This window comes from Glycine max, chromosome 5 (assembly GCF_000004515.6).
Source record: "Glycine max cultivar Williams 82 chromosome 5, Glycine_max_v4.0, whole genome shotgun sequence".
In the NCBI taxonomy this organism is placed as follows: Eukaryota; Viridiplantae; Streptophyta; class Magnoliopsida; order Fabales; family Fabaceae; genus Glycine; species Glycine max.
Window position 1 is genome coordinate 1,128,856 of NC_038241.2, and position 60,948 is coordinate 1,189,803.

Consider the following 60,948-nt stretch of genomic DNA (forward strand, 5'->3'; position numbering starts at 1 on the left):
AATAAAATTGTATGATAGTATATGTTAAAAAATATATTTATTGATATATCGACATACTTATGTAGTGTAGAAGACAAAAAAATTTCACATGGAAAATTTTTAAAATAAATAGATTTATTTATAAATAATTAGAATTATATATGGTGTCGTTAGTTTGTCATTAAATTTTGTTAAATGTTTTGTTAAGATGGATGAAGATCAATGGATATATGACAACATAATACATGAAGAAGTTAATATGAATGAAAAAAATGGAGAGAAACTTGGTGTGTTTAAAAATATTGATTGTTATGATGTCTTCAATACTTTTCAAGTATTTGATAAGATTTTCTTGTTTGTTAAAGTAAGTAAATGAATGTCCCTTGAAGACTAAACATGTATTATTTCTTTTGTAGGTGTTTGTTACACGTGATGATGTTTTGCATTGGACTCACTCTGTTACGTATGATATTGGTTTTGTGATGGTGATTATGAGGTCAGACACAGATACTGAAAAGAGAGAAATGACCTCATGTTTTAATTGGTTGTGAAAGGAGTAAAAAATATAGGACATACACGAAAATATAGAATGAACAGTTACTCACAATAGAAAATCTGAGTGTCCCTTTAAATTGCAATTGAAACCAGTGTTGGAAGTTGAAGTTAATATGTGAGACTCAATCATGCATTGACTAAGTCATTAGTTGAACATTCATATATTAGTCAACTAACTAAGGATGAGAAAATTATTAGTAGTGATATGACAAAGTCAATGGTCAAACTAAAATATATTCTTCTAACATTGAAAGAATCCAATACCAGCAATTCTACAACAATGGAGCAAGTATACAATGCAAGATATACATATGGTATTTCTAAAAGAGGTAGAGTGAAAGCAGGAAAAGAAACCACCAACAAGTGAAGATGAACGAGAAATAAAGGAGGAAAGATAGCACAAATTCGACAATTCACCTATATTGTTGGATGTGAAAGAAGTTTTGATGGTGCAGGACGATAATCCCGAGGTGATATTATATCATCTTAAGAGATATATATGGATTACTTGATAAATATATCAATAAATAATTAAATATACCTGTAAAAAAATAATTAAATATTTGTAAGAGAAAGAAAAGACAAAAAAGATAAATAAATTAAAAAACTACAAGTTAATATTAATTTATACACTTCAATTGTTATAGAAATTTTCCCATCTAATTCCTCTTAATATTGAAATGCATAAATTAATTTAGTTTGCTTTTGATCTTCTGCTACAAATATTTACTGATAAATTGTTCAACAGATCTAAAAATACTTAAAAATTTCTCATTGTAATAACTGAGTAATAGCGAAAAAATAGACCAAAATTAGCATGATTCAGTAACCAAAAAAGTCTAAAGAAATAGTTGATCTTTTTTAAAAGTTAAATAATCTATTTCTTATTAAAAAAAAAAGAAGGGAAAATTAACATTTAAAAAATACTGAATAAAAAAAGACATCTGTCTCTAGTCTCTACTATTTAAAGTCATTATGAAGCACAGTCAACCGGACTGAATTTGGCTCCATGTAAATCAAAACGTAACCGTTAGAATTTATACATATCCATGGTAAAGTATAAATTATTAATATCTCCTCCCAAATCTTATAATAAAGAATTGTAACCCCGTGTTTTTTTTCTCTAAATTACACGTCTCAATTCAAAATAAACAAATTAAGCAGGAACTTGGAAATGTTCAACATGCAGAGAATTTCAACCTTGTAAAAGTGTAGTTCTAAAAGGCACGAGTCGTGAGCCCAATTATAGGGTCCCAATACGTAGGACAGCACATGTACAGGCCCCCACACATTGGAGACTCTCACCCATCAACCTAAGATAATATGCATTATTATAACAGGCTTGAAGGAGAAGGGATGTTTTGCACAATAATTCCCATGTGGGAAGCTGGCATAAAATACAAGCTGGAGCATACAAAATCACAGTTGTATTGGAGGACAAGTCATTCTTGCATACAGGATATACAAAAATAAATAAGAATAAGAATTATGCTGTGTTCACAAGGAAAATTGCATCTTTAATTGGGCCAAGAGAAAAAGAATAATAATATACATGCCTAGCTATTTTGAACAAGCAATTAAATATTGAAGACAGCCTAGCAGTAGCGCAATCAGAGATGAAATGAAATATGGAGCAGCAGAAAGAGAGAATACAGCAGTAGCTAATTACAATGAGAATGAGATTTACTGCTGCTTTTCCCCCTTACCCACCAAAGTATCACAAATTAGAAGGTGTATATATATAAAGACATGTAGATTGATTGGATAGACACAAGCAAAACTCTCCCCAGGGACCAGAATAAGTCTAAACATAGCAAGGAGACTGATGCAACTCCAATCGTTAACCATTTCAAAATCTTAGGTGCTTTCTGCTGGAACCTGGTTCACAACACCAAAGTTGTTCACAGGTTTGGGCCTCCACTCAGTCCTGCCCCTCACAATCTCAGCACCATTTTCCAGTCGAAGCAAATGCTTGCACTCAACATGCCCGCTGTGAGCTAGATTGCCCATGTCGGCCCCAGATACAGCAGTCAGGGAATCCAGCACACTGTCCCTACCACACTCTCTCCTATACTCTAAAGTCATGGAAGAAAGCTCATGACTCTCCAAGATTGGCTGTGGAGCACTCTGCAACAATCAAAAGACAGTCCTTTGGTTAAAGAACTAACATGGATTGCAGTTGATTAGAATACAAGAACAGAAAAATACCTCCAGAATCCAGCCAATGTACTTCACATTGTTGACATGCTGATTGATATCTAGATCACTCCACCTAGGCTGCAAAATGAAGATGCATTATGTAAACTAATTAGAAAACAACATCTGAAATAATTTGAGAAAATAAATTAATGACAGCAATTAGAAAAAAAACTAGTTGACATACACTTAAACCGGTACGAATATAATCCGCTGTGTTGTCGTCAAGTTTAGTCAGTTTTCTGTTATCCTCTTCCAGAATTGGATCAGAATCCACAAAATAAGATCCTATCTCCTGTCTGACTTCTTCTGGAATTTTAGACAGCCTCCGTGTTAGCTTATTCATCATGACCCAAACACTGTAGATCACCAAAACCATAACAAACAGTTCAGAAAATACTAATATGTAATTCATTACAAGCTCCAAGGTGATGCATCAGTACACATGATAAAGTCTGATAAATAAACTAAGATACAATGTTCAGTTTGTTTAATTAGAGGTTTTTGCCTGCAAAATATAATAAATGTGTAGTTCATTATCTTTTTTAACACTGCAAAATGCAAATGATTACCTGAAACTTCAGTCATGACAAATTTGCATCTTAAGAAGGAAAAGAAAGGGTTCCATAACTTTTAAAATGTATGGAAGATTCAAAATTGTGCCCAATCACCATCAAGTACATTAAGATACACATCTTAAAATTTGCTTGAAGCAGAAGGAAAGGGGAAGGAAAATTCCAGAGAATGATTTCTACCTGGAAGCTCTTGTCAAGATTTCACCAGTTTTGCAGTCACGTAAAAGCCAATCACGGCGCATACCATTCTTCCCTGATCCAGAAACCCAAGTGTCCACTTGAACTATGTCACCCCTGAAGCAAATATAGACACACAATTTCAGATAATTAGATTTAGAATAACCATAATAATACTAATAGCTTATCTAACTTCAACCCAACACCAAGAAGTCAGAATAATTGCATTCTTTATACATCTAGTAGTACTCAAACAGAACAGAGGGTATATATAACTGGTAAGAAAACAAATGCAAAGAATACATAGTATCAGCTTCTATTTTTACAATAATTAAACAAGGATAAGTCACCTTATCTAATAACATGTAATTAATGCTATACTACATCTCTTGTACAGATCAATAGCTCTGTTGCACAAGGTTTCCCATAGTTCATCATGTATAAAGCTTGTGTATCTAATCAATTTTCATCCCAGACAAATTTCCAAAGCATTTTGGTTCTCATAATTAAGTCTCAATAATTACCATGAATATATTTAGGAGTGATCATTCCTCATAAAGATTACTAAAATAGACAGAGAAATAGCAGCTTAACATGGATACATTGCAAATCACATGTAATGGTTGAATCTAGATGACTAACCATGTAGGATAGCGTTCCACCACAACCTGCATCCGAGTAACCACCCATATCAAGTTCTTTTTGCACATTTCTGGCGTGGAACCAAAGCCATCACCAAGAAGCCCAGCACTTTTAACATGATTAAGTGCAGTTTCCTGTTGTTAAGCAAATAGTTGATATAAATATAGTATGAAAAGTAACAACAGAATGATATTATCTATATATGAAATTGAATTACAGTGACTAAATAAACAGCCCTATCTTAGTCAAAGCATACTCATCTCTGAAGATCATAAAGATTCACTTGTATGAGGACGGACTTACTTGCAAATGGTTCATTACTGTTTCTATAGATGCGGTACGATCAGCACCAATCTCATATGATCTAATAGAAAAGTTTTCACGGAACACAAGACCATCCTGAACAATTTTTCCTATCCCAAAGGGGTCAATAAGCATGTCAGGTCGCCGTGGCTTCCAATCAAGCATCATCCACTGCTTTTCAGCGGCCAAGAAAATTGTTGTGATAGCAGCAAGAAGCATGCTCCAATCAGGCAACTGGTTGATAAAAGTTCTGGGGGGAGGCGAAGGTAGATCATCATCATGCTTGAAGCTTTCTTTAGATGTAACAACTGTGGTTCCATTAATTTTCGAAGGGGCTTGCGCCTTTGCCTTCAAGCCACCAGAAGACGCAGATTTGGATTTTAGTCCTCCAAGGTTTGCAGGCCCACCACCAAGTTTGCTGCCTGCTCCACCAGAGTCCGGCGAGGGTGAAGTAACAGGGAAAAATGATGAAGTAGCAGCTGTTGCCACCATAATGAATTTCTAAGGTCGCTGCATGCAAAATATACGCAAGTTAGAAGAGAAAAAAAAAATACATTTTCCCTCCCACCTTCCACAGAAAGGGGATAAAGAAGAGAAATGCAAATAGGCAAACACTGTAAAAGATATGAGATAAAAAAAAAATGGAAAAAACATCAAACGCAAACGCGTGGTAGAGGTCAACCTTAGCCTTAAATGATATCGAGAAATCAATCGGACTAAAAATGCTCCAAGTTCACCCAAAAAATTATACTTCACCCCAAATAACAAATAATAACAGCACAGCACATCAGTTATATCACAAACAGAAGAGAGTGATCATAAAAACTTTTGGCAAAAGCAAAGGAAAAAAATGTAAAATAAAAGGCAAACTTGTTCTTAATACTACTAAAAAAAATAGCAACTCGAAACAGTAGCTCCAATTTCAGAACAGATCCATAGAATTCTTTCCGATAAAGAACAAATTCTACTTCAACTAAAATAGCAGGCTTATTTGATCACGTGTGAGATTCCAGAGGTAAAACAAGCCAATCAAGCGAAAAGTTGCGAATAAGAACAAATTCGTCGTATAAGCCGGCGCAGATCTGACTCGGAATCGGAATCCTGAAAACATCGCAAACCGAAAAAATGCAGAAAAAACATCCATCCCCAAAAATTAAAAGTAAGAAATAAAAACGAAAAATCAGACAAGGCAAAGAAACAAGGGAGAAGAGGAAAGCAGACAATGCAATCTGTAACTGTAACGAAAATGAGAACCCCATTGCCTCGAAATTCACAACGAACAGACGCATCCAGCTCTCATTATTATTATTTTAAAAATAAAGTTAAAAGAGAAAAGAATCGAGAACCTTCTCCGGTAGAACGTCTAGTCTAGAAATGCAGAAAAAGCGGGTTTGGTCTTGTGTTATCTGAGGAGTTGGATCTGAGAAGCGAGAAAGGAAGAGAAAATGAGAAGAGTGGAGCGTAGAGGTGCAGTTTGCGATCAGAGAGAAAGAGGAATGAATGAATGAATAGCAGATTTGTTTGCGTACCTGACTGAGTGAAGAAGAAGAAGAAGATGGAGAGAGAGAAGGAGAAAAGCTGGAAACAGGGAAGAAGGGCTATTGTGTCATTTTGCGTCCTTGTTGTTTCCCTAATTTTGGAAAAGAGAGAGACAGTGTAATTGTGTTATGAGTTAGGGATAAGGCATTAGCATTCCAGCCACTTCTTTTTATACTGTCCAGCTGGCCCTCCCGCCGCCCTTTCAAAGATCCCAGCTAGTCTCTTCCCTCTTTTACCGTATTGCCCCCCTTATTTCGGCCATACTCTCCTAGTAATGCCAGTACCCACGGGATTTTACAGAGTTTTTTTTTTTTTTTTCATTTTCCAAGTAAAAGATAAAGACATTGGGTTTTTTTTTTTATTCACAATAGAATATTTCTTTCACAATAAAAGATTAAGACATTTTGTAATCACCCCACCACCACGTATCATTATTTATCTCTATCAAGTTTACTCGATAAAAATAAGGTTTAATCTTTTTTTTCTACTTTAGAATTTTAATTTTATATATTAGCTACTATTCTTTTTTAATGCATTTTTATTAGATTAAAATATATTTTTAATTATCATAAATATAAAAATATTCAAAATTTGTTTTTTAAAATTTTCAAGAATATTTTTCATGTTTATAAAATTGAAACGTGTCAATTTTTAACCCCAGTAAGATTTAAATATTTGAACTTATTTGTATTATTTTTTATATTGGTTGTAACCACCAATATAAAAAAAATCACATTTTTCATAGATATAAAATCATCACCATAAGTTTAAATTTACTCAAGATTATATCTAGGTAAAAAATAATAAATTTTAATTTTATGTAAATAAAAAATATACTAAAAATTTCACATGAATGAATTTCGAATATTTTCATAGGAGAAAAAAATATAATTTAACCTTTTATTATATTTTTATTTAACTTTTTTAGCTTTTCGCGTAATTAATATACTGAATTTCGTATTTTATCTAAATATTTGTAATTTATTTACCTAATTAATTTAGCATTCCTCTATTTTTTTCCGACTTAAATATCTCTTATACAATAAATATAGTTTAATCTAATTTTTCACATATATTATTTCAAATTAAATTTAAACCATTTTAAATATTATTTGTATTTAAATTTTTAAGTTGAACATATAATTTAATTGTGTTTGAAATTTGCACCATTTTCTTCGTGTCTGTTATAGAATTAGTTGTTAATTAATACTGCATTAGTTTCTAAACGTGTTATATATTTATTATTATTATTATTAAACGTTCTAGCGAAAATAGCATCTCAAATCGATGTATCCTGGATTTGTTACACTCATTAGGTTTATGTGTTCGAATAGTTTTATGCATTTTCGGAGTATTTTATAATTGTCACTACTAATATTATGCTCTATATATCATCTTACGGACATTAGCATGTTAAATGGACATATTTTTAAACTACTTTCAACATCTTTTATGCATTACATTTTTTATTCACTTTTTGTTAAATAATTTTGAGAAAAAAAATATGTAAAAAAATTATGTATCTATTGTCGAGCAATTAAAGAAAATAATAATATCATAAATAAGGTAATTTTTTATGATTATATTTTTTTTTTCCATAATACATGCATGTTTCACACCGTCAACAAATTGATACATCTTATTAAATTTTTCCCTCACATGAGTAGCGACTTAGGTTTGGTTATCAGATTTTATCCGTTGGTTAACGCTATATATATTTAATAATTTTTTAGTTCACGTTGAGTAATTAATTATGACTTAAAATAATTTTAACTATTTTGTGTTTGATAAAAAAAATTACATTAATTAAGTGCTACTACTAATTTTTGTTTTTATAATAAAAAATCTAAACTTGAATTATATGACTTTAAAATGAATTTTAATCAAAATTAATTAAGAAATATTATAGTTACTCTTTCTTTGATTAAAATTTATTAAAATTTACAAAATTAAGTGGATATCAAATCTTATTTAATGACTCTCTCACCTAATTATGCAATTTTTAATATATTTTAACCAATAAAAAATATATTACTATCACTCCTCAAATGAATTTTACATCCAAACACACAGAAATTAATATGATCTATAAGCGATACAGTTGATTAGTTGGAATTTTCTTTTTCGCCTTATGTTAATGCATAACAGAGATTTATGTCCTATTCATATACAATGGTATTTATCATTATTATTATCATTATTATTTAATTTGCAACAACTAAACTAATATAAAACTATATTTACAAGTTAATCAACTTCATGCAACTCACACAAGTGATTATACATTTTAACTGCTGTTTTGTCTCGTGAATGTGTTGTCACTGTTGTGCTTCATATTTTTAACCTTAAATAAAAAAAGTATATTTGCTGCATATGTATCCTTAAAATGTAGTTAAATAGTAAATATATAGGTTGTTAATTAATACAACCAGAAAAGGCTAAGTAGTTAAAGTTTTGAAAGGTATAAAACACAGGCCGAAGAAATCATAAAAGAAGAAATAAATAACAAAGAAAAAATGATATTTGTTTCATGAATGCCTACGAGTCATGGTCAATATCCATTTTCTCTCACAGAAGAAAACAAGGAAACTAGCTAGAGGAAACAAAATCGGAACTTTCTTCCATTTATTTTACTTTGACGAGTCTCACATGACATCATAATTCATTAGCAGTTGGGTGAACGATATTTCCCGTGCCCTCGTTGGGTCGAGGATTTTTTGTTCCAATCCACGATTTCTTTTATTTTCTTTATCATCACAATTACTGAATAAATGTCATATAATTGATGAACTCATTATTTTTTATGATCGATCTTGCAGGGAGCTAGTAGTATTTTTTCTTGTTTTTTTATCAGCAAATAAAATTTTATAAACTCTGGTATAAGGAATACCGGAAGGAAATACAAAGCCAAGTTCCAAAGACAACATAGAAAAATAAATGAACACTGGTTCCATCATATTTCACACCTAAACTTTGTGCAAATATTAAATAACCACTTTAACAGACCAGCATACATACTACCCCCTGAACCATAAAAACAAAAAGAAACCCCAACATACTAGAATAAGCCCTCGTCCAACATCATCAATCTTGAGATGGGTCTCCAAAGCACGTACCAATTAATACCACTTTTTGCTTCATGTACTGTTGTAGATTCATTAAAACTAAATAGTATAAATATAGTCATATAAGAAAAAGGTTTATGACTTATACTATTAAAATTATTAATAATAAATATCCTTAAACATATTGTTAAATTTGAATTGAATTGAATCTGAGGTTTGAACTTTGAAAGGGATAGGTTGGTAACCCAACATATTTGTTTTGCGGTGGCGGGAGTCTAGATGTTTCCACCGAAATCAGAGGGAGATCGGACGAACGAAACAACTATAATCAGCTAATGCACATGCAAAGTGGGTATCTATTTTGCTTCTTTTTATTATTATTATCATGGATGAAGCGGCTATCTTACCAGTCTAATAAATAATTAGAATTTAATAAGGATGTCTCTCTAACGTGGACAACACTTGGGAAGCCGTCAACTAAGATTCGATCGCCATGATTGTGAATTTTTAAATTTTAGTTTTCAAAATGTAATTTTAAAAATAAAATTGAATTGGTTTTTAATTTAATTTTAAAATAGTTTTACATTTATTATCAAAACCAATAAAAAATATTTTGTGAATTTAGTTTTTAGTTTTAAAAAATACATCATAATCACCACCACCACTATCATCCTTGTTCTTTCACCGTCTATCGTTGTCGTCTCCACTCTCACCATTTTCCTATCACATCTTGTTGTTGTCGTCTTCACTCCCACTATTTTCCTATCACATCTTGTTGTAGTCACCTCGCCTCCACTACCATATCGTTGCCGCTACCACCACCACTATCGCCTCCACCATTCCACTACCACCACACCTTGTATTTGTCATCACCACCATTATTACCATGACCATAGCCTCCTTCATCATTGTCCCTACTGTTGTGACTATTATTCTCCCCCCCCCCCCCCCTCTGCCCGCACTCATAATTAAAAAAATCGAACTAGTGATTAACTCAATTAAGACATTAGGTTATTAAGTGAATGGTTAAACCAGTGGGTCACTAATTGTCTCGCATGACCCGATCTTTATCACAAAAAATTAAATTTTATACCTAACCTTAATTGACCTGCATGACCTAACGAGTTTTCTCCCTTGTGCATGACCTAGTCCAAGTCAATAAGTTATTAGTTTAACCGCAAACCCAACCAGATCGTATTGGGTTACATTAGATTCAATGCACGATCGATCCAATAGGCAACTCAACTAGCTCAAACTTGCAAGTCACAGTCATATCGGTTCAAACGATCGGGTTGGTCTAACTTTTAAAATATTATTATCACCATTCTATTGCTACTACCGTCAGCATCACCATTTAGCACCACTACCATCATTGTCGTCATCACTATTCCACCCCTACCTCCTTTGCTCTTATCTTGTTATCCCTATCACTTCCATTATTTTACAGTAGAGCAAGATAAAGATAAAAGGCTTGACTCATTTATTTAACTTCAATTTGTAACATCTTTTTTTAAAAAATAAAAACGAAGAATAAACCAAAACTCAACTAAAACTAATTTCATTTTTAATTACCAACTAAATATTCAATGACTAAAAAAAATTAAAAAAATAATATTTGTGGTGATTTTAAACCCCTAATTTCCAATAAAACAAAATCAAATACTATTTTCGCACATTCTAACCACAAGTTACCATAACTTGGTCTAAAAAAATGCAAGCAAAAACCCAACAACATGACGAGAAACAAGGGAGGAGGAGAAGAAAAAGGATGAGCATGAAAGATGAAGAGAAAGTGAACAAGCTAAGGGATAAAATAAGCAGGATAAAGAGAGATGGGCTAGAAGAATATGAGGTGAGACCATGTTATCGTAGCAGTGACATTGGTCACCTAGGCTGTGTGGTAAGAGTGGAAGAGCAAGAAAGAGAAAAAAAAAAAAAAAAAAACAAAGACACGAGAAAAGGAAAGGGTGGTTGATGAAGGGCATTGAGACAAACAAGAAAGATGAAAGGACCGGAAGTAACAGAGGAAGAAAATTTGAAGATTGAAAAATTGAATTGGCATTAGTAGAGAGAGTGAGTTGTTTTCTTTTTTATTTTACTTTACTCAATTTTAGGAATTTAAATCATCGCAAAACATTTTAAAACCTTATTCCATAATCTAAAATTTAGAAGTTTATAATTATCATAACTTATATTTCTGTTAGAAAATAGACTATTAGTCTCATCAACAGATTATTTTAATAGCATCAAATTTGAGTACTAAAATAAATTATTTTAAAATTAAAAGATTAAAAAATAACTTTTAAATTCATGGGCTAAAACAGTTTGTTTTTAAATTTAGGGAACCAAAATAATCTTGGCCCAAACTTGAGGAGCCGAAAGTAAAAAGAAAAATCATATATTTTTAATTAATTACATGTAACACAAACTGACATGAACAACGTCGTTAATCATATCAGCAACAACTCTAACAACGTTAATGGCAAGCAATTAAAATTAGTATTTTGCGAAATTCAAAAACTAAAAAAAACACAATTTTCAACATGGAGAAATAAAAATACCCCAAATTAAAAACGTCAAAAACATATTTAAAAATAAATATTTTATTTAAATTGTTGAGTCAGTGACTCAGCTGGAGGCATGCAGATGCCGGATCCCCATGGCTGATCAATTTATACTTTCTCTTGTTTTACCGTATATACATGGACACGTTAATACCTAGCTAGCAAAGCTAGTTCAATTTGTTTTTCTGCTCCACTATTAAACAGTGTACTATAGTAGTTCTTCTTTATTACCCCTATTATTATTATTATTATTAGTAGAGTCATTAGTGATGATGAGGACATGGCACGTCCGGATCCGTATAAAATTTGAATTTTAACTGTATTTTTAGTTTTCATATTTTTATTTATTTATCCATGTACACTTTTTTATTTATTCACTTTTTTTAGAGTTTCTTAACTATCAGAAATAAGTCTTTATTGTAAAATTCATCTAATAATTAACACGGAAGTAATCAATATTATGATATGATGACTATATAGCATATTTAAATAAAAAAATATAATGTAATATTTTTTTATTTTTCATTTTTACTTAAATAATTTTATGTCTTTTAATTGTTAATTTTTACAAACTAATATCACGTCATATTTCTCTTATATTTCATCTATTATAAGATGGAATTTAGAATGAGTTAGAGACTTAACTTTAATATAATTCAAAACTATAGTTTGTAAAAAATTAAAATTATAAAAATTAAATACGATCAACTTATTAGAGTTGAAAAAACTAAAATTACAGATAAATAAAAAACTAAAGATGCAATTAAATTAGAATAAAAATTCTCTTATATAGCTTGCAGGTCATGAAATTAAACGTTTGCGATGAGAGATGATCTCCAACTTTGATCATCAGACTTGAGACGCCACAGTGCATAAACAAGGTAAGTGCGTACATTATATACTTCGCCAAGATGGAAGTTTCTAAATTGGAGATCAAGGATTGTTTTCGTCTAATGTCTATGATTCATAGATATAACCATAAAAGTACTAACAGTATCTTATAGAGTTGATAATTAAATTTTAACTGTAAGAAGAGAAATGTCATGCAGTAATATTCACAGTACACTGACAATGAAATACGTACTACCATTAACTTCCCAACAACTATCCCTGGTAATCCATCATATATACAAGGGGCGATTTCCTCCATGTATGAAAATCTGCTATTAACAAACATCTCAGTAATAAGTAAAATTTCTATGAACACGTTGGTTATTTAAATTTTTATGCAAACGGACCTTGGTATTTTTATTATATATATGTAATTTAGCACCAACAACATTAGGCGTATGCATGATATAGCATCTCGTAAAATGACAAATTTCAATTTAAATATTCGTTAAGAAAGTCACATATGCTTAATATTAATTTGTAAGAACAAAATGTAGGTGTATACTATAATTTAATAACCGTATCGATATACAAAATAATATTACATTATAAGATTTAGAAGTAAGCATCATCATCAACACGTTCAAATATGCCCTTCCCTGCTGATAAATTATTACTTTCGCCATTTTGTCTACAATCTACATAGAGACAGATTGCTTTTGTAAGAAAAACATACTAAGCAATATTCCTTTTTATTATTTTGTTGCTTACCTTTGTTATGCCGTCAGAATTATAAATTAAATAAATTCACAATCTACAGCTATTAACATAGATAAATAGATAATGCTGTTAACTTAAAAAGATCGATTACCCAGTTCAGGCTCAGATGTGACGGATATATGTCAAAATCGTACACGGTTGCCTACACGTGCTTAGGAAAGAGATAGAATTGACTCAGTTGCCAATCCAGTTTGTAGAGAAATTCTAACGTGACTTTGAAAGAATATGGGCTGATCGACCATTTTGATCATTTTTACAAATAAAATACTAATATAGGTCTGTTATAAAATTATTTATCGCCATGTGTTTTTTTTTTTTATTGACGGATGAAAATTATTAGTTTTAACTAACAAGTTTAAGAAAAATATGAAATATGGTGTTCCTTTCAAACATGACACATGTCATGTTTTCATAAGATTATTGATCAAACCAACAATTTTAGTCCAATCAATAATTAAAAAAATCTATGTTGATGAGTAGTTTTGCAATAAACTCATGTTGATATTTTATTTATAAAAATATCAATCAACCAAAAAATATCTAACAACCCAAGTATTATATTGAAAATAAAGTGAAAAGTAGAGAAATTATCATATGAAAAAATATAATTTTAATTCAATAAAACTCTAAAAATTCTCTTATAAGTATATTTTATGTGAATGAGATTGATTTTCACATAATACATTCTTAAGAAGAGAATATAAAATTTTAAGTTTAATTAAAATTCATATTAATATTAGTTTCATAGTCTACTCAAAATATTAAAACTTAGAAAAATACCTATGAATCTTACAAAAATCAAAGAACTCAATTATAATTGTTACAAAATAATATTATATTGATGAAGCTAAATTGATATAATAATATTTAAACCTCACCAAATCATTCAAAATTAAATCTTTTAATTTTATAAGTTAAAATTGATAAGTAATATAGACCTAACAGATTTTTTAAAAACGTTTATAATACTAAGATTAAAAGTCTGAAAGTTTAGAGTTCAGTTTTTTTTTAATATTTATGTCTCTTGATTATTACTTCAAAGTTTTATTTTTATCAACTTGATAGTATTTCTAATTTCCTCTGAATAATCAATCCTTAAGAAGGGGTGAATTGGTACAACTTACAAGTCGTCCCTACAAGATTATCTCCGAAGGATCAAACTTTTGCATCCAAAACACTTCGTATTAAATATCAGCACATTCAAGTTTACAAATTTAAAAATTCTGTATTGTCGGTTATCTTTTTCTTCTTCTTTTCTATGATTTTTTTTTTTGTAATTCCATGAATTTTTTCATAAAATTAACAATTAATATATTTTTTTAAAAATCTAAACCAAATGGATACTATATTTTTTTCCACTAAATAATTATATCTCCTTTTCTACTTCATACGCTGGCTAATCACTTAAGTGGAGTGTAAAATAGATAACGTGATGCAATTAAAATAATCTAATTTTTTTTTCAATATTTAGTTTTGTTGGTTTGAGTGGTTATCTTAACATTATTTATATATCTAAATATAATTAGCTGTCAGCCTGTCGCACGCACACAATAAAAAAGAAGAAAAGTGAATAATAAATAGATAAATAAATTAATACTCCGTATGATCTTTGTTCATTAAATTAAGCTGTAACTTTGACAAATGAAGTTTACTTCCTCACCATTACTAAATGTCGACAAAACTTTGATGGGTCTCGAATCTAGGTGAGAAGCACGTAGAAGCCTAGCCCATCAATTTGTGGACAAAAATTAACATAATAATACCATTAATGAAAGACGGTTGAGAGAATCAGAAAAATCACGCGGCAAATAATCCACAAGAATTAATTTGGCTTCAATCCATCTCACCAAATCATCCACAAGAATTTAATTAAAACAACATCTTAATCCTATCACCCCAAGACATTTCTTTATATCTTTCTTTCTTATGGGGTTCCATAAAGGGTAGGTTTGTTTGTTGAACCGTACGTAGAGGAAATTATGGTGCCCTTTACGTATATCACATCCACGCTAACTTGATCCACGTACATGCAGCTGCTACTCTATCTTTTTCATTAAGCCACCTCACTTTAATTTACATATTCACATTGACTTTGCAAAAAAATAATATTTATATTGTCTTGTTTTATTCTGATTTGACTAAGCTTTTATGTTAGTAGAGCTAGCACCTCCACTCTTGTGGACCATTCAACTTTCATTCATGGGATGTTAATCGAAAGTATATGTGATGAATATTTCATTTTTTTGAATTTTACATACTCAACTATAAACAAATAAACCCGCACCTAACCGATTCTCTAAATCAAGAGGAAGATAAAGGTCAAAGGAAAAGTGCCAATCTTTGCTAACTGTTTGGAACCTTTTTTGCCGTACGTGCACGTTGAGCGTAAATGAACGTATACTTCGCATGTATACTTAATAAGAAATATAAGATTTTTTTAATTATTAAGTATAATAAATGTACAAATTAATTGGATTTACCCTAGTATATATTTTAAGAGGAAAAAAATGATATGCGCGGACAGTAACGTTAGCATTAATGCGACATATTATTTGTATTGTTTTTTTTTAAACTGATATTAATTGTATTGTTGATAAAAAATAAAATAAAATATTATCATTTCAATAATATTTTAAAAATTATATAAATGATGATTTATTATTGAATAACAATACACAACCATTTTATGTTATCATTAAACTCATATTTTAAACATCAATTGAATTATAATAAATTTTATACATTTTTTCTATCAATGTGGTCCTTACAATATAACTTAGATTCGTGGGAGCTGTTAGGAAGAGCATGCGAGTGTTAAAAGTGGTGAGGAAGTATAATCTTATAATAAAAAAGAAACCTTTTTTCCACCAATCAAGGGTTCTCACTACCAAAAAAACAATCAAGGTTCTAGGTTTTTGTTTTCTTTTTCTTCCTTTTTTTTTTTTGTAACAGGAGGTTCTATATGTTGTTTGCAATTGACGTTGCACGCACTATAATTCAGTACATTTAATAATTGAGCTTTAACTCGATACATATATATAAAAATACACATGTTAAACATTCTCACCAACCTAATTAATAATAAGTAATTAAAATTAAATATAAATAACTCCCATGGTCTCTTATCCTTATTATAGGTTGAAATTTTGATCCTATATTTATTTATAGTTAAAAAATGTTAATTTATTTATGTGATCCGCTAAATAATTTATTTAATATAGTCTTGAGTCCTGGATTGATTGATTCTGTCCCTTTTCCTTTTGGCACTAAAGTGTGGGTTTACATCCATCCCTGAATGTTGTCGGATACTGTTCACCTGTAATCCCCCTGAGTGGAAGAGAAATGTGGGACCTGAAGTGAGGACCATGTGGGGCAGGACAGCAGCTTTTCTTCCTCAAGCCACAAAGGGGACTTCCATTGTCATCTAGTCATTTTTCATATACAGATATTCTAAAAAATATTAGCTTATTCATTAATTATTTTTTATATAGAATAAATCCAAATGATCAATTCAAGTCCTACCCAAAATGTTCTGACAGTCTTCTATGTGGATAGTGTTAATTGTGTTATATTTTACTTTAAACATAATTTTGAAAGTAACTCTCAGATTGAACAATTTCATGTCATGCCACTAACGAGTCTAATAACATCACAAAATATGATCATCTGAGCTAACAAACTATTAGTTGAGAATAATAAAAGAAACTAAAGCATTTATTGTCTAACCCATTAATGACTACATAACTAATGACCTCATGATCATAATCACAACTAAGTGGACAAGCCTATATATACTAGTACATCAAAGCATAATAGTATGTAATTTTTCTCACAGTACTAGTATTATGTACTATGGATCTCAAGAAAATAAAACCATTTAAACCAATCTCCTAAAGACAAAATAAATATGGTTTAAATGAAGTAAGATTTTTTTTTTATAAAAAACTACTTTAATAACAACAAGAAAAAATATTACTTCATGTGTCCCATTATAATTATTGTGTAAAAAAATTATCCTTAAATATACCTACGTCTTCATCAAATTTTTAGGTTATTGTTACATTAGTGAGAGTATTTATCATTTTGTTGATGATTAATTTTTGTTGAAAAATCTAGTTGATCATTTTTAGGTCTTCCTTTTTAATCACTATATTTATATTTACAAGGCTTAAACCATGATACATTGCTTAAAGAAACTAAATTCACTTTCACTGAACTAGCAACATGTTGGTAATTAAGGAATTGTATTGAGAACTCTTTGTTTCTTATTTTTTCCAATATATAAAATAAAAAAAGTTAATAGTGTGACTAAACTATCATAATGCATATTAATAAGTTGTTAATTTGAGTGGTACTAGACTTGATTCTTTTAAACATGAGCTCAAGTTCAAACTTATGAATGAAAAATATAGCACTAATTGGGAGAATGAGAAGAGAAACTCTATTAAAATTATTCCGTCAGATTTCTTAATAAAGATTAATTATCAGTAAAATTAATGAATTTTCTACAGTAATATCATAATGACCTAAATTTTTTTTATCAAGATTTAGGTTATATTTGACAAAACTAACTAAAAAGATAACTTATTAAATTATAAGTATTTGATAAAACTAATTGTTGAAGCAGCTGAAGATATAAAATGATAGAAAAATAAGAAAATTATTATTTATTTTAAAAAGAGATAATAAGAAAATTTGATAAATATATTAAAGATAAAAAAGAAAAAAAATATAAAAAATTAGAAATCAATATTTTTAAAAATATTATTTGTAGTAACATTTCAAAAAATAATAAAAATCACTATAAATCTACTAAAAAAACTATTTATTAAACAATCAAATAAACTATTCACCTAGTAAAAAAAAAAAAAAACAAACTGAATTACTTGTCCAACATAAACTTAGTCAAATTCTCATTATGAGCTTGTGAATTCTGATTTTGCCCCAAGGCATGAGGATTTACTACGTAAAATGCGGCTTATGCTAATTATCTGAAATTTTTTAAAGTGGGATCAAAGTTTAACACGATAAGTCTTTTAATTCGTATCTTTAATTAGCAGCGTTTATGGTTACATTAATATCCCCACGAACCAACCTAGTTAGGAGGAGCTCGAGATAAATTGATGTTAACGGGATTTCTAGAGAGCCACTACTAGCTAAGTATTCATCCATTAGTGTAAACTGTGTTAGTGATTTTTTAGAAGTAACATACTCCATGCATTAAGAACACGAAGGTTATTTTTCGTGTAACATATCTGCTTGGCTTAAAAATCATTTTATAATTAGTTTAAAATAAGATTTTAAAAAGTAAAGCAAAAATTATTTGGCAATTTTATTTTTTTTTAACTTAAAAGAAATGAGTTGAGATTTGAGAAAATAAAAAGAGTGCAGGAGAGAACATGAAGAAAACAAGCCTAATTAACAAGTTGTTTGGCAGAGAGGTATTAGGGGGGAATGGATGGAAGAAAATAATGTAAGATGTTTGAAAAATATTTATTTTTTATTTTTCATCTATTTTATTTCTCCCATCTATATCAAATAGGACAAAGGAAAAATAAACTACTTTTTTTTTTATAAAAATAACTTATTCACCCAACTTTTTAAAGTCTACTTCTTTTTCTTTTTCTTTTTAAATAATAGAAAATTAAGCTGCTTAGTATTTTAAGATTAAAAAAATGTTTGACTCAATTCTTAAGAAAAAGAAAAGCTAAGAAAATTGAGTCAAAGATGATTATAGAGTAATATTCTCTCTAAACGAAAAAAGTTTATTTATATCATGAGTTAAATATAAATAAATATAACTTATTTCACTCATATTTAATGATATCATTTTAAAAATACTTTTCTTTTTATTTGTAACTTTTATTTTCAAGAATTCTATTTTATTTATAATATTAAATTCCAATTAAGGATCTTTTAGGAATAATCTTATATTTTATTTGAGATTAATAAAATTAAATGATTTTAACAAATTTTCGTAAACAGTATAAAAATAATTATTTTTACTTATATATCATTTTAAGGAGAGTAACGAACATTTTTTTATCCAAGATTTATAGAGTTTTTGGAATCATATCAGACATATAACTAATTTAACTTGAACCAATTAATAGTGCTATAATTAATAGTTGACAAAACTCTTCTTTATGTTTTTAAGCAATTAAATTCATGAGTACTCAAATTCAAACTCCTTATTTAAGTTAAAACAATTATCCATTGTTCGATTTATACACTTTGTTAAACTTAACTCGCCAACCAATCGAGTAAGGTGAGTCAATAGTTAAAACATGTGAGAAGAGGAGAGGAGGGGAGAACATCAAATTATTTTAAAAATAATTTTTTGCTGAGTAATTCCGTTCAATAATTTCTTGTATATATTAAATTTTAATAATTCAACTGTCGGATATTTTGAAATTATCTCGATAATCATGAATACCAAATTTTAGATAAATCATACATTTGTAATTAGATTATCTTATAACCGATATTTACTTATACGCTAAAACGTATATTATACATTAAATTGACTGTATTAAATAAATATTTTTTTAAAATTTTTTTTGTAGACTTAATATAATCAATAACAAGTTTTAATTTAATGTCAAATTATTAAAATTTAATATATACAAAGAGTTTTTTTTTTTAAATGCTAAGCTTTTTTTATTATATATATATATATATATATATATATATATATATTATCATTGCATTTTCATTGTAATTTCTAATAAAACTTTATTTATTAATTTCTTAACTATTCAAATTTCCCAACCTCACACTAATAAAAAGATTAAACTTGTTCACTCTAGTATTTTTCTTAACACACAATTGTTTATTATTAAATGTGAATATTTTAAAAAAATACAAAAAATAGCAAATGCAGCAAACGTGCATTTTCATGACAAATTGGGGGAGAAATGCTCTTATACGTGAAACTCCAAAGAAAACTTCTTTCTTATTTTTTTTCCGGTTAAACATAGTGATAAGAGACTTTAGTATTTTTCATCATATCTCCCATGCATTATATATAGTATCACATAATCAACAAGGTGATCATGAATTTGATCCCCTTAAACAAGTCTCAGATTCAAGTCTTGTGAATAAAAAAACATGATTGGAAAGAGAGATTCCATTATAAGTAATTGATCAAATTTTCTAATTAAAATTAATCATCAATAAAAATTAATAGATACTTCACACTAATATTATGATATGTAAAAAAAAAATATCATGCATAATCTTGATGGTTCTAAACCTACACTCTTGTCAAGTGTTCATCTCACAATGACTTATTGCTCCTGGTACATGAGACGAATGCAACCACTATATTAGACTAGACTAGAAATTGAACGTTGATGAAGCTCTAATGGTTACAAGTTTGTGACAATGATGGATGAGCTCCTAGAATGGCTTTGTGGAGCGCAATGGCAAGGGAATGGTCCAATCTAGCTGTTCTAGATGCGTTTGGAAGCAAGCTACTAGATTTTGTTCTTTCCTCCTCAACGAATTAAGTAGACTTTGATTTACCAATCTGTTAAACTTGCTACGTTACCTATTTTCGATTAAATTATTTGCATGTACGATTTGACAAGTTAACTAGCTAGACCAGTCATCTAACTGGTCATTGATCTAACCAAATTATTCAGTCTGTATTTTATAACATTGGATGAGTCTTAATTAGTCCCTAATTAGCATGCCGCTCTTAGACATGAATTTCAACTAAGGATAAATACTAATAGTGTGTTGAAAAGAACAGTCTAACCAACAACAAGTGTTTTAAAGCGTTCGTAGTTAAAAATGATTTTTTAATAATAGTTAAAAAGAATATTAGATACATCATATTAATTGTTTCTAATTATTTTATTTTTTATTTTACATTTGACATTGTGTAGGTTTGATTGCAAAAGTTGGTTGTACTCTTTACTTAACAGTGCTACTGCTCCTCTTCAATAGTTGCAATTCCAAAGACGATCCAATATTCATGTTAGCTAATATTATAGCAAAGTAATTTCATTGTTATTTTCAACTGCGCTTAAGAGATGTGGGTGTTTCTAGGCAAGAAGGTAGAATATTTGACAATTAACTCGGGTTGTTCTTCCTACACCATTCAAATTTCTTTTATATTCAATATATTTTTAAAAAATTCAACTTTTTTTTTTTACTTCTTATTCATTCTTTCAATTTTTCTTTTCTTCATATAACCTATACGGATTAGCGATCCGTAAGACCAATTTGAATGGACCAATATGGATTAGGCAATTTGTATGATTTATATGAATTGTTAGTCCGTATGACTCATATGTTATATATATAAAAAACACATTATTAGATTAAATTTAATTTATAAAATTTATTATGTAAACTTATATGTGTATATAATATATATTACAAATTTTAGTGTTATATATAATAACATTAATTATTATTTAATATAATTGACCTATTAACTTAGTTGGTTAGAACATCATGTTAATAATGTGAAAATCAGAAGTTCAAAACTTGCATGGATCATTAATTTTAAATTATTTTTAATATAATATGGGTTATACGAATTACCAATCCATAAATCACATACAAATTGCAAATCTCATAAGGGTATTGTTGGTTTTTCTCTCACACTACTAGGTGTATTGAAAAAATGTTAAGTACAGGAAGAAAATCCCAGGTGTAAAGAGGAAGGGACTCATCCTTGAGCCCAAGTTGAGCTGCCCTTTACTTTTGGGCTATTCTAGAATATGTATAAATAGACACACAACAAATTCTTCCTTTTCTTATATATATATATATATATATATATATATATATATATATATATATATATATATATATATATATATATATATATATATATATATATATATATTTATTGTGTGTGAACTAATATTTTTTTAATTGATATCTTTTAATTATTGCAAAAGTACATCCCTTATATTTTAGTTAGAATATGTTAGTAAGTTACTATAAATGGATTTTGAAATAATATCTATTTATAACTTGTTAAAATATTCTAACTAAAAAATAATTGAGTGTATGTTAACAAATTTTAAAAGTATCTATTAATGTACACACTTATTTTTTAGTTATAATATATTAACGGTCTTTTATCAAAATAGGTATTTTTTTTCTCAAATTTATTAAATGGAGTATTTTTTAAATTAATTTTCGTTTAGGGATAAGTCCCAATGACTTCAAAAACAAAAGTTGTAAAACTTTATCCAACTTATGATTTTATATTTTTTTAATTCATTCTCATTGAAGTAAAAAGAAATGGTATAACTTTTTTCCTATTGATTTATGACTTGTGCATTTTTTTAAAATTTAACAAACCCAAAGTCATAAAATTGTACAAGACTTGAAAGTCATGACATTCCACATGACTCAAAATCATGAAATCTCATATGAATTTAGGCAAAATATGATTTTTGTTGGTTCCAAAGTCATTATTGATCAAATGACTTAAAATTATAATTTCATGTACATCATATGTTTTATGAATTTTATGTTAAAACAATAAAAAAATATAAAACTCAATATAGTTGTCAAACAACTTATGGCTCCAATTTTTTTACAAATTGAACCAATGTTTACCATTTTAACCAAGATTCACAACAATAATAAAAACATAAAATCAAAAATTATAAGCTAGATAAATATTTACAACTTCTCGCCATGAAGTTGTAGATATTTTTACAACTTACTTCTAAATGAGAATTAATTAAAAAATTATCTTCATTTAATAAATTTGAAAAAAATTATCCCTATTGATCAAAAGACCTATATTAACAAATTATAATATATATGTATTTTAAGATAATCTTTAGTTATAATTTAATAATAAAAATAAGTGAGTGTAACCAAATCAGACGCATGCACTCATATGTATCTCAAAAGTAAATGAATTTTGAACATATACACTTGCAAGTATATATATATATTCTTATTTATGTATCAAAATAAATGATGGAAATGAAATTCTAATGAAAGATTCATTATACACATTTTTACTTTTGCAATTTCTCTCTCCCCCCGAACTATCAGCCACCTCCTTAGCAAGAATAACAGCTCATCCCTTGAATTGCTATCAAATTACGCGTGATTTTTGGTTAAAACATTCCGTAAATCAAAACAATTATATTGGGTGAAAACAAAATTTACAATTCCCTTCTAGCTTTTGTAACTTACATTTTCTTTCAAAATTAACAGGCTTACTATTGGAAACGAATAATCAAAACACATATAGTATAAAATAAAATAAAATATATATAATGATTAATGTTGATGATGCTGTTTTTTTTAATGAAATGTATTTTAAATAGTATAATAAAACTAGGAAGCTACAGAGAATCAGAAACTCTCTTTTCATGCGATCGCCTTTAACTAAAGAGAACAATCTTTTGCTCTTAATAAAACTTTTTAGTTCCTTTTCTACTAAATTATTATATCTCTTTTTCTGCTTTATATGCTGCTGAATAATCATGTGAGTGAATTAATATGGATATCGTGATATAATTAACATAATCTAACTCTGCTTCTTAATATTTAGTTTCGTTGGCTTGAGTGATTATCTTACCCTTATTCTTCAAATGTTAAGTTGGTCAATTAAACTCACCATATTCCAGACGCACTCACGCAACTTTACAAAAGCACTGTACTGATCTTTACCTATAACAACCATTGTTAACCTCCACGCTCAACACGACACGAAACAAAACATTGAATAAGAAAAATACGCACGCTCTATTTCAACATTCTATAAATAGTCCCCTAATTCAAAATTTTCAGAGAGAAATGAATGTGATGGAGTCTCCAAATTCCAAGCCTAAAGATACCAAGACTCTGAAGCCTCCCTCTGCAGAGACTCCGATGCTTCCATCTGCATTCGATTTTCTTTTACTAGTTCTTGCCAGATTATTTTCTTAAGATGACTGAGAAGTTAGAGAACATGGCTGAAAAGCCAGGGAACACGATGATGCGACAACAGAACAGCACGAAATGATTGAGGAGAATCCTAGGATCTCGTTTCCAAATTCAACTTATTTTCATTAGATCTCGTCAAAATATGTCATGAATTCTAGAGGCAGGAAGTACATCGTGCTCCGAGTGGACTTACAGGTGAATTTAATGCTATTAGTCACTTAGTTGATTGTTTTTTCTGAGAATTTTGTGAAAATGTATTGTGTCGCAATATCATTTCACGTATTGTGTCGTCATCATGTCATTGTATCGTTTTGTGTATCATGTTAATTACTTAGTTGTAAACACGTATTGATTTATACAAAATTTATGCACACAAAATCATGATTTAGTTGTTTTTCACATGTAATTTTTAAGTATTTGTCTTTCACAAACTTACACCAAACAGTTTTGCCAATGAAAATATGTCAATATGCATTAAATTGAAAAGAAACCTCACTCAAAAATACTATAAAATCCTGGTTTATCAGTTTATTGTGACTTCTTATTGAGACTCCGAAGAAGGAGAAATTCACTATTGCAGGGGTGGATTTAAATGTCTAACATGTATATATTCTTCTCAATTTCATTACATGATCTTTTGATTACTCGTTGTCAAATATGTTATGTTTTGATGATGGTTTAAATTGATGCGAATAATTTCCTTGGGGTTTGGGTGGTGCTCGGAGGCCTTACCAATTATTTACTGCGGGTTATAATTAATTGTAATATTTTATTTTGTCAAAAATGGATTAATATTATAATTCATTTGATGATACTTAAGTCCACTAAATAATGTGATTTATGGCAATGGGTTTTGAGCTCATAATTTTGATCGGTGCAAAAATAGTATAATTCGAACCACTAAGTCCATGGCTGGAGGTGTCTATGATTAATAAATAAAGAAGCTAAGTCCATTTTGTCGTCACGTCATTAGTTGTTATTTAGGATTTGTCTCATTGAGAACTCTAGAGTTTGAATGTGCATGATGAGGTAGAGGAAGACTTGTCTTTTGGATTTCAGGTGACCGTTGCGTATACACGAACAATTCTTTTAATCATGTCTTCAACAAGTAAATTTATCTGTTCTAAATTTCATATAAATTACTTGATATATTATTTATATTACAACATACACATCACATGACACAACTTATATGTGGGTAAGACTCCTTTGATTTTGATGTTTGATCAATTATCATATCAAAATGATGAAACTATTTTGAAAATTGCCTCAATTGGGTGTTCATTAGGAATTGCAATTTTAGAGGTTCATAAAGTATAACCACAATTTTCAAATATAATAATACATTTCATTCTTAATTTAAATTACATGGCCAATTTAATATCTTGATTTGGTATTCCTTTCTTCCTCATCTTGGTTTTACTGATGTGATAGTTTTATTCTCTTGTCACAAACTAGGAAAAGTGCTTACATTTTGTAATTTGATTAGAGGTTCTAGAGATGGGATATAGACATATTAGAATGCTTTTTGTATGTCATTTCCTATGACGATTGTCTTTTTTCTTTATAATTAAATTTAACAAATGTCTAAATTTTTACTTATGGAAAATATTTTCAAAAGACAAAAAATTAAATAGTATTTCAGAAAGTACTCTTCGAAACCTTTGTTTTGTACTGCAGAGAGTATTTTTCATAATGATGTTTAAATTTTTGTGTTTTGAAAAGTACTTTCCAGATAAAAAATTTAAACATCATTCCAAAAAATACTTTTCAGAATCTATTCTTTTGTACTCTAGAAAGCATTTTTTAAAGTGATATATAAATTTTGTATTTTGGGATATACCAGAAGATGAAATCTAAACATTCTGGAAATACTTTCCAGAATAATGATATAAAGGTATTTTCAATATAGAGAGACTTTATGAGGAAAAATTAAAAGACAAAACTAAAGGGGAATGTACTTAGTAAAATGGGAGTGGATATAGCAAAAGCCCAGCGTTTTTAGTTAAAACAAAAAGGTCAGCGGCTTCAGAAATAAGCAGAAGAGATAATGTCAACAAAACCACAAATAAAACTCAACTTTCACGAAATGCGCAAAATGACCTCACTATTTTCAGCAATAGTAAATACATCATCCAATTTACAAGGAAAAAAGGAAGGGAAGGTGAAGATCCCCCTCTTTACACAAACGAATAACTCTAGAGAAAATTGCACATGCTTCCCAGTTGCTACCCAGGAGCAAGTAGATAACAAAACTGTACAGTGTACTATACAGGTGAGTTACAAGTATAGGCTTGGGTATATCTCCATTATTATTATTTTTTTACTGTAAAGGTTGATCCTGCTTTCCATTGAAGTCCGGAGAGGATGGTGGAGGAGTTCTAGAAGCAGTAGATTGTGGTGGAGCAGTAAGAGCATAAGTGAGTCTCGACGATGATGAATTCTCAATGAGACCAGCAATGCCAGCAGCTGCAGATTGAGCATTTGAAGGGAGGAAGAGATCATGCCTCTGGTCTTTGTAAGCACTCCAAACCTGGAACGCAGTTGTAGAAGGAGAAAACTTAGATATGGATAGTATACTAGCAACAGGATGCAAACAAAAGCAGAAACCACATCTGAAGTGCCAAGAGGCTAAAGCCAACAACTCAAACAGCCATGTTAAATTACTGTTGAGACTTACATCAGAATTATTCAATAGCTCTCGCACTTTAGTGCAATGGGCTCCTTCAGTAGCAAAGGCATGCAAGACCTGATTAAGCAGATAAGTAACTTGTCAACAACAAATGATGAATCATCAATAGAAAATTGATACAAATTAATCTAGATAATTTTCTTTAGAAAACAATCACAACTACAAGTACTTTCTTTAATGTTTGTCAAATTGTGCAAATAAATTAATGAAAAAGAAATAAAATACTTGCAGAAAGAAATACAAAATCCGGACTCAAGTAAATGAAACAATTGCTATTTTGAAGTGCAAGATGCCAGAATTAAGAAATGGGAAATTTAATAGTAACAGTTGATTCTATAGAAACTCATACAAACAAAATGTGAACTCGTTAAAAATCACTAAAACACCAGGTGCATTTTTACTTGGTAAGTGGACTGGAGCATACAGAAATACAATTTTATTTTTATTTTTTTAAAGTTACAGAAAACACTTGTAAAGAAAAAAATATGCGAGAGAAACCCGAACTCAAGATGAAGAATAAAATTGACGGAGATTCCAACCTCAATTGCAAGCACCCTGCCAATAGACGCTTCAGATTCATTCCACTTCATCTGAGAACAAAAGCCATTCCTTCCGCCAGCCCTCCAATCAAGAAGACCAAGAAGAACTTCAACAAGACCAACTCTGCATTGTTTGCAAAATTTATTTTAGAAATGAGAATAATTATACTCACATAAACATACAAGACAGTCTTCAAGCATGCAGCTGTTTCAAAGCAAATTATTGTGGGGCTACAAAGCCCTCTATGACCTTCCTAATAGGTACATACATTTTTAATTATGTTACCCTTAATTATAACCATCCATACATATTTCAACAGTCTCATTATAATGAATAGTAAAACATTCAAAACCAGACAGACAGATTAGGCAGAATGTGATAACACACAATAACACAAATTTCGAGGCCATAGGAAAGGTTAACTTCAAAAATATCACTCATTTTAGATAATAAAATTTGTTCCTTTTTTGGGTCACTTTAATCCAAGAAGGTATTAATTAATTTTTATCCTTGTCTTTTGTATTTCCACTAAATGAAAAGTGAGAGGAGGGCGAGACCAAGAAGGATTCCGAGGAAGTTGTTAAGAGGAATCTCATGGTGAAAAATATCTCCAACTAATTTGTCTTTCATCGAGTCCAATGCATCCTGTGATTCATGTAGCCAACCTTAGTGGGACTAAGGTGGTTGTTTGCAGTTATATTTCTGTAAAATTAAGGGGTATTTAGAAACTTCTTTAATTGCTGACTCAAATTTTCAATATCTTCACAAATCACTACCATGACTAGGGGTACTCAATTCATATTGGATAGGAATTACTCAGACCACTGTCCAATCCTGCTGAAATCAATCGTTTCAAGACTCTAGACTGCTGGTTTCAAAATAAATCTTTTAGGAAGACAGTTCAGGATTGTTGGAGAGAGAGCTCAGTACAAGGGTGGGGAGGTTTTGTATTAAAAGAAAAATTGAAGCTGCTGACATAGAGATTAAAAGTGTGGAATAGAGAGCAGTTTGGGAATATTCAGCAGAAGCTAAAGAGGGCAGAGCAAAAACTGAGTGAGCTGGGAAAGAAAGAGGAGGATAGAGACCTGACTGAGGAGGAAATCAAACTGAGGAAGGAGCTGCAGGAGGAAGTTTGGGTGGCGGCACACTCAAAAGAATCCATTATTAGGCAAAAAACAAGAATAAAGTGGTTAAAGGAGGGGGATTGCAATTCTAGATTCTACCACATGACTGTCAATTGGAAACAGCGCAAAAACATGTTGAGGGGGATTTTTATTGGCGGTTGTTGGGTAGAGGAGCCAAATAGAGTAAGGGAGGAAGTCAAATAGTTCTTTTCGAGAAGGTTTGAAGAACTATTCAAATCTTGCGGAACAATTTTGCATTTGCTTTTACATAGATAACATGCACACTGGGATGTACAGATATTAGTACTACTTGTACTGATTGACTATGTGGGAGAGGTCGTGGGTTTGAATTCCTTTCACTAACAAAAACTAAAAAACTAACATTTGCCAATAAAAAAAAGACTACCATGACTGAACTTCAAATCTACAAAACCAAGGGTCAAAATTTAAATTGGTTTGATGAGTTTTCTCTTTCACTTGCATGTTGTGGAAGTTGTTTGCAGCTAATGCAAAGTTTTATCATGAATTTGGATCTCCAAGTCCTAAAATATTGAATCAGTTAAAAGTGTGTCAATTTTCAATTATACAAGCTACTCACTTAAGTCCCTGCGCAACAAGAGCATCCCTGGCTCGGTTTCCTGCAACCACAACACGTTTTAGAGTCTCAAGAGCTAAAATGCTTCCACCTTGCCACCCTATAGCTTTCATTAGCAGTGGAACAACCTGGAAGAAGAAATTTAAAAATTAGGTCAATGCAAGTTATATATATAAATAATGGAAGTACAGCAACAAAAGCATACTAATATTATCAAAAAGAAACTAGAACCCTCCCTAAAGCCTGAGACTATCAGAACCTGTAAACTTTCAAATCTTTCTTTTCCATACTCATCGGTCATCAGCTATGTCACTCAATATCAACTTCAGCCAAATGGCATCTCCTCCCACAGTCAATATTTAACCTTTACACCTAACAGGAACATATCTTAACTCTCCACCCCACCGTAGGAAAAATAAATAACTGTTGTCATCAAAACCAAAATTTCTCCAAAATAGCATGATTTCCCCTATAATTGCAAGTCTTAACATTTGTCGTTGAGGCTTATTTACTCAGAAGTCTGAAGTTTAAAACTAGGATTAGCAGCTAAAAAACTGTTGTTCTAGATCAAGTGAACCACAATTACACACTTAATGGAACTTGAAGATGAACAATACAGGATCCAGAGAGATTTGAGGGAAACAGGTATTAAAGAAAGATGATCTCTGATTTTTTAACAAAATCCTTACCTTTTATTGCAAAGAAAGAAAAATAAATGTGAAACATATCATACTATTTAGCGAGAGATTACCACAACACTTGCTTGTCTGTCATGAGAGTATTCTTTATCTCGGGGTTAAAAATGTTATGGTATAAACCAGGCAGACAAAAGACCATTTTCAGCAGGCTCCAAACCAAAAAAAGAGCCACGATAACAGTTTAATAAAAAGCAGAATATTGGATAACCCGCATAAAGGAATGTAAAATTGTAAATTAACATATTCATATAGAACATGTCTTTTAAGATACCTGAGGTGTTCCAACACTGGTTGCTGCCATGGCTTCAGCACATGTGGTACTAGCTGCAAGTTGATGCAAGACACGCAAACAACTCAGACGCACACGTTCTTGAGGAGTTTGTGCGTTCTCTGCTGATTCATTATCCGGGTCATATGCTTGTTCTGCACGTCTCCCATTGTTTACCTCACCCGATGACATTGTTTCTCGCCTCCCCTCAAATGCAACAGCAGCAACTAGTTTGGGTACATATCCAAGATACCCAACATGATCTGCTAGTGCAGGGTGCACACGCAGTAAGGAAACTAGAGCAGCTGACAGGAGCAAAGGAAGCTCTGGATCAACAACCTGTGCCTCATAATGGGTTGCAGCAATGGATGACAAATACTGATCTAGTAGACCTTCCAAGAACCTTTTAGGGTTTCTAAGAGGGAATTTGGGATCTTTCAGAAACAACCTAACATAGATGCCACCAACCTGCATCCGCACAAAAGTTTGAATCCATTTATGAGAATATATATTATTTTATACATAATTTTATCAAAAAACGAATTATATTATATATCACATACATCAGATGAAGGGAGAAGGGAAGGGGGGAGAGGTCGTGGGTTTGAATCCCCTCACTAACAATTAGCAACTAACATTTGCCTATAGAAAAACATATATCAGGTGATACCTGTGGCTCATCTCTCATTTCCTGCTGGCCAGATGCCTGCTCAGGCAAATCCCAATCAACAACACGCCCCTTCATCTGCTCACGGTATAGCTCTAATGCCATAGTGGAAATTTGTGCAGATAAGGAAGCTGCCATCGCTGGTGTCCATACAAGTTCTGGTGTCTCTGTAGTCTGCTCAAGACCAACTACAACAGCTTCACCAGGTCCATCCCTAATTACTGACACAAGGCCATCAGGGAGAAACCTTGCAAGTGTTATAGCAACTCTTGGTCCATGCATTTGTTGGCTAACAAGCTTCCCCAACAAGGACGCTGCCATAGCTCTTTGCTGGAGTGGAATTTCTTCTGCACGTGATTATGATTATTATCAATATGTATAAATCTGCAAACAGATTCTAAAAATGAGAATAATAATAAATAAGACCAACTAAGATGTACAAGTCTTCTACCCTTCAAAGGCAAGAGCAATTCAAGAATGTAGACAACACCGCCATGCTTGGCAGCAGCCCAGGCCAGTTCTGGTGTGCTTGCCAATGCATAGAGCACATGGAGAGAGCCTTCACGACAACTTGGGGCTGAGTGAAGCATTTGTAATAAAAGCAGGAGACTAGATCCATCTGCAACCATGGCTTGCAAACAAGGAGCATGTGCTGTTAAGAGTGACAACACTCCTAGGCAAAGTTGAGGAATGTTACTGTGTGATGCTTCGGGCACAGAAAAACACTCAAAAAGAGGCAGTAACTTGTCTTTATTAGAAAATATGGATGCCAAATTAGGATTATTAGTCAGAAGATTCTGCAGAAAATAAACAAGATTAGTCAGACATGCTGAATAAAAAGTATTTCACTACATAATAAGGTAGTTAGGAATTAACCTGAAGGGAGGTCAACGCAGAACGGAGATTTTTAATCAGCTCAAGCTCTTCCTTCCCTACAGATTGTTCTTCAGACATTGTGCCAGAATTATCCAGAACCTGCTCATTTACAGATCCATCAACAGTCTCACTCGTATGCTCTGAAGTCTCAAAGAAACTAGAGGTGCCTTCAACCTTCTGATCAGCATCTTCAATCTTATGATCGGCATCTTCAACACATTGATTGTGCACAAGATAAGATATGAAATCAATCAGAGCAAGGCAAAAAGTTTCTGGTTCACTAATTTCAAAGTCTGGCTGATCATTGTAGACTCTCAAGTAAACATTTCCAATGAATAATTCTCTGGATAGTGCTTTATAGACAAAGTCATGTGAATCCTTAATATCATATAAACCATCAGGACCTTGAGCTGCACGTTGCTGATCCACAAATTTCAGCAACTCTGCTCGTGTTGAAGAGTTCCAGATAATCTGCACAGTATTCAAAAGATAGTATCAACATGCAAATACAATTAAGAGACACCTTAATTTTATTTTATTAAAAGTTGAAGCGTAAATATTCTAAAGCAAAAAACAGTTAATTATTTGTAGGAACTCAAGGATTATTTCATTGAACATCACAGGTAGTCAGTAGATAGAACCTAATAAATGACCAGGAAAACTAGTGACTAAAAGAAACAACAAATAACCATTTCAACTAATTTGTAAGACTTAAATCTACCATACAATAGTCGGGTATATTTGCCTTATGTGCCTTTTCTTCTTTTGGGGAAAGGGGAGTGCCATTTACACTGCTGCAGGTATTTTAGCAAATAGCAACATTAGGTTACATATTTTTTAATTTTAATTACTGTGTCAACTAGCAAGAAGCATAGTAGCAACTAGCAGGCTAAAAATGAGTTCAAGGCTCTAATAAAATTGTTCAATCAGTTTTAACACAAACTTAATTTCTAATTTTTTAGGCTTTGCCAGAAGGCCTGTCTCCTTATGCCTGTGTTGTAGATCTCTTCAGCCCATTTTTTTCTCTTCAAAATTTCTTCAGCTATTCAGATTTTATCTGAAGTTCTTTTTCCCAAAATGTCTAGGTTTATTTTATTCTTTTTTTTTAATCTTGAGCTCAAAATCTGCCAATTTTTTCCTTCCAAAAGCTTAACAGATGATATTCAAAGTTCTTTATCATAAAATGTGTAGCTTTTTGTCATCAGCCAAACCAACAGTTCCTTTATCTCAGCATGCTGATTTTGTTAACAATAACATCATTAACTTATCAGAAATTTATTCTCACATCCTAAACAATATTTTTTCTGATTGATTCAAAAATGGGTACAGACTAAAACCTAGCTACTAATGAGTACGCATATAGTTTCTTGTCCGACATATTTGTCACTTAAACTATGTTCCAATAACCTGTGCAATCTGACATTAATTAAAATCTTTACAGAGCAAAACATTCATTTCCATTTTTATTCCAATGGTATTCCCACAAACAAGAAAATAAGTGGCCCCTATAAGAAAAATTATCCTTGCACAGGGTCAAGGATGATGAGAAAAAATACCTCTGGTGACTCCAGGTTTGCATTTAATTTGGACAGTAAATCTTTGGACATTTGATCTTTTAACATGCTAGAGAACTTGGGAGTTAGCAAAACTTTGAGGGCATCAGCGGCTGCCTGATTGTAAGGTGTTGCACTCTCATCACTGCACAAGCCACTGAGCCTTGACAAAGCCAAGGATGCTTTTATGGCATGCATGTTTTTGGCAATTTGAACACTAGCACCAACACCATGCGATTCTGTTGCATCAGACTCTTCAGCAGTAGAGTCATACTGAAGCAGCAGCGGCAAAAGGTACCTATCATGGACCATATTAAATAGGTAAGTCCAAAAAATATTTACAAGTAAAACTAAATAGGATAAACACATTTTTTATGTACCATAAATAATTTCTCTCAACATATAAAATTTAGAGCTCATTAGCTAACCAACAAATCAAAAAGTAATACTTCATTACAAGTATTAACTGAGATGCCTAGAGGAGTAAAGCTTAAATTATAATACTAGGTGAGGATCAGATGGTATTATTATGCAAATTTCGTTTCTTAGGCCTACTAGATTTAGAGGTGGAGCTTTTACTAGATATAGTCAATTTTCACTTAATGCTCAGTGCAGCCCATTTAATGAGGTATTGAATCAATACAAAACAAAATTAAGGTTCCAAAAAGATTATCGCAAATGAGAATAGCTCCTCAATTGAAGGGAAGCTAGTGTTTGAAGAGGAAACTCTACGTATTTCTGCTTCATTTGATGATATTAGTTTCATGCATTCAGGAGAAGAGTGTTCCCTCAATGCCTCAGCTGGTAACCCAGTTACTGGTAAAACCTCTTTGATTAAGGCCAACAACTACAGTTTTGGCAAATCATTTACATGGAGTATTCCTCTCAAACCCTCTTTTCTTTCCCTTGTTACTTGTTAGTTGATCCCACATCATTGTCCCATCCTTTGCCTATCTCAGCTTCAAACATTGATCCTGTTCATTCTATTACAGGGGTTCAACATGAGATACAAGATTTGGGCGATGGGGTCCTACTTTAGAAGGAGATTGAAAGAGTGAGTCAGGAATTTGGAGACGTCAGAATTAAAAAAGAAAGTATTTGAGATTGATAGAAGGCATTCAGTTGTAAATGAAGGTTGCAAACTGCAATAAGATAAGGATGGCAACACATTCAAAGATCATTGATAAGGTAGTCATAAGGAGGAAGTGGAATACTTTAAGTGTGTTGGAAAATACAATCAGGATATTGTTTGAAAAAGTAAGGAAATTACTAGTTTCCATAAGGATTTCTAAACTGAGGATAATTTGTCAAGACCATTTCTGAGAACCAGAGTGGGTATGCACTTATAACAGTAAACCCACGTGACCAGCTCTAATTAATTACGTACTTATTTAAGCTACTTATCCTATTTAATCTCTAGACTTACTCAGTAAAACAATAACTAAAGAGGCATACCATAAAACACCAGCCTTTAATAAAGCATCTTGCAATTCAGAGGAAACAGAAACATTGGCAATAGTCTGTAAAGCAGCATCAACAGCGGCAGGTACAAGCTCAAATTCAGTGCAGTGCACAATGTCCTCAACTAGTCCGGAAAACTCAAGTATCTCAGCTCTGGCAGCCTCGAACTGACTAAGAACTGCAAATGTTCGCATGATGTTTGTAACAATGATGGCAGATGGTTCATTTCCAGGAGTAGTAGGCTGAACAACACCCATGCAACGGGAAAGAAGAGTTGCAAGAAGATGTACTCCTCCATCTCTTACAAGCTCTTCCCCATTCAATGAAGAAGACGCACATCTAACCATATGAAAATTCAAATTAAGAGCAAAAGTTACCACAAAATGTTTTTAAACATATTAGCATAATGATGAAGCCTAAGAAGAAAGAACATGAAGCTCTTACGTCAGCCACACAAGCTCTGATGCAGCAACAAGGAGTGGTGCTCTATCTGAAGAAAGAAAATTGCTATCATCCTTGTCCACAGTAACAGCACTCAGCAACATGGGATAGCCAGCATATTTGAATGGCTCCAATACATCTCCATGTCTTCTGTATAAAATACATTGTCCCTTCAACAGAAGTAGCAATCTCCAAGGCTGAGGACCTTGCAACCCTTGCATGGTAGCCTATGTTTTGGTCACAAAAAATATAATTTAACAAATCATAAAAGGCATACGTATTCTTTCTTGCAGATGAAAAAAAAAACTAGTAGAACAATTCATTGTAATGGAGGATATAAGCAAGCACCAAGAAATCAAAATGAAAATGAATGAGCATTATGATTTTGATGGCCCATTTTTGTGCTTGTATACAACCATTGTAAGCTTGCATGCATGTATTCTGCAGTTGTGGCTCATTAGAAGAATAAAACATATAAGCTAAAAAATATGTATAAATGTGCAATTTTCCCCCCATCAGGCTTTTAACTCAATAACATACCCAAGAAAAATCACAACTTCATTGCTACCTCTAGTTATAAAAGCAAATATACAGATTTCAGATTTGTATGCACAAGATACTCAATTCATAAATTAATTGCTTAAGACAACACAGGTCTCCACAGTTTTTAAGCTGAGATACTAAGATAGAATAAGTATGAGAACTGTTATGTAGAAAACAAGAAATAATCATGTTGTCTTAGTGACATTCATTGAAACATGATTCCAAAGAAGACTGTGTATGACATTGAAACTTATGTCTACCTGGAGGCGTTCATAGGCCTTCTGTATCGCAAGAAACTTCTCCCTCCCTTCTGGATTTTTGTCGGGATGATATTTCATTGCAAGTTTCCGATATTGTCGCTTTAGTTTTTCTTCATCGATGTTCTCAATCTGCTTTGATAAGCTAGAAGCTTCATCTGTAACCTCTAGAGAATTTCTTTTATTTACATCATCACTAGATACATCCTCAAAGGATATTTCAAGGATCTTGCCAGCTTCTTCTTCAGAAAGATCCATAGGCTTTCTAGTCAACTCTTCACGCCACATTACAAGTAGTGACTGAAGAAACTCTACATGTTCAACAATTGGCCAATTTGGAAAACGAATATCATCACATAGGTTCCTGAGGTAATAACGGTGACACCACATTTCATCTCTCAGCTCTGGGTATGTCACTGGAGGCATGGGGGCATAGTCATATAAAACATGGCAATGCTGTGACAGTTTCTGCGGAAAATCACCAAGATGCTGCAAAACCTGATAAAGAGCAAAGGAGAATGGATTCAATTCCACTATGTGAATATCATATTAGAAACCAAGTGAATATACTATTATAAAAATTGAGGAAAAATAAGACTCATCAAAGTGACTATCACAATGTTTAGATTACCTGGCGAATTAGATTTTCTGCTCTCATTTTGTGAGTCCATATTATCTCTGGGGTGTCAGAATCAGAAACCATTGCTGCAGCAAATGCTGTCGGACCACTACGCTCCAGTACATACAACAAAGATTCAGGGAGAAGTCCACCAAGAACACTGCGTTTTGCCAAAGGCAATGAAGTTGAAACTGCAGCCTCTTCCCCACCATGAAATGCTTGATGGACATGGGTGACAGAAAAGAGTTGCCCAATTGAAAGTAGATTAGACCCAGGATATGCCAGTGCAAAATAAAATGCACCAGTGCTGTACAAACGAACCATAGCTTTGGGATTCCGGGTAACAATGGCCTTAAGCAATGCAGCAGCTGCCTCAACAATACTTGGTTCCCCAGAAAGAATGGCCTGTCCCCACCCCCAAAAAAAATGAAACGAAAATAGGAAATCAAAATATTATAATATTTAATTTGTTTAGAAGTTGGAAGAGTAGACAAAACCTACAATTTTATGATATCATTTTTGTATCTTGGAATATTTTAGAGTATCCTAGATTATCTCTTAGGATTTATTCTTCTTTTATATTTTATGATTTCTTTTCGTATTTATTTAGGATCTTTGTAATTACAAGCATACAATATTCTCATATTTAGAAGGAATAATATTATTGTATATCTTTTATGAGGTACACCAGGTGCCTAGGGGACAGCTAATTCTAGGGGGCAAATCCCTGTGATTATGGGATTGCTTCCTAATATACACACCTAGTATTAATAGCAAGATACACAACAGATACAGAATAAAAATACAGCAGGGATAAAATATAAAACTTCCTAAAATAGGAGTAACACAGTTTTGACAAATATCATGTAAATAGGAATATTATCTCCTATATCTATTTGTATTTATTGTATTAATTAAGTATATATAAAACAAACTCCATTCTGTAGTCAAGACACACGGTTTCTGCCTCTCTTGCCTCTGTTTCTCTCTCTTTCAACAAGAATGATAAAGGTAAATGACTCAAGACAATCAAGAATCAAAGAATCTGGCCAAAATAATTTTGAGAAAGAAATGCTACTTAGAAAGATGCAAGTCATTACTCTCAACAAATGTCAATATTTTCCAACGTGGCAGATTAAAAAATGAACAACTCCTAAAATTACCTGTGCAATATGTGGAAGGCAGCGTGGACTTGACAAGATTCGTTTTACTCTAGGAGTTGGAGTAACAATCTCTCCAGCATCATCTAAATCAGAATGTGCCGACACCATGCTATGCAATATGGACAAAGCGGTGTCCCCAACCTGAATACAATATACATATTCTATCTATTAGTAGGATACAAGGAAAAAAAATTAAAGAATGAAGTGTCAAAAAATTGTTTTTGATAAGACAATTTATTAGCCATAAACATAACCATCTTCTGTCACTTTTGGTAGATTTCCAAACGGGCCTAAGCTTACAGTTATCACTTATCAACAATTCAACATAACAGCACTAAAGCTATAGAAAACATCACAAAAAAATTATTATCAATATTATCTTCCAAGTCCAGCATGATTCTACCTGAGGTGGGGTAAGGACAGGAACTCTGAGGGCAAGTGCCCAACGAAGCTCACGGATATCACGCAACTTCTTCCAATCTAGCATCCCAGAAGCCCAAAACCTTGTTGTCCAATCAATAGCTTTCTTGGACCACAACCTTCTAATAGCATCTTTTTCCATAGGTCCAACTTGAGCACCATCTTTATCAATATACATCCATTCCTTAAGTGGTTCCATAAAAGCACTAGCAGCAATTAAATTTGATTGCAAGGGAATAGATGTCCTCTCTGAAGTTTCATGGACCACGGTAAGCAGATCAACAGCTAATACACAACCTCCAACTAGAACACAAGCCTCTACATTTGATAAAACCTTCATCAATGCCTGAAATTCAGTAAACCATAGTTAATTTAAATTTTCAAACAATAGAATTGACATATTGCAATGTTTACTCTAGCATTTTTAAAACTTTATTTCATTTAGGATAATCATTAAACCAATATTGTCCACCAATCCTGTTACAAATTACAATTAGCAGCAATGAAGGTTAAAATTTAAAATGTATTTTCTTTTCGCCCAAATAGTGCCAAAATTTCAGTACTCTAAAGCACAAATATAAGGACGAACATCAAACAGAACTATGACACAATAGCAAAGCAAATTAATCCTTCCTCCTACTCAAAGAGAAGACAAAGTTAGGAAAAAGTAAATTCAATTTACACACCTTCAGAAGTAAAAGAAGGCGATGCCTCAAAGCTCTGTCATCTGTCCTATCCAAGAGAACAGTAATGTGAGCTGTACCTTCAAAAGGGCCAATGGTCATGTAATGCTGCTCATATACAATTGCCATTGCCCTTGCACAAAGTTCTCTCACTGATGATCCACCACCTCCACCAAAACCATCTAATCTGCCCATGTCGCACCAATCATCAGATGCACCTAATTCATCAGGAACAGCACCATCTACAGTAAGCCCGGTGTCTGCATCACATAAGAACCGATGGTAAAGTGCCCGGAAGAAAGCAACAGGATCACGCAATGGGAAGTCTTGTGCCCTGCCACCACTGCCACTCTCAAGCAGTAAACGCAGATAATACTGACCCACGCAAACTTCTTTTGACAAGCTAGGGTACCGAACAGAAAATTCAGGGTAGTTCCAAGATATTTGTGGTGCACACTCAACCCCTGATACCATATCCAAGGTAGCACGGCCTGGAACAATATCTTCAGTACGCTCTTTCTCGACATCTAGTTTATGAACTTCAGCTTGCAAAGATTCTCTCAACTCTTGCCTAGTACGCTCATTCCAAATCAAGTCTGCACGATTGTGATCAAGATCAAATGCTCGCCAAAATTCAGGCCAGTTACATAGAAGCCGACCAGATCCTACAGGTGTGTTCTCCACAACAACTTGAGCAGGAGCAGGAATGCCTGCATTCTGCAAATCAACTGCATTGCTGTCAGGATCAAGTGAATTTGAAAAATCAGATCCTGGAGCTTCATTTGAGTTTGTTGATGCCACAATAGCTGAATCCACAAAAGTTGAATGCCCATTTTCTTCTCCTGTAGAAGACCCATTGTTCAAATGTTCACTAGTGTGAACAACAGAAGATTGAATATTTGAAGCCTGTCCAGAACTTGGGTCCATAACTGTTTTATGATAGCCGTCTGAGCCTCTAACAATAGCACCCACTGGCTGCTTAGCTGAATCAGAAACATCAAAGTTATTAGCTGAAGGGAACGGTTGTTCTTGAGAGGTAAGTCCTCTCCCAATGCGACCTTTCCTGTGCTGAAGTAAACGTCTTTTTCTTCTCCCAATTGATGATTCTTCTTGATTTGTGTCTTCAGCTAGAACTCCATCAGCACGTGTGTGCAAGTAAGCAACGAGGCCAGGAGGCAGAATTCGGGACAGTAGCTCCAAAGCTGGTTGATAGGAATCTGCCCAAAGAGCAACAAGTTGTCGACTAACTTCACGCCGCTCACCAGCTGGAAAGAAAAATGCATGCAGTAAATGTCTCAACAAAGCACCATCACGCAAAGAAGCATCCCGCATGGACTCTGCAGCAATGGCATCTTCTTCTGCAATTGATCGCATTATCATTGCTACTGTTTCTCTAACACTTTCAGCAGGGTGACCAAACAGTGCAAACAAGCGACGCTTCAACCCTGCAACTTGGCGTAATAATTCAACAAAAACAGTATATTGGGTAGTCTCGCCATGTGGATCACAAATCATAGCCTCAAGCACTTCAACAACAGTCATTGACAGTAAAGGTGACACTGAAGTAGGTTTTAATCTGTTGACAAGAATCATGATATAATTATGATTAGCAAACAATACTGACTTTGTATGCATAATTGTGGCATGCCATTCTCCTTTAGAATCTGTTACATTTGCATCACCAGGTCCACCACCAATGAGTACAGCAACAAGCCCTGCAGCTTCAGAAGCTACACCTTCTGAACCATTTCTGAGTAAACCCATTATTCTTCCAACTGCTGCCGGAAAAGACATCACATGTGATGCGGCACTTCTTGAGGCAAGTAGTCTGCGTAAACATGAAATAAAACCCATTACAGTTGCTGCAGCTTTTGGTGAAGGGGGTGGCAGTGGAGGAGATTCTGGAGGAAGATTTGGGGCAGCAGGAAGCATAGTAATCAAGGCCATCAAAGTAACTTCCGGTACTTCAATGTTTGGAGGCACACCACTATATGGTATACAGGCATTGAACTCCCTTATTCTACGCCATAGTTTAGCCCTTGATCCAGGAATAGAACCACCTTCAGCAACGGCATCCTTGGCAGAAGATGCTAAATGTTTCAAATGCATGGATGCAGTTTCTGCATCAGTAACAGGCCTTTGTTGACCATATTGCAAAAAAACTCTCCCACAGGGAGGATCAATGCGATGACCGGGCATTGTCAGTCTTGGCAATACAGGTATGGCACATTGACCCTGAAAATAAACATTACTAGAAGTCAAACGTGCAATTTGAGTCTTTGACACTCCATTCTGCAATAAGACGTGCTTTATTTTTATAACACCATCATAAGATTGCCTCCAGTTCAGGAACAGGTTCAACAATGATATTATGAGATTAGACAAGTATTATAGGACATAATCATCAAGCTTCAATGTACACATACAACTAAATAACAATTCTCAACCAAGATGAGATACATCTACCTACTTCAGTTTGTAAAGCATCACGAACTGCTGCAAGTAAGCTATCACGAGACGTGCTTGCATAAACCTACAATTCATGCCACATGCGTGAGAAAATTTAAAACATAATAAATTATAACTAAATAGCACAACAAAATCTTACATGGATGGGGCATCCATCACTAAATTCAATTGCAAACATCTGGGGCTCTTCAGCAAACCGAACAAGAGCAGTTACTGAAGATAACGGACGAACAGTAACAGCCTGCAAACATCTAGTAAAAATTCTCAACACTTGACATAACACTTCTCATTATGAGTAAAACTCAGCTTTCATAGACATATAAATGCATTAATAAGAAATTGGTTGCATTAACAACACGTAAAGCCAACATAAAACTATTGATAAATACACAAATGCAAATTCTATTGATGATGCATATAATGTTCAAAATTAATATATCTTCTTTAAAATCTGTTTTACCTCAGAATATGATACTGCTTGCTTGTTGTTACAATAAAAAAGTAGAGGCCGCATTTGCTTAAGCATTTTCTTAGTACGAAGTGCTTTTCTAATTAAAAGAAATGCTTCAAAGATAAAAAGGTATAACCACTAAATAACTTTTAGGGAGAAAAATCAACTCAAGCACTTTTCTCAGAAGGAAAAAGTTATATAATAAAAGCACTCTCTCAAAAGCTTATCCACATGTAACCTAAATGTGCAGCTTTATAGAAAAAACCATAAATCACCATGGTTAAAAACTCCAAAGACCTATTGCACACAGTAACATGTTATGCTGTAATCAGTGTTGTTATATGGCAGCGCCATGGCATGGCAGATTCTTTGCCAATCACCATAGGCAATTTGTAAGGGGAGGCCAGCTATGGCAGCACTATAGGCCGCAATGGCGTATTTACATGGGAGAATTTTGGCCTTCCTCCATGTTCTGCCATCCACCATTGATAACATTTGCTGTAATTATGTCATTCAAGATTTATTAAAAAAATTTCAGAAAACAATTGTTTATCAATGTTTAATTTCTTCTGCAAGAAATTCCATCAGCACATATCAATGCCTACAATATAATAATAGATTTTCATCTAGAAATGGGCCAAATGGCTAAATCCTATTCACAAGTTGATTTAATAAATGCGTCACTTACTTCATAATTCTCAGGGCGCCTTTCCACAAGTGAAACCTTTGTAAGAATGAGCTGACGAGATACAGCATCACCATGCTCCCCTAGTCCTCCTTTTGGGCCAACTCCTAAGCTCAATCCTGGAACATTTAGAGTTCCACGGGCAGCAGAACGCAGCCTTGTCACAGACCAACCCCCCAGTGGGGTATCTTCTGCTCCAACTGCCTCTTTTGCTGCATTACATTTGTTTGTGCAAGGTTAAAAATAAATTACTGCAACAAATAATGAATTTGAAAGAGGAAGGAGCATAAACAAGGTTATGACTAGTTACCCCTTTGTTTTATATATTCAGAAATAGAGAGAGTTTGAGAGCTCTCCACAGACAACGATAGCCCAACAGTGGATTTTGCAGTTTTAGTCTGCAATAAAACTTATGCACTGTTATTACTGTTGATATTAAAACATGTAGCATTCCTTGGTTATCAAGAAAGCACAATTAAACCATTCTTACAAATTCTGCTTTATTTCATGCCAAAAGGCAACCAAATTTAAGGTACCAATATCTTGCATAATAAATATTTAAGATTAAACAAAGCCATCCATACCAAATTTGAGATAATAGCTGATATTGTACATCCAGAAGCCGCTTGGAAAGCTTTAGATTTTCTTCCATATAAGGGGCAAAGAACAAATCCGCTACCATGATCAATGTTTTTCTTTCCAAAAGCATCAGAGAGAAGAATAATTGCAGGGGAATCCATGTCTCTAAAATCCAAGCACCAGCGAAGGTCACCCGACTTTGTATCGAGAAGTTCAACACCAACATAAGTTACTTTCAATTTCTGTTAAAGCCACCAGCCATACAGGATAATTAGTTTAGCTTATCACCCTGCATTCTTTTTTGTATAAGTTCACCATACGGTATATTAAAGAAAACTGCCGGTCATTTCAAAATTATAGGGAATTTGGCCTGTATGGAAATTTAATTGCTTCAATTAAATTATTTTCATTTACAAAATACTTTGTCTGGATAAGTGAATTCAAATACCTTGAGTTCCAATTTGTTTGTTTAGATAAAGGAATTCAATTTCCATATGTAAATTTCACTTGTCAATATTTATTAAGAAATTGAGATTTCAATATAATATTTTGCCGACAATAAACATCACAAATTTTAAATAATAAAAAATTCAAAAAGTAGTTCAAAATTTTGAAAAATTACAAAAAAATAAATGATTAATTATAACATTCTTTTCATAGATGATCAATAACTACAAAATCAAATATCAAATACTTGGTATTATAATTTCAATATTTGCAACTATCAACATGCTGTTTCAGAAGGAAAAGAAAAACTCAAATTGATAGTTTTTATTATTAATAGACGCATAAACTCTTAATCTTATAAGGATATGGATATTGGATAGTGACAAGAGGTGTGGGAAAGAAAGAGAGGTAACAGGAGGGAGAGAGAGAGAGAGAGACAAACAGGCTGAAAAAGCATACCTAAGCTTAAAGGTGAGAGAGCTCATTTCTAACTCTTTTATTTTAGGCATTACTTAAAATCCCTTCATTTAATTTAAAAAATAAACATCCCTTATAAAAAAAATCATTTTAAAAATGCTTTGGGTTTGATATCCAATCGTGCCGTTTTTATGGGATCCGACTCTTCTCAAGTGAGGTAAAATAAGGGATCTTAAATGTTGATGAAAAAATCAACCGTATATTTATATATACATACATAACAAATCATAAATGTGTTGGAACTTAGAATACATTACAATATACTTACTTCAGTGGAGTCAAATCCCTTTTTATGAGTGGTATTTTAAATCCACTTAAAAATTAAACTCTCTCAAAACTCTCTATCCAATCACACTTAACACCAAGGTTTAATAAAATGGTCCGTGACTGCGATTTTGGCCACAAACAACGTCAAGGTTTTTGGAGTGACTGCAACCATAAATGTGGCTGCATTCATCCGCAATTTTCAGCAATAACGACCATACCACGACCTTTAAAACCTTGCTTAACACATTTAATTTCTCTTAATCGGCAAAGGACAAAAGAATGACACAAATGCACATCCTCACAATTCATCATACGCAACAAACTACAAACAACACGCGACAACTAATGAACAGTACCATACACTCTATAAGTTTTAACAATGGCAAAGCAAGCAAGAATAATCCCACAATCAAAATGCATGCTTGTCCGCTCTGCTCTCTTTACTCACATGCTAGACTAAGTTCACAGAAAAGCAATAGCTAAAAACAAAGAGAATCAATCACAATTCACAACTAAAGAAGCAATTGCAACTTACAAAAGCAACCCACTGAGACGCCCGTCGCCGAAGATGAAGCACCGGGAACTCAGCCACTGGGGCCAACCGGTTCCACCGTATCCGATGCAACTCCGTCAAAATACTCGCCCTGTACCGCGACGAGAACTTCATGGCCTTGAATTTTCCGCGTCCATCGGTCCTCACGCTGAGGTTGAACTCGTTCGAATTCACGTCGCGGCCGAGAACAGGCGAGGCACCTTCGAAGTCCGTCGCGACGTCGTACGAGTTCGTGACGGTAAGCGTGGAAGGATCGAGAGTGAGAACGGAGACGCTGGAAATGCAGAGAATCCTCTTGTAGCGGCCGCGCCACGAGTGCTTAACGACCATATACCGCGCCAAGTACTCGGGCTCTTCGAGAGGCGGGGGAGCGGAATTAACGGCGGCGGAGGCGTTGGCAGCGTTTTCCATGACCGGCGGCGGGTGAAGCTGGACAGGGCGGTTGAGATCGGATGCGTAGCGGCTCACGGATTCGACCTGGGGGAGATGCGCGAGGGTGTGAACACGTGGCGCATTGTGGAAGCGGAGGAAGAACCAGAGTCCCTGCTGCTGCGACGATGGAGGTGCCGCCCCCGCCGCTGGGCTTCCGAGAGGCCGAGAGTGATTCGCCCCCAGCTCTAAGACTTAAGAGCGGTGTGGATTACATTCAATTTTCCGCGCGATCCAATCGGAACCCTAACTAAAGTGATTTTTGTTCATCCAATGCGAGGTTTCGATTGGACTTACGATGGGGAAGGGAGCGGTTAGGGTTGCGGGAATCGGAGAACGGAAAATCGAATCGGAGTAAGCAATCGCACGTTGGAGTGAGAGAAATGGCGAGAGAGAGAGAGAATGGGGGTAGTGGGAGGAGGAGGAATAGGAGGACGAACGCACCGTCTGATGCTGATCATGATGACGTGGCCGTTTCTTATTCGCGATGACTCTACCTCCTTCAGAATTAACATGAAAAACGAAAATATTCTATTATATGTTTTTTTTTTCTGTTTTTAGTTACAAGAGTAAAATTCTATTATGTGGTTTTATATGTAAGAAACAAAATTGATAGCGTGTTTTAAAATAATGAAAAATCATATTTAAATTAAGAAAGATGAATTTTGTTTTATTTTAATGTTTTTTCTTATTTATATAACAGATGCCGGATAAAGGAGTTGAAATTGATAACTAAAACTTGGATTAAATTGAACTTATTCAATAAACAACTTGAAACGAAATAATATTCAAAATTAAATTCTTTCTTATTTAAAATTTATAAAATGAATTGCTTCCAGTAAGTCGTTAGGTATTGAAAAAAGAGAGAAAAAAATGCACCATCACAGTAGATATTTGTTTAGTATTTTAATTTGTACTCAATAGTATAAATATAAAACTAAATATAAAACAACTTCAGGTCAGTGAATTGGTTCTATTCAAAATTGAAAAGTTCCTTGTTTCATCACATGTTAAAGTTGAGAAGTTCATAACCGACTAAAAGGACTTAATGGTGAGGATTGAGATAAATACATAAAAACTTAAGTTCAATTTCTATTGTGATTCTTATCCACTAAAAAATTTTGAGAAGATCATCACTTTAAAGTTTAAACAAACTGCTCCTTTGTTTCCTCACTCGTCCACATTGACAAGACATTATTCTATATATACTTTCTAATATTGGCATGGAGTACTACAATCAAAGCATCCTCTCAACTTAAACATCGATAACAAGAAGACATATTCATGATGTTATAATTACGGAAGCATCGAGAGATGGGTTTATTAGAGCCTGGAACACAATCCAACTAAATGCAGGAAATTCAACGTTAGTGTTTCACAAACAATAATGATTGTGAGGAGGGAGTTAGTAAAGTTCATCACAATTTTTACTTTTCACGTTAACTTTATCGTATTTATGACCGTTTTTGTTTCACGTAACTAAATTTAACAAACAAGTTACATAGAATTAGTAAAAAAAATTAAAAATCATGCTATAAAATAAAAGACAACAATAACCCAAATTTGAGAAACAAAAAATTAAAATGAAATTTATGGAAGATGAAAAAAAGCAAAAAGAATTTTAAAAAAATTATGAACTGAGTTTTAGACTTCAAACTATTTAAAAAAATATTATAAAATAATTTTCTGCTAATCATCCAATTATAAAATATTATGAAAAATAAATTTATTAACTTTTACAATAATTATCTTAAAAATCACGTCATCAATAATATGTAATTTAACAATAATATTTTATGTTGTAAGTTGATGGCCATTAAAATCTTATTTTAAATAAAGTAGTATATATTTTTATAATATTTATTATATTTATCTATTCTATACTTCTAAATCTCATCTAAATTGATTGTCCACACTTTCTTTTAATTTAAATATTTTTCTTTAAAAAATTATCTAAAAACTTGTATTATTAATTTTTTGTCTTAATCATCCGATTCATTCCAAAAAAGAAATCCAACTAATCGGAATTCGATCGGATTATATTGTTATTTTTCAATAGAACTTAATTAATTTTATGCACTAAGCTAGTGGTCACTCATAAGTAAATTGATCGAATGAACTTTTTATTTATCTAATAATCTTATATTATCGTCCAAAATAAAAGTTTCAACGATATGTCTCGCGTCATGTGAGCTATTGTTGCACTATTACCAACTTTCAATCTGGTAACAATGACATATGGTGCACAAACTGAAATTGAAAACATAACTACCCGATCCTGCCAACTCCTCCATACGATGTCAAAACTTGACTGATTTGTAATCATCAGCTATTATCTTCTCTTGAATTCCAACGGGATCAAGTGACCTTCATTCGAATTCCAAAACATTTTTGATCATTCGGTATTGTTATGGTCAGGTCATTTTAACAGACACTGATCGGCGGGAATGAAATCTACAGCGCGACTCCAACAACAAAGAAAATAGATCCAGCAATAAGATAGAGGCAATACTGAAGAAAGATGAACAACATACACCAATAAATACTTCTATTCCCCACCAAGTATAAAATTAGACAAAACTTACTCAAAGTCAAATTACCTAAAGCCGCTCCAGTGTTTATTTTGCATTTGCAAATGAACAAAGAGCATATGCTCATATATATGACATAGAAAGATAGCAAATGAAAAAGGACAAAAGGAAAATTAAACACCAAAGAGAAGATACAGTCACTTTGACACCCCGTTTACCGCACTGGCTGTTGATTGTAGTGTGCCTTCTCTTTTTTCTTGGATGCAGCTAGCCTTGCATTCCTTGCAGCAGCCTCATTAGCAGCAGCACGCGCAGCAGCATCCATCTCCTTGCTTGATTTCTTCTTCTTCATTGAAGCAACTTTCTTGAGCCTCTCTTTAACATCAATTGCAGATGCATCCTCAGCCTTCTCCGTTTCAGCAGTTTCAGAAGTTGCATTTCCAGTTCCAGCATCCAAGCCATCAAGCTGGTCTTGTGATTCTTTCTGCTCCTTTGAAGATTTTTCCTTCTTCTTCTTCTTTTTAGCATTTTTGCTTTCCCCAGTAGCATTCTCCTTCTTCTCCACAGCACCCTTAGGATCCTCTTCTTTCTTCTCAGCACCTAAATTTTTTAATGGCCAGACAAAAAATTCCAACTAACATATTTAGGGCAACCTTTTTATACATGAATATGATTGAAAGCACCATATTACCATTGGAATCATCTTCTTGACCAGTGGGTTCCTTTCGTGTGTATCCTAGCTCAGCCAAAACAGCTTCAAGTTCTTCAAGCCCCTTTTTCTTTAATTCCTTCTTTGAAAGTTGCCTTTCAGCTTCTTTTGTAACCACTGGTTGTTCAGGAGGCTTCTGGAGAACAGGCTCAGCTTCTTCTGTCACTTCTAAGTCATTTTCATGTTCTTCCTCACCATCATCATCTGCATCATCAAGACCTTCCAACTCACTCTCACTTTCCTGGTTTCAAATATTCATCAAGTCTACCAGTTAGTCAATATGTAACCAATAAAACCACCAAGAGAGATAGGAGACATACATACAAAGGGAGAGAATTACAGTGAAGAGTGATTAATTGATTGATTTTAAGCAAAAGACAACACTCAGGCTCTTTTATCTTCCTGATTGTGAGAAGGGAATAGTAACCTCATCATATTAGATAATTTTATTCAGTTCTTTATTTCCAGTAATAGCCAATGATTGGATTTTTTTTTTCCAGCAAATTTTCTAATGTGTATGAAGTGATAACCATCTTGGCTTAAGCTCCATACTTAAGTTTGATTGCTGTTGGCATATAGTGTAAATCGTTATACCTTCACCTTATTTTGCAAGAATTTAGCTCCTTATTAGACATTAATACCATTTAAAACTGTTCTCTTCTCAAAAAGCAAAACACAAGAACAGATTGTTCCTATAGCTTTTGAGATGCTTGCTTAAGAACTATTTTAGCCAACATCAGCTTGCTTGAAACTGATTAACAAATAACTATCTTAGAAACTCTAAACATTAGCTAGAACGATCCTATCAGTTCTTTAAATGTTAAGGCAGAAAAAAGAACCTCCAATTATGTCATTTTTATTACTTCCAAAATCAATGTGCAATGTGCAAGGCCATTCCATGAAAATTTACAGGCTACATTATTCCACATTAGTTTGTTGATTGTAACGATATAATAACAGTTTAACAACACAAGATCAGACACTTGGGGAAGTATAAAGAACCGTGTACCATTATACTCAAATCAGCAAACCAACAAAGACCATGCCGTTAATTGCAAGTAAACAAAATGCCAAATCATGAAACCATTAGCATAAATCATATATATGATAAACACAAGAAAAGACACGGGGCAAAGTATAAAAACCTGTTGCACCATTATAATCAAATCAGCAAACCAACAAAGACTAGGCCATTGATTGCAAGTAAACAAGACACCCAATCACGCAACCGTTAACATAAATCATATATACAACAGTTAAACACGAGATCAGACACATGGGGAAGTATAAAGTATCCCTGCACTGTTATAATCAAATCTGCAAAACGACAAAGACTAGGCCGATAATTGCAAGTAAACAAGACGCCAAATCATGAAATTGTTAACATAAATCATATGTGTTAACATGAATCATACATACGACAACTCCTGAAGGATTGATAAATATTATCACAAAGCTAGACAACCAGAACAAGAATTGGCAAACCGACAAAGACTAGGCCGTTAATTGCAAGTAGACAAGACGCTAAATCATGAAATCGTTAACATATACAACAACTTGGCACGGATAGATAAATATTATCATGCAGCTAGACAACCGGAACAAGATTTGGATAATGATTATCAACAACAACAAAAAAAAAAAGACACAAACGGAACACATTCAACATTGTATCTTGTAAATTTGAAAGCTACTCAGCTTTCATGCAAATCATTAAATATTCAACACCAGTCTTTCTCCCCAAATATATAAAGCCACCCAACACTAAACACCACATATAAACAAAACTTAAAAAAATAAATAACAGAGAAATACACCAACACAACCAGAATTCCTGACTGATAAAGCCCTGTTAAAGCACTTACACTCCCATTTACGTCATACATTAGAACTCAGCCAATCCACAGTCAGGTCAAAGACAAAGACAAACAAACAATTATCCACACCATAAACTAAAGGGTACACAAAAATCATCAGTAGTAACTAGAACTATTATATTGTATCAACTAATAATAACCATCGACATTAGAACTTTTTTAAAATATATATGTGTGTGTGTGTATATATATATATATATATATATATATGCTCATGCAGTTCAACCAATCCACAGTCCGGTGTTAAAGACAAACAACAATCCACATAAATAAGTAAAAGCAATGAATCTATAAAAATAGGGCATAAAAAATGAAACCTCAGCAGCAGCAGCAGCGGCGGCGTCGTTTAGAGTGACGGGAGACGCAGCCCAAACGGATTCAGGAGGAGCGGTGGTGGCGTAGTAGTCGTCGTCATCTTCGTCGTCGACATCGGCCCATGACTTGGAGGTGAGAGGCGCGGGGGCCCAAAAGACGTCCTTCTTGTTGTCCTGGGCCTTGGACTTGGACGGGCCCTGGTCCTGGTCCTTCTCGGGCTTCTTCTTCTTCTTCAAGCTGCCGAGCGCCGCGAAGACGTTGGTGTTGTTTATGGCGGGCGCCTCGTCCCTCCTGCTCCCCATTTGCAGTCCGGGGGCAAGATCGGAAATGGAGAAAATTGAATTTAGGGTTTTGCGGTGGTGTGATCTGATTCTGAGACTAAGGGGTGGGAAGAGAAAAACGTAGAAGAAGGTGGAATAGTGGGTTGAGGAGGTGATCAACAACAACAAAAAGATGGATGATGGTTATGATGAGACTGTTTGCATACATACATACATACACATATATGCGCATGTTTTTTCGGGTTTCTCATCTCATGGGCCTCCGTGTAAACCCAAACTCACACACGTGTCGTCCATGTTTCAGAATCATCACACGGCTCTTCAATTGTATCTTTTTATTAAATTTAAAATATTTAGTGTTTAACTAACTAATAAATGAATTAATGATAGTCTAAAAATTAAAATAAAATTAGCATTTGTTTCAAACAAGTAACTTTCGTTAAAAAAAAAATATACTTCATTCATTCTAAAATAATTATCGTATCTTATGTTATTTTACACGAATAAATAAATAAATAATTATTTTTTGTTTCATATTTTAAAAATGCTATACAATTTTTACATAAATCTTTAAAAATGAAATAAAAATTATATGATATTTTTAGAATATTAATGAAAAAATATTTTATCAAACCCAACGTCTCTGATATTTTTAAAAATGAAAATAATACTAATAAAATATCTAAGAATGTGACGCTAGTATCATAATTCCTTCAGAATTTAAACTCCTCCAAAAATAGAATACATTTTTTGGGTAACTTGGTTTCAGTTTCTTCAGACTTTCATAATTACTTGGTTGATTTTTTACACGCAAAATAGGGGCTTCTTTTTTACACTAAGTACGAAAGATTAAAAGAATTACAAACGAAGGAACACCGTTCCTACAGCTTCAGCTGATACAATTTTACACTCCGTCTTTGTTTTTACGTAATTTAACATCTTGCAAAAAGTATTAAAAATAAATAAGAAAATTAATGAGTGGGAAATATTTTTAAATAAATAAATGTTAAAAATATTAAATATATATCCCTAAATTAATTAACATGCATTGAATATATCTTCCAAAACAGTAATATGGTGAGAGATACAACAAAAAGGTGAGATAAGATAGTGATTCCTAAAATTTATTTACTTGCAAACAAAACAACCGCTTCCAAGTAACAGGTTTTCTAAATTTGTCCCAAAATTATATTAATTGTCTCAACCAGCCCTTTCTTTCTAGTTTTAATTAATTGGTTAATCGATAGTTTTTGCTCTATATCTTGTTTTCTTAGTTCAATGTTAATGATTAATTTATCAGCTTTTTTAGTATGAAGGATTCAAATCCATGATTTATTTCTTCCTTCCTTATTGGATATTTTGTTAAATTGTTTAAAATATTACAACTACTAAATATTTATAAGGTTTCAATTTTCGGTCATGTAGATTAAAAAAATGTTACTGTGAATTATCACGGCGGATTAAGAAAATTCACAAAATTTTATATATAAAAAATGTTGGAATACAACAACAATGCATAAATATAATGTTGGGCATCTTTATTTTGTTTAATATGTAATTTTTGTCCTCTAAAGAGAGATACTTGATTTTTTTTTATTTTATAAAATCTACAATTTTGACTAAATTTTCAATTTTGCTTTTTTTTAATTGAATGATATATCTAATATATTTATTTATGATATTATTAAGAAATAATTTAATTAATTAAAATGTAAGAAATAAAAAAATAAATATATGCAAAACCGTGGATTTTTTTAAATAATTAAACCAAATATCTTCGTTTTAAAATAGAAAGATGAAAATTGTAAATTTGAGTCAAATAGGAAACAAGTTGTATTTAAGCCAAAATTGAGCCTTTACTGTATATTAGAAATTAAAGTATTTTACTTTACATGATCGAAACAAAAGCAGAACTCAAGAATAACAAATTTTTTTCATGTACTCAAATATAATTATATTAGATAAAACAACATAAAACATAATCAATATAATCAATTTATTAAATAATATAATATCAGAGACAATGATTTTTTTTTAATAAAATAAGAATTTATATTTATAACTCTATTAAATTTGAGAGGATGAATAGACAAGGGAATTATAACATCTCAAAGAAATATGAAAAAGCAAAGAGAAATGTCTATCCACACATAATTATTCATAAGATTATATTGTTTTTTACACATTCACTTTCTTCACATTTCTCCTCATTTATCTCTTGAGTAAAAATTGATATAAATTTTTGTTGTATAATTAACACACTATTATTTTTCACCCCACAAAATAGCTATTTTGGGGAAGCGAGAAATGCTTCCGGGTCGTGGCTATGCAAACAGAAACAGGTTACTTATTTGCTTTTCTTAACCCAGCCTATTTCAATTAGATTAGTTTCATTTTTTTTAAAATTCAACCTATTCCAATTCAATTAAATCTTTTTAACTTTGATTTAAGTTTTGTGCGTTCTTAAGTCATTGTTTCAGATATCGTAGGCATTTGAAAAATGTATGCAACAATTAATAATCAAGCTATAACATCTCAAGAATTTATATTTATAAACATGTATTCATAACTCTATTAAATTTGAGAGGATGAATAGATAAGGGAATTATAACATCTCAAGAAATATGAAAAGGCAAACAGAAATGTTTATCCACTCATAATTATTCATAAGATTATATTATTTTTTACACGTTCACTTTCTTCACATCTCTCCTTTTTTTTTTCTCCTCATTTATCTCGAGTAAAAATTGATATAAATTTTTGTTGTATAATTAACACAATTATGGGGAAGAGAGAAATGCTTCCCGGTCGTGGCTATTCAAACAGAAACAGTTACTTATTTGATTTTCTTAACCCAACTTTGTTTCAATTAGATTAGTTTCAATTACTTTTTTAAAAATTCAATCTATTCCAATTCAATTAACTTTCATTTAAGTTTTGTGCGTTCTTTAGTCATATGATTATTCAAAATGCTTCAGAAATCGTTAGCATTTGAAAAATGTATGCAACAACTAATAATCAAGCTATGACACCTGCTCAATCTTTATGTGTAAACATACATTTCAGTCCATTATCTCACCCACACCGAAATACAATAATAATTTTAATGACAGAAGAAGCACTTCCTTTTATCGATTTCAAGGTCCATAGTTAAATGGGGAATAAACTCAAACTCATAAATTCATGATGAAGCAGAGGAAGCAGAACTATCAAAAGTTGTTCCTACATGCTGAATAACAAATCCGTAGATCTTTCTCTTCAATTTCTCAATCTTTTCTGTAAGTGAGTCATCCCCTTTGGAAACCACACGGTCCAGCCATGCATTTACACGCTTCAAGTGTGACAAAACAACAGCAATGGAGCCACCATCCAGGGGCAATGCTTTTTTCCCATCAGCTGTACACTCTCCAAACACTTTGAATCCTGCATCAAGGGACTCTTCCACAAAACGTAGAAACCACATTTGCATTTCAGACAGCAAATTTGCTCCAAGCTCCACTGTCTCTTTCATTCCACTACCTCCTGTCCACACACCAGTACTCAGACTGGACTGTGGTGATGAACGAACCTTAAGGTTCTTAGCTGCACCGAGAGACTGTCTTTTTGATAAGCTTTTTTGCAGTGTCGATGGAGGATCCACGGTTGTGCCAGTAAGAAGGGATACTATCTGGAGATCAGTGGCCAACGCAGCTTCAACCCAAAAAGAAAGTGATTTTGAGTGTTTTGTTGGAATGCCTTCATCAGGTGTCTCAGAATTATGTCTGCTGGCAACAGATTCAACCATTGCAGTTGATTTCAGAACATCATCATAGATAGTGAAGAATCTGTCTATGGTTGGCAAAGGATTCCTGGCCTGGCAAACTGAGCAGAGGTCTGAAAACATGCTGGTAGGCAGAAGGAACAAAAAAAAATGCATTATTCATACTAGTCATTAAGGAGGAAGTGAAATATGTGAAAGAAAGATATGAATTGAAACTGCCAATAGACTTCAAAAGTGAGATAAAGTGTAATTGTTACCTTAAATTTCTTATAATACATTCAGTAGCATTGGCCTCCTCTAATGCTTCAGCAGCAGCGGTAGAAGCGAGGATCTTCCTTTGCATTGCTTCCTGCATTGAGTTGATAACAAGGGATTTTAACATTTTAAAGTGAGTCAAATAACCAAATGAAATCAACTGAGTTTGTTCTAACCCTTCACATCAGGATGATACCTATCTATTATCTTAGCTTGTTTTGGTTGGATTAAAATCTCCTTGTGTTGTGGACTAACAATTATGTTGAAAAATCAGTGGTTTGGATGCTAACACTAGTAGAACAAATTATAATATGCGAAAAGTATAATTCCATATAATTTGTACCAGAAAAACAGTTTTCTCGTACACTTCTGTTTCTTCTTGGGAAAAAATTTAGGTGCAGTCGCTAGATATTTTTAGTATTATTATCTAATTAGAACTAATCAGTGCAATAAAAGTGTAACCCTGTGCCAAAAGCATTATTAAAATTTCAATATCCATACCTTTCCAAGCCTTGCAAGGTTCCCAGAAACAGCATCTAATGGAACACTTCCATCAGTCCATTTCTTCTCATGAATGGTGATACCCATTGCTGCAAAATTGGATTTGTCTTCAAGAACACAACTTTGAGGAGAAACAGCTTTAGTTTTCTCATTGCTCGAAGAATCATTGCTACCCGGTTTTTGACCACTCACATCACTTAACCGCCTTGACATTGCAGCCTGCGAAATTGCATCAACATTAGTTAGGGCTAAACCTAACAAGTAGCAGTAAGTTAGTTGTAGCATTGTTTTTAAAATAGGAAACCCAATTGCAATTTCCCACTTAATCCTTAATCAGAAGCAATTGCGCTGTAAATTACTTTCTACTCATGGTTCATCTCGATTTCATTTACCTGAGTACGCAAAATTGCTTGTGCATCAACCTTACTCTTAGAACCACCAGCTTCAACAGGCGTGGCCGGCAGTTGCTCATCCCAATTCTTCCTGGCACTCTTGGACCCAACCAGCGCATCGGAGACCTTCGAGATTCCGGCGACAATGGTGGCCATCTTCTTCTTCACGGAGGAGTCCGCCACCAGCGGCGAAACCTTAAGTCCCCCAGACAACCTCCTCCCGGGAGAAAGTGATGTCCGCCGCGGACTCGACGACGGCTGCTTCCTCCCGGTCGGAGAAGGCTGCCGGTACCTCGACGGCACGATAATCGCCGGCTCCCTCGACACCTTCCGGTTTTCCTCGCGCGCCGAAACGAGGCTCGGAACCACACACTTGGACGGCACCGGAGACGCGGACCTCTTCCCCTTCCCCGCCGGTGATGGATCCCTCTCCGCCGTGGTGGAAACAATCTTATTCCTTCCCGCCGACTGCGATCTCTTGGCGGTGGCCGGGGATGAGAATCTCTGCGGCGGTAAGTTGTTGTCGCGAGGCGCGAGAGGGTCTCTGGAGATTCGTTCTTTGCTGCTGTCTTTGTGATGTTGTTTATGCTCTTCATGGTTATGGTTTGGGTTAGGGTTAGGGTTAGGGATTGGGGATTTGTTGTTGTTGTTGAGGGAGAGGAGGGAGAGGGGGTCTAGTTCGGAGTCTGAGAGGGGTTGGATGAGGAAGTGGCGGGTGGAGGGGGAGATGCGAGCAATGAGGGGCTCCGGGGTGCCGAGGAAGGGGTGGCGGCCAGCGAGAGGGCGGAGGTTGGAGACGGAGGGGAGAGGGGAGTCGAAGTGGAAGCGGTCGACGTGGACGAACTGGCCGAGCTGGAGGCGGTTGGAGAGGATGAGGTCGGTGTCGGGGTGGGAGAGGAGGACGTAGGTGGAGTTGACGGAGTCGGAGAGGTTTAAATAGAAGCCCTGGTTGGACCAGAGGTCGGAGCCGGCGAGGGCGGGGACGATGCCGATGACCTGGAGGAGCGGGGAGCGGTGGTCGCCGGTGACGCGGGTGTTGGTGTTCATGGCCTGCAGCATTTTCAGCAGAATGCCTGGGGTGAGGGAAGCCATTGTTGCTATTGCTCTGAGAGAGATCAGAGTATGTAAAGGTTAAAAGAGGCAGAACGGTTACTACAGCTGCTCCAATTCAAATATTTCTACCGTTACTCTTCTCTCTCAACTATTTCATGCCATTTATTTTTTAATTAAGCTGCCCCACGCCTACGTTACCGTTGCACACAACCTGTTCACATCTCGTGCTATCTTTTCCCTTGTTCAAACTTGTATAATGCATTTTTCAATTAAATTGATTTTATAAAACCCATTTTGAATTTATGTTTTATATTTTTATTATAAAAATAAGTCAATAGTAAAAGGTAATGTAATTTTTTTTTACTAATATTAGTATAAAGTATTCATTGCTGGAGTTGTGATTATTTTTCATCAAAAATTATAAACACACAATCTGGATATTTTTCTTTTATTGTAATTTATTATATACTCAATGTTAAGATTTCAATCCTAAATCAATTGTTTGAAAGACATAATCTACTACACTTGTATCAACTAGTATTTTCAATACAAAAGTTATCCAAAATTATTTTAACTCAGAATCAATTTTAAACTTGAAATTAATTCTCCAATATAAAATCAAACTTGCACTTACTCTTACTTCACTCTTCATACAAGTTTCAACCTATAACAATTTTTGAATTTCTTAGATTGAGATTCTTTTTTCTAATGTTTATTAATTGTTCGCTTGTTCTTATTCAACTTTAACCACTCTAAGTTGTAACTAGAGTGGAGTTGAATGATATTGGGCATTTGTAGATGTAGTTAAAGAAATGAGTTATTGTGACGTACAAAGATTTTAATATTTTAATTAATTTTTTATGAATTAACAATTAGTTATAATGGAACAAACATGCCTAGAGGGGAGGGTCATGGCTGTACTTAAACGCACAAAGTGTTGACGTGCTCGTTTGGTGGTTAATTAACATTACTCTATTGTATATCATCAAAGGAATCATAAGGAAAGAAGCCCGCATAGGTGCTTCTTGTATACAAGGCTTATACCTATCAAAGAGACTAGAATAATTTTGATAACCAAGTGTTTGGCTAGTTTTTGGACAACTAAATGCAAAACATTAATTCACATACTTCATGAGTAGAGGCTTACGATCCTTTATGACTGACATCCCAATGATCAGTGTCTTATTTAAGTGGTCAGGTTGTGGATCTTTAAGCTGATTGAGTTGGTGGGGCTACTTGGCTTTTGTGATCTAGTTAACATGGTTGGTAGGATGGGTTATACCTAGGGTAAGGTTGCTTGGGTGTAAGTCCTTTATATAATAGTAGTCCCTCAAGTTAGTTGCTTGAGAGATAAGTAACTAATTTAAGGGAAATATGTTGATTCAGATGGTGTTGCTTTAATTTCTTCACCTTTTGGGTTTCCTACAAGTTTTTTTATTGGATCCATTTATGTTTGACTCAAATGTGTGAAAGGGAGTCACATGTTGATCATTTGGCGTGTGTGTGATTGATCGTTTTCAATTTTTCCCCACTAATAAAGGTAGGGGTCGTCGTTTTCATGTTTCTTCTTTTACTTCTCTTGCACTTCATTTCTTTTTTCCTTGCCTTTTGTGTTGCATTAAGTTGTGGGGTTCAACTTTCTATTTCTAGTTTTTTCACCAACAATCATTTTCTCACTTTGTTCTACTTATTTCTTCAGTGTCATTGTAGTTAGGTTTTGAAGGGGTTGTCTACTAGATAATGATGTTTCCTCTCTTTTTTTCACTCAATCCAAAGGATTTGTTGTTGTCCACAATGATCCTCCTTTCCGTTTTGGTGAGACCTTTGTTTGCAGAGGCAATCTTGGCTTCAGAGGGTGTCAAAATTTACCCCTTTCAATCCTTCAATTGTTCAAGTTGGGATGGGGACAAATGAGGTACCCATGAGGTAAATGCAACTTAGGTGCCATGGACCTCCTCTAGAGGGGAGAGGGGTTGGTTTTTTGTTTTGTTTTGCTGTAAGTGAGGCTAATGAAGTCACCCCTTAATCATTCTTAAACTAAGAAGATATAATAAACAAAAAAAAACAAAAAAAAATGCAAGATACAAATGGATGAACGCAAGAGTGAGTCAAACAGTAGAAACATTTAAGAGCAAGAAATTATCTGCACGGAAAAGACACACAAATGATGTGATAATGAATGCTGTATATAGTATGCTCATAGGACTACTTAACTTGATATTTAGTCCACCAGGGTACATGTAACTAGTGACATTTTCATAAACCCAAGAATCTGCAACCTGAGGATTCCTACTCATCTCCTCCAACATGTTATTGGGTATTGCTAGCATCACTTCAATATCTGTCCCCATCAGTGCTGCCATAATCCACTCTTCAGCATCAAACAGCTTCAGTTTATCAAAACCGTTTTCTTGAAGCATCTTGACCACCTTATTTGGTGGAAGCTTGTGAGTTGCCATGGTTCCCCAGTTGACTCCAACACCTGAGCCACATGAGGCCATAGTGAAGAACACAAGAAGGAATGCCACTAGGTACCTAACACGAAGTGCCTTTTCTTGTGCCATTTTATGGCTTTTTTTCTATATTCTGGTCTTGGCCTAGCAAAGATTCAAGAATAATGACAGAAGAGAAGCCAAACAAATGGGAGAAAAAGAAAGAGAAAGGGGAAGGTATGGTTCTTGGCACAGGAATTTATAGAACATGAGAGGTTTCTTTCTTAGTGCTGCGTGTGTTTCAGTGCCTTCACAGAGAAGGTAAAACAAGGACTGAAATTTTGGAGTTCAATACAATATATCATAAAAAAGCAGGAAATGGAACAAAGATTCGTTCCTTAATTCAGTTATAATGCCAGTATGTGTTGCATTAGTGTTAAGCTCTTGGGTCATCATTGTAATCACAATAATAGTAAAAGACTAAAAGGAGTTTCTGTAAGGCCAATCAAGTGGCTCCCGTGCCTGCATGCATACAAATCACGCACATCACAGGGCATTTGGGCCATTAGATAATTAAATGCTCTTTGGAGGGACAATATTTTATATGATGTTTACTCTTCTAAAGAGAAAATCCAATCATTGATTAAAAAAATCAATAGCTAATATTATTATATGCATATACATAATAAATTACGTGATTACTATTATTAAAATCAATAGTTTTCTCGTCTGCTGCAAAATTGGGTTGATTTGATGAAGAAGCATAGGTCATAGATTCATGTCATAGGTGTACCTGATGAGTAACTAATTGTATATTTACATATATTCTCGAATAATCATTTAGTCGTTTAGTTATTTTCTTTGATAACAATGTGTGTATTTTTTTCCTTTGATCTCCTAATCTTAGATTGTTCTAGAATTAGCCACTGAATACTATATGCAAGTCTGTCTCTACCCCACCTAATCATCACAATATATTAAAAAACAAAGCTAATTAACACACGTTGGAAGTTATAGCTTTAAGAGAAGTGAAGATATAAGGTGGGTTGGATGTTAAGGGAGAAGGGAATGAAGGGAAGATCGTGGGTTTGATTTCCCCTGTTAATATGCCGATTAAAAAAAAGTTTTAATTTGAAATCTCCATATTTTCATATTATAAGAAATATGAAGTATCAATTAAAAGCTTCAAGCTCTCAGTCTCTAAAGAAAAGGATAGAAGGCAATCGCGTAGTATTTCTCTTTGCCAACAAGAAAATTATGAACAGAATATTCACAGAGCTACTTTCCTATAATTTAGAAATATTCTAGGAGGATTACAATCAAAATCAATCACATTTTTATTTGTCAGCTCAATCACATGCTAATATACAGCTAATTATCTCAACATTTTTTTTCGTGATGCTCAAGTGACTGACTATAAGGCATGCTTGTTTAGTTTTTGGTGAACTGTCCAACTTAGTGCCCTCACTATGCTAACGTACTCAACTGTAGTGTTGTTGCTATCAAAATGGAAGCGCATGCAAAATGGGGACACAAAACACTTTAGTTGGGGACAACACATTCACTACTGTATTGTCCGTGATCCACAAAATTGACATGACACTAGAATGTGTGCGTCAGTTCTAACATCAGAGCGTGCAGCTCCCTTAGTAGCTCTCAGCTACTGGACCCACAGATTATTAACAAATAAATATTTATATATTTGAATCTTAAAGATAATGTTATTATTTCTTTATCAAGTTGTAGGTACATACTTATTTAT

The 60,948-nt window shown here is 33.2% G+C and overlaps 4 protein-coding genes across 8 annotated transcripts; all 4 read right to left on the bottom strand.

The window, feature by feature from the left end:
* Window positions 1-1,959: 1,959 nt before the first annotated feature.
* Window positions 1,960-6,117, bottom strand: FAT1 (acyl-ACP thioesterase). 3 transcript variants are annotated; one of them, NM_001349433.1, is made up of 8 exons: window positions 5,957-6,117; window positions 5,774-5,847; window positions 4,428-4,937; window positions 4,125-4,258; window positions 3,486-3,599; window positions 2,918-3,089; window positions 2,743-2,811; window positions 1,960-2,661 (listed from the first exon to the last, which is right to left on the bottom strand). In NM_001349433.1, exons 3-8 carry the CDS (start codon window positions 4,917-4,919, stop codon window positions 2,392-2,394), a joined length of 1,251 nt encoding a protein of 416 aa, NP_001336362.1. In that variant the 5' UTR covers window positions 4,920-4,937; window positions 5,774-5,847; window positions 5,957-6,117; the 3' UTR covers window positions 1,960-2,391. The 3 variants fall into 3 exon arrangements, with proteins under 3 accessions (NP_001336362.1, NP_001237802.2, XP_006579338.1); NM_001250873.2 differs by lacking the exon at window positions 5,957-6,117 and having other exon boundaries at window positions 5,774-5,937; XM_006579275.4 differs by lacking the exon at window positions 5,774-5,847 and having other exon boundaries at window positions 2,137-2,661; window positions 5,957-6,115.
* A 20,096-nt stretch (window positions 6,118-26,213) lies between these two features.
* LOC100805259 (dnaJ homolog subfamily C GRV2) lies at window positions 26,214-45,557 on the bottom strand. 2 transcript variants are annotated; one of them, XM_003525603.5, is made up of 22 exons: window positions 44,634-45,557; window positions 42,913-43,149; window positions 42,639-42,726; window positions 42,332-42,540; window positions 41,332-41,433; window positions 41,194-41,256; window positions 38,727-40,958; window positions 38,024-38,386; window positions 37,621-37,761; window positions 36,470-36,862; window positions 35,842-36,336; window positions 35,042-35,265; window positions 34,592-34,936; window positions 33,140-33,434; window positions 31,584-32,054; window positions 31,159-31,504; window positions 30,711-31,054; window positions 30,044-30,508; window positions 29,078-29,202; window positions 27,355-27,478; window positions 26,804-26,872; window positions 26,214-26,656 (listed from the first exon to the last, which is right to left on the bottom strand). In XM_003525603.5, exons 1-22 carry the CDS (start codon window positions 45,060-45,062, stop codon window positions 26,447-26,449), a joined length of 7,770 nt encoding a protein of 2,589 aa, XP_003525651.1. In that variant the 5' UTR covers window positions 45,063-45,557; the 3' UTR covers window positions 26,214-26,446. The 2 variants fall into 2 exon arrangements, with proteins under 2 accessions (XP_003525651.1, XP_006579739.1); XM_006579676.3 differs by lacking the exons at window positions 42,639-42,726; window positions 42,913-43,149; window positions 44,634-45,557 and having other exon boundaries at window positions 41,332-41,443; window positions 42,332-42,537.
* A 2,054-nt stretch (window positions 45,558-47,611) lies between these two features.
* Window positions 47,612-51,106, bottom strand: LOC100813817 (high mobility group nucleosome-binding domain-containing protein 5). The gene is made up of 3 exons (XM_003524470.5): window positions 50,515-51,106; window positions 48,303-48,561; window positions 47,612-48,211 (listed from the first exon to the last, which is right to left on the bottom strand). Exons 1-3 carry the CDS (start codon window positions 50,812-50,814, stop codon window positions 47,826-47,828), a joined length of 945 nt encoding a protein of 314 aa, XP_003524518.1. The 5' UTR covers window positions 50,815-51,106; the 3' UTR covers window positions 47,612-47,825.
* Window positions 51,107-53,835: 2,729 nt separating this feature from the next.
* Window positions 53,836-59,561, bottom strand: LOC100813278 (uncharacterized). Of its 2 annotated transcripts, none has more exons than XM_003524469.5 (5): window positions 58,969-59,561; window positions 55,702-56,806; window positions 55,310-55,528; window positions 54,811-54,902; window positions 53,836-54,677 (listed from the first exon to the last, which is right to left on the bottom strand). In XM_003524469.5, exons 1-5 carry the CDS (start codon window positions 59,316-59,318, stop codon window positions 53,975-53,977), a joined length of 2,469 nt encoding a protein of 822 aa, XP_003524517.2. In that variant the 5' UTR covers window positions 59,319-59,561; the 3' UTR covers window positions 53,836-53,974. The 2 variants fall into 2 exon arrangements, with proteins under 2 accessions (XP_003524517.2, XP_040871785.1); XM_041015851.1 differs by having other exon boundaries at window positions 55,702-56,751; window positions 58,968-59,556.
* Between the last annotated feature and the right edge of the window lie 1,387 nt (window positions 59,562-60,948).

What these genes read in the sequence shown, in the direction of transcription:
- LOC100813817 (XM_003524470.5), bottom strand. Translation starts at nt 50,814, where the DNA reads ATGGGGAGCAGGAGGGACGAGGCGCCCGCCATAAACAACACCAACGTC. An exon ending in CCGCTGCTGCTGCTGCTGAG is followed by an intron (nt 48,562 to 50,514) that starts GTTTCATTTTTT and finishes ATTTGAAACCAG; the next exon opens with GAAAGTGAGAGTGAGTTGGA. An exon ending in TCAAGAAGATGATTCCAATG is followed by an intron (nt 48,212 to 48,302) that starts GTAATATGGTGC and finishes TAAAAAATTTAG; the next exon opens with GTGCTGAGAAGAAAGAAGAG.
- LOC100813278 (XM_003524469.5), bottom strand. Translation starts at nt 59,318, where the DNA reads ATGGCACAAGAAAAGGCACTTCGTGTTAGGTACCTAGTGGCATTCCTT. An exon ending in CCTGGTGGACTAAATATCAA is followed by an intron (nt 56,807 to 58,968) that starts GTTAAGTAGTCC and finishes GATCTCTCTCAG; the next exon opens with AGCAATAGCAACAATGGCTT. An exon ending in ACCTTGCAAGGCTTGGAAAG is followed by an intron (nt 54,903 to 55,309) that starts GTATGGATATTG and finishes AACTCAATGCAG; the next exon opens with GAAGCAATGCAAAGGAAGAT.
- LOC100805259 (XM_003525603.5), bottom strand. Translation starts at nt 45,062, where the DNA reads ATGGAAAACGCTGCCAACGCCTCCGCCGCCGTTAATTCCGCTCCCCCG. An exon ending in CAGCTATTATCTCAAATTTG is followed by an intron (nt 42,727 to 42,912) that starts GTATGGATGGCT and finishes GTTTTATTGCAG; the next exon opens with ACTAAAACTGCAAAATCCAC. An exon ending in AGCTATTGAATAATTCTGAT is followed by an intron (nt 26,657 to 26,803) that starts GTAAGTCTCAAC and finishes ACTGCGTTCCAG; the next exon opens with GTTTGGAGTGCTTACAAAGA.
- FAT1 (NM_001349433.1), bottom strand. Translation starts at nt 4,919, where the DNA reads ATGGTGGCAACAGCTGCTACTTCATCATTTTTCCCTGTTACTTCACCC. An exon ending in CAGTAATGAACCATTTGCAA is followed by an intron (nt 4,259 to 4,427) that starts GTAAGTCCGTCC and finishes GCTTAACAACAG; the next exon opens with GAAACTGCACTTAATCATGT. An exon ending in ATCTTGACAAGAGCTTCCAG is followed by an intron (nt 3,090 to 3,485) that starts GTAGAAATCATT and finishes GGTGATCTACAG; the next exon opens with TGTTTGGGTCATGATGAATA.